Source organism: Bufo bufo, chromosome 10, assembly GCF_905171765.1.
Source record: "Bufo bufo chromosome 10, aBufBuf1.1, whole genome shotgun sequence".
Taxonomy (NCBI): Eukaryota; Metazoa; Chordata; class Amphibia; order Anura; family Bufonidae; genus Bufo; species Bufo bufo.
In genome coordinates, this window is record NC_053398.1 from 9,489,181 (window position 1) to 9,561,269 (window position 72,089).

Genomic DNA, 72,089 nt, shown 5'->3' on the forward strand with positions numbered 1-72,089 from the left:
CACGGTCGTGTGCATGAGGCCTTATACTCAAACAACAGCATGATAAAAAACAGTGTCCAAGTAATACTATCATAGAACCCAAGTAACAGTGCTCTACAATGTTGAAATGTTATTGCTGCACAGTGTCTTAATTATACTGCAGCAGTGCAAGATAATAGTACCCTAAAACGTTCAAATAATAGTAAGTGATTGGGATATCATGTCCAAATAATATCACCAGTGCCCAAATACAATGCCCAAGCAACAGTGTAATAAGTCCATAAAATATCACCAGTGTCCAAATAATGCCATTATACTGCCCAAGTAACAGTGTCATACAGTGCCCAAATAATACTCTCATACTGTCAAGTCACAGTGCCATAATATCACCAGTATCTAAATAATACCGCCATAGTGCCCATGCGACAGTGCCTTATAATGCCTAAGTAATGCCACGATAGTGGCAAAGTAACAGTGCCTTATGAAGTCTAAATAATACCATCATAGTGCCATAAAGTGTGAAATATCACCGCTACAGCGCCCTTACAATAGTATCATAACAAAGTCCCCAAAAACGTGTTGCCCTATAGTTCATAAATAATTCCACCATAGAGTGCCCAGATAAAAACTCTATACACTGGTGAAATAATACCGCCATGCTGTGTTGACTATATACCATAGAAAATGATGGTCTCCTGCCCTAACTGTAATTCAGTTCTGATGAGAGTTGTAGTTCTCTTATCTTGTAGATGAGCACAACCATCTCCAGCTTTCATGCGGCAATAGTGGAGCTACGCCTTGCAGATTCCAGAGCACGTGACCGTCCTTGAGGGACCGGACGTATTCTCAAATTACGATAATGGTTCCCTCATGTTTAATTCAGTCATTTGGCTTATTGCTTCCTCGTGCACTGAACCAATATGGTGACTCCTGTGAGCTGCGGAGATCACCCCGAGGATTATGAAGGGAATTACTCTTACTGTAAAGCAACAACACTGATCATAAGTGTTAATTACAAGAGGCGGGAAGACGGGCGTGCGTCACCCGGTGCCGCGTGAGCTGTGATAACATGCAAACATGGCCTCGCATTCTGGAGACCACCGGGGTGCACTGAGCTTTCCCTTTATTCAACCAATGACCACGTCAGCAGAGTGATGTGTGGAGCACATCAATCCTATATTCAAATCGCGTTCAATTACGCGTTTCGGCATGAGAACCTCTTCTTCAGACATATGGCGGTATACAGGATGCAAAGGTCTAGGACACATCCAAAATGAACATACAAAGCTCCTGTATGTCACAGCTTCTAACAGTAGGTACGGCTGGTGGCAGTTGGAGGACTGAACTGAGCGCGTGCGACCACCTCAACAAGATGGACAGAGAAATAGGGAATAGAAGAAACAGCAGGTGGCGCTATACAGATACATTTTAAGGAATTGCTCAGTGGCAATGCTAAATTTATTTTATGAATTTATAAATTTTATTGAAATTATGAATGTGTATTTTGTTTTATTTTTTAATTATTATATATATATATATATATATATATTTTTACACATTTTTACATGTAATCACAAAAGTATTTAGGGTGCTCAATAAATTTTTATTGAGTTTTAACAAAAGAGAGCGGCACAATAGTCACAGGCGCGAATAGCGCAATTACAGTATCACAAATAATAACAATATAGTGCAAAAGAAAAGACGTACTTGGTGGAACATGTGCAGCACAGTCTGAGTACATATATATATATGGAGCGACGGAGACAGTAACAATGCGACACTATCAGAGAATAGAAGCCGGTAGAGGAGCAGCATAATGGCTGGATAACCACGTAACCCACCGATTATGTATTTGTATTCTGGAACGTACATTTTCCGCAAAAATCATTGCACAATGCATATGTTCATTAACAGATTGCACCACCGCAGCTACCTCCGGAGACTGACGGGCTATAACATTCCTGGAAGCGCTAAGTACATGCGCTACAGTCTCCCTTATCTTGGGAGGGAAGTTTTCCAGTCCTATACCTAGGATTGACAGTTCAGGAGAGAGATCTATTTGTGTAGCAGTGACTTCTCTAAGGAGGGATCCAACATCCGACCAGAAAGAGGTGACTGAGGGACATGTCCACCACATGTGCAAGGGGGTGCCCACCATCCCGCAGAGGGGGGAGTAACCTGGAACCAAATGGGCCAGTCTATTGGGCGTCAGGTACCAGCGTAATTGAATGCGCCTGGCCTGCTCAACATGGTGCATTTGTAGGACCAGTGTAAAGCTGCGTTCCATTGCCGTACAGAGAATACTGTCCCAATTCCCACCGAAGGGCAAAGGGATGCTTAACCTCCAATTCTGCAGCAAGGATGGCAGCATAAAATGTGGAAATTTTGGGCCTAAGGGGGCAAGAATCCCTGATAAAGAGCTGGAAGGGATTAGGAGTGGGCAGTTGGCGGTCGGCCAATGAGTTTAGAAAATGCCGGATTTGTAAGAATTGATAAAAGCAGTTGTTTGGGAGCGCGTATTTGGTGTGTAGAGCGGTAAATTCCACTAGAGCAACCAAGGTGCTTGATACCCCTAGCCCTCCATATTTCTAGGGACAGATCAGGAATATGATATTCCAGCGCAGTTAAAGGGGCAGCAGTTAGGGGCACATTGAATAACTGGAAAGACTCTATGAGCTGCTTCCAGATATGCATCATAGCCCGAGTGGTGCAGAGTAAGGGGGAGAATTGAACAGCTTTCAGGCTACAGGCTGCAAGCAGAGCTCCCAAAGAGCGGGACTTTACAAAGGATTCTTCTATCTCATGCCATTTTGGGGAGACGTTGGGGACCAGGATTCAAATGCCTGCTCCGCCAGGTAATATTTGTATAGGTCAGATACCCCTAGTCCTCCACTTCTAATAGGGGGGTGCAGTGCATCTTTAGATATTCTGGGTTTTTTACCGTCCCAAATAAATGCCACAAGGTCACGCTGGAGCTGTGCAATCTGGGCTTTGGGGACCAGTACTGGTAAGCACCTGAAACAATACAATATTTTGGTAAGGGATAGCATCTTAGCAGCGTTTATTCTAGCGATCCACGATAAGTGGACTTGGGACATTTTCGTGTAATCCTTCTTGAGATCAGCCCTCAAGTTGGACAAATTGATGGAGAGGGTTTTGGGAACAGAGCGTCCCAGCTCCACTCCTAGATAAGTAATGGAAGTGGCAGCCCACTGAAAGGGATATCGCAGGTGAAGGTCAGATCTGGTCACGTCATTAACATGGAAATCCAAAACATTGTTTTTCTTCTCATTTCGTTTGTAGTAGGAGCATTGTGAGTATAGCCTGAGAATGTTTGACAAAGCAGCTAACGAGCCTTCTAGGTTTGATATGGTCAGGATTACGTCATCAGCATAAAGACCTATGACATGTGTGGAATTGCCATCTGAAATTCCCCGTATTTTAGGACAGGTGCGTATACGAGATGCTAGGGGCTCTATAACCAGAGAAAATATGAGCGGGGACAGGGGGCACCCCTGACGAGTACCATTCGTTATTGGGAACGGGTCGGAGATAAAACAAGACGCAAAGACTCTTGCAGAAGGCTCAGAGTATAATCCTAGTATCGCCTCACATATAGGACCGTGAAACCCAAAAAGTATTTAGATCTAGGTGCTGGTTTGAAAAATTCTGAATATTTTTCATGGGACAACACCTCCTTAGTGTTTTTATGGTGGCTGTTGAAATCCCAGGACCTAAGCTGTTGCTAACAGCCTTGGGTATCAGGGCACCAAGCAGGGGCAATAAAATGGCCTCTGACCGTTTAACCTCGTGGTCAGAGTTTCTAAACTTATTTGACACACAATTCAAAGGGGTGGTTCATGATTAGAAGGCCCCCTCCAAGTACTATCATAGGGCATCATGGCTCCGTGTGTCGTGTACATGGATAAAATAAAATCAGGCATATACTATAGCCTAACGTGATAACCATTTAGAGCTCACAGCTCCTTTAGGATGAGCACTAATTGCATAATCTAATATCATTGTGTGAACAGACACAGAGATGCTCACTGCTGTTAATTACGTTCAAATGGAAAACTGTAAAAAAAAAATCTGCGGTGATTAAAATAATTTTGCTGCAAGGTTCCTATACTAATAGCACGATGCAAGACATTACCATCATCATCGTGGTTTTGCTATACCCAACTGTTTGATCCATAGGCTACAAGTAGAGTCTTTCACCCTGGAGGACCCGACATGTTCAAGCATTTCAAAAGACAGCATCTAATGCTACGTGTTGCCTTGGAGGTGCTATTGGAAAATCAAACACTTACTGCTAAGTTCCTACAAATACTTTGATCACTGGATATGTGTGTCCTCTCATAGAGACAGTAACCAATATGCTGTAATTCTCTAATAGGGACTGTAGCAATACCATGTGTGCATTTAATAGGGACTGTAACCAATACACTGTGTGCCTCTAATAGGGACTATAACCAACACAGTGTGTGCCTCTAATAGAGACTATAACCAACACAGTGTGTGCCTCTAATAGAGACTGTAAACAACACGCCTTGTGCCCTCTAATAGGGACTGTAACCAATACACTGTGTGCCTCTAATAGGGACTGTAACCAATACACTGTGTGCCTCTAATAGGGACTATAACCAACACAGTGTGTGCCTCTAATAGAGACTATAACCAACACAGTGTGTGCCTCTAATAGAGACTGTAACCAATACACTGTGTGCCTCTAATAGAGACTGTAACCAATACACTGTGTGCCTCTAATAGAGACTGTAACCAATACACTGTGTGCCTCTAATAGAGACTGTAACCAATACACTGTGTGCCTTTAATAGAGACTGTAACCAATACACTGTGTGCCTCTAATAGAGACTGTAACCAACACAGTGTTTGCCTCTAATAGAGACTGTAACCAATACACTGTGTGCCTCTAATAGATACTATAACCAATACACTGTGTGCCTCTAATAGAGACTGTAACCAATACACTGTGTGCCTTTATTAGAGACTGTAACCAATACACTGTGTGCCTCTAATAGAGACTGTAACCAATACACTGTGTGCCTCTAATAGAGACTGTAACCAATACACTGTGTGCCTTTAATAGAGACTGTAACCAATACACTGTGTGCCTCTAATAGAGACTGTAACCAACACAGTGTGTGCCTCTAATAGATACTATAACCAATACACTGTGTGCCTCTAATAGAGATTATAACCAATACACTGTGTGCCTCTATTAGAGACTGTAACCAATACACTGTGTGCCTCTAATAGAGACTATAACCAATACACTGTGTGCCTCTAATAGAGACTATAACCAATACACTGTCTGCCTCTAATAGAGACTGTAAACAATACACTGTGTGCCTCTAATAGAGATTATAACCAATACACTATGTGCCTCTAATAGAGATTATAACCAATACACTGTGTGCCTCTAATAGAGATTATAACCAATACACTATGTGCCTCTAATAGAGATTATAACCAATACACTGTGTGCCTCTATTAGAGACTGTAAACAATACACTGTGTGCCTCTAATATAGACTGTAACCAATACACTGTGTGCCTCTAATAGAGACTGTAACCAATACACTGTGTGCCTTTATTAGAGACTGTAACCAATACACTGTGTGCCTCTAATAGAGACTGTAACCAATACACTGTGTGCCTCTAATAGAGACTGTAACCAATACACTGTGTGCCTTTAATAGAGACTGTAACCAATACACTGTGTGCCTCTAATAGAGACTGTAACCAATACACTGTGTGCCTCTAATAGGGACTATAACCAACACAGTGTGTGCCTCCAATAGAGACTATAACCAATACACGGTGTGCCTCTAATAGAGACTGTAAACAATACACTGTGTGCCTCTAATAGAGACTGTAACCAATACACTGTGTGCCTCTAATAGGGACTATAACCAACACAGTGTGTGCCTCCAATAGAGACTATAACCAATACACGGTGTGCCTCCAATAGAGACTATAACCAATACACTGTGTGCCTCTAATAGAAACTATAACCAATACACTGTGTGCCTCTAATAGAGACTGTAAAACAATACACTGTGTGCCTCAAATAGAGACTATAACCAATACACTGTGTGCCTCTAATAGAGACTGTAACCAATACACTGTGTGCCTCTAATAGAGACTATAACCAATACACTGTGTGCCTCTAATAGAGACTGTAAACAATACACTGTGTGCCTCTAATAGAGACTATAACCAATACACTGTGTGCCTCTAATAGAAACTATAACCAATACACTGTGTGCCTCTAATAGAGACTGTAACCAATACACTGTGTGCCTCTATTAGAGAGACGGTAACCAATACACTGTGTGCCTCTATTAGAGAGACGGTAATCAATACACTGTGTGCCTCTAATAGAGACTATAACCAATACACTGTGTGCCTCTAATAGAGACTATAACCAATACACTGTGTGCCTCTAATAGAGACTATAACCAATACACTGTGTGCCTCTATTAGAGACTGTAACCAATACACTGTGTGCCTCTATTAGAGACTGTAAACAATACACTGTGTGCCTCTAATAGAGACTATAACCAATACACTGTGTGCCTCTAATAGAAACTATAACCAATACACTGTGTGCCTCTAATAGAGACTGTAACCAATACACTGTGTGCCTCTATTAGAGAGACGGTAACCAATACACTGTGTGCCTCTATTAGAGAGACGGTAATCAATACACTGTGTGCCTCTAATAGAGACTATAACCAATACACTGTGTGCCTCTAATAGAGACTATAACCAATACACTGTGTGCCTCTAATAGAGACTATAACCAATACACTGTGTGCCTCTATTAGAGACTATAACCAATACACTGTGTGCCTCTATTAGAGACTGTAACCAATACACTGTGTGCCTCTATTAGAGACTGTAACCAATACACTGTGTGCCTCTAATAGAGACTATAACCAATACACTGTGTGCCTCTAATAGAGAGACGGTAACCAATATGCTGTTTTTGTAGTAACTGTCAAGCTCTGTGCCTTTAAAAGACTTTGTAACCACCAAGCTCCGTGCCTTGTACTGTAACCATTAAGCATTCTACCCCCAAGTTTACTGCCGCATCTTCCTGTGCCATCTTTGAGTGGTGCCACATAATAGGTCAAGACCCACCCCCAGAAGTGTCCTTCTTCCATGCACCTGGGACCCTGTGTCCGAGGGGTTCTCCCTCCGGAGAAGAGGTGTCGGTGCTACAGGTGACACGTATGAGCTGGGGCCTGGGTTGGGAGATGCAACAGAAGCTTCCAGCTGGAGAGAGAATGTACTGCTGCCCCCTTTAAGAGCATGAATCATGGCGCTATAAAGATCCTTTCACGCTGAGGGTCATGCTGAGCGCCAGTTGTGGAGCCATTATCTGTCCTGCCGCCAAGAGCGCGCACAGATCTGCCAAGAGAGTCCTAACAGAAGGCAGCAAAAGACAGCTCGAACCAAGAAAACCAGGCAGCACCGGCTGCTGATTATACACTGTGTATGTAAAACACACTAAATCGGGGACTGTCTTCTTTGCTGACATGAAAAACTAAATGCACTCTGTCAATCACACATGCCTATTAGATGACTAACCCGGCGCCCACACATGACGTGTAGGCTGAGAATATGCTGCCATGGCTGTGCGCTGGTCGTGCACAAAACAGATCCCATCTTTTATTTACCTCATCGCGGATAAAAATACCCGCTCATGTCATGAACAGCTTTGCGGATGTATCAGAAGGTGTCACCGCGCAGGTGGGTTTGGAGATAGGGCACAGGAAGAGGGAGGCTGCAGGGTGGAGGAGGGCCGAGCATGGGTGACGTACGCTGAAGGCAGCCATAGTGCCAGTCTGTCCATGTCACAGTCATGGTGATACAGCATAAAAAGGGTTACAGCCAGCTCACCTCAGCGTCCTGCACAGCGGTGCACGGAGCGGACTCAAGCCAGTCCCAGTTGCAAATGAAGAAAATAGAAGAAATGCTCCAGCACCACGATAAATGAAGTAAAAAATCCCGGTCTTTATTAGCACCAAAAATTCAGGTGGATACAGCAGTCAAAGCATAACACTGGTGCCCCCCCGGAGTTACCCGGATCTACGCGTTTCGAACAGGTGTGTTCTTAGTCATGATCCTAAATGTCTCGTATGTTTCCAGCTGAAATACCAACCACCGGCCATCAGCCCCGCCCACTCAGGGAGGGGTATAATGGGCTTAGGCGGGTAGTAAAATCAGCCAGGTCCATACGAGACACCTGTGCAAACCTCATTATAAATTACATAGTTTACATCCCATAGTGCTACATACAAAGTTCATAGAATACAAAGAAAAAATATACATGAACAAAATAGTGTTTCTTTAAATATATATATATAGCTAACATAAAATCCTTTATAATCTTGTCTCCCACAGATGATCCTTGCATTACTATTATTTCATACAGATTAAATTGTACAGTGACAATTAGAATGGTACAGAAAAAATGAGAAATAGTACATAAACAATATAACGGAACAGGTTTCATAATAATATATTCTTTTGTTTCTTATTTGCATCGTGATATTTTCATGGTTGCATATATCCATGGGCCAATCCCGACATCCATCCGGTATATCATTTTGCCGTAGTTGCATATCCCCATCACACTCGAAAATCACATGGTGTGAACAGGGGCTAGAAAAAAAAACCCCATTAAACACACCATGTTAAATAATTACTCCTGAGGTTGTACTGCACTATATTTGCTAAAACTATCCGGTCAGCAAATACATTCAAAAACATTAACCCATGATTGCTATTACGCATATTGCCTTGAGAATATACTCAAACCTAACACATATAGTATTCTTAAAGTCAGGATCCATGTACTCTCAATAGCCCATTCCTCCTCTAGGCAGAGGAAAAAAGGACATACTTGGCCGGTATAGTTTCAGCATATATGGTACACATGAATCTTCATATATTTATCCCTACCTTTCACAAAAAAATGGCATAAAATTTATTATAACATATAAGACATTGTAAATCCGTCCCAACTTTTGGTATATATTGAAGATCCGTATAGAGGATACAAAAGATATCCCATATATTCCTCTTCTGATTTGCAAAATGAACAAAAATTCTTCATATTGTGTAGGATTTGACCGGCTGAAATCGATGTTCTAAAACACGTATGTGTCTATAATGCACTATATATCATTCGCATATCCAAAGGATCGTCCTCTCATATATATAAAACGAAGCTTCACATTAATCATCCATGTATTCTGGTATAAGAGAGTAGACAAAATCCACATCCTTCATACTATATAGTTATTGGATATGAGTACTATATATCACACACGTGTTCAGAATACAAGCACTGATATCTCCTGGATTGATAATAGTATGTCGGTGGGGAGAAAAAGAAAGAAAGGAAAGAAAAGAGAAAAAAAACTCAAAAATAAACATATATGTGAGCATTAAAAACACATTGCATAACCATGGTAATGCTGTAAATCAGTCTTAGTATAGATACATCAATTCCTTTTTGAGATTGAGCCCCAAAGGATGTCTGGTATTCAATCTCCAGATCCAAAAGGCTTCTCTGAGAAGAATTTTTTGCTTTAAATTCCCACCCCTTTTGGGTAACATAACACGCTCAAAGGCAAAAGTATTAAAGGAATCTACATTACGTCCATGGACACCTATGAAATGATTGGCTGCATTCGATATTCCCGTTGCCATTGGATTGCAGATATAGTTTAGATGTTCTCGCAATCTATCTTTAAATTTCCTACTTGTGCAACCAACATAAATCAAATCACATAGTGTGCATGTAATAATGTAGATCACTCCGGTTGTGTTGCAGTTGATATAGCTTCTAATGGGGAAGATCTCTGAATGGGAAGAATTAAAGAATTCTTTGGTGTTTTTTGTAAATTTGCATGTTTTACATCTGGAGCCCCCACATTTCGAAAAACCCGTATATTTAAGCCATATGGGTGGGTCCTTGGTATGGATTGAACTATACATAGAAGGTGAAAGTGTCCGACCCAGAGTATTAGGTCTCCTTGATACTACACGGCATCCATCTTTTAGCACTTCCCTCAAGATTTCATCCTCGTATAATATGGGGAGGCATTTTTGGATAATTTTCCTAATTTCCGGAAATTGTCTACTGTAAGACAGAACCAGTGTTGGTATCTGTTTGTTAATTTGGATCTTATCTGATACAGTATATCCATTATTGATGTCAGTATCTTTGCTACTATTCAGGGAATGATTATTTAGTGATCTTATTTTAACATTGGTTTTCAACCCCAGTAGATTTAATCTAGATTTATTTTTTGCTATTTTGAAGCCCCTATGTAGCATCCATTGTGGGTAACCTCTTTTCTTGAGGCGGCGCCAGATATTTGCACATTCACCATAAAAAGCTACATCTGTACTGCAATTTCTTTTTGCTCTAATAAATTCACCAACCGGAATACTTTTTATTGTATGTAATGGATGGTGACTGTTTGCCTTTAAGATGGTGTTGCCTGCTATTTCCTTGCGGTATGTCTCCGTCAGGACAACCTGACCCGGTCTCCCGGTCAATTTTAAATCCAGGAAGTTAATACTCTCAGGATGGTGAGAACAGGTAAATCTCAGGTTATACTGGTTCTGATTCAAATAATCAGTGAGTTCTGGTATGGCAGACACATCTCCACTCCAGACGAGGAGCAAATCGTCGATGTATCTGCCATACCAGACAAAATGTCCAGAGAAGGGGTTGTCAACTGAGTATATATATTTCTCCTCCCAAAAGGCCATCGATAGATTAGCCAAAGACGGGGAAAATTTTGCCCCCATCGAGACCCCTGAAATCTGGACATAAAAAGTTTCATCAAATATGAAATAATTGTGTGTTAGGAGATAAGAAGTAATCTCCAACACATAATCAATGAACATATTTGAGAAACTGCTGTACTTGTGCAAATTGTATTCCAGTGCCAGGAGAGCGAAGGAGTGGGGAATGGACGGATACAGCGCTACAACATCCAGTGTGACCCAGGTATATTGATCTGACCACATGCAATTGTGCATATATCGTAGGACATCGGTCGTATCTTTAATATAACCCGGTAGTCTTTTGACTAGCGGTTGCAGCACTGAATCCAGCCACTCCCCCAATCTCTCATTAAGAGATCCAATACCCGAAACTATCGGTCTAAGAGGAGGGGGATTGAGCCCCTTATGTATTTTAGGGAGAGCGTGGATTATGGGGGTTATAGGAAATTCTACTTTTAGGAAATCCATCTGCTTTTGTGTTATATAACCCCTATCCAGACCCCTATTCAAAATGAGGGACAATTCAGATTTATAGATTGCAAGAGGGTTGCCCATAAGAATACTATACGTGGTGCTATCAGACAAAACCCCGAGCATCTGGGAATGATAACATGCTTTGTCAAGCACCACCACGGAACCTCCCTTGTCCGCAATTTTGAAAATGAGGTCTTTTTTGTCCTCCAACTCCTTCAATGCAGTTTTCTGTGTAATATTTAAATTGCACTCTCCAGTTGAAAGAATCGCACCCTGCACTTTAAGTAATTCACCCTCAACAACCTCCTGAAACATATCCATGCTACTTGTGCGATATTTAATAGGATAATAGTTACTATTCGAAGCTACAAAATTATGATGCACAGTTTGTTCACATGGTTCCCCATTAATCATCTGGAGATCCGTAAGGCACAAGAGAGACTGTTGTTCTTTAAATGACAAATCCCTGAAAGGATTGTCATAAGTTAATTTCTGTTTATTATCAATTGAATCTCCTTGTGATAAGGGGGAATCATAGAAGCATCTCTTTAGTGTGAGATTCCTAACAAATTTGTTAACCTGTAAAATAGTAGAGAAGGGGTCAAAGTTAGTACTAGGTACAAAATTTAAACCAAGAGAAAGTACATTCATTTGTTCAGTAGTTAATTTCTGACTGGATAAATTCACAACATCTAAAATTTGCGTATTATTACCATGTCCTGCATTCATTTGTTTTGCAAACGGGTAGACATCTGGTGGGGTCTTTTTGTGTTTGCGGCCCCCCCTTCTGTATCGTTTTTTGAATGTCCCGTTTTATCTCTGTTGTTTTTGTTTCTTTGGTAATAAGATGGTTTCGCTTGCTGTGAATTCTGAATACATGGATCCTCATTAGCTTCCTCTCCTGCTGATTCACATGATTCTGAAGTCTCCAGTTCAGAGTTACTGAAGCTCACTCTTCGTTGGAAATCCTGCTTATTTGTTTTCTTATTTTTTACATATTTTTTGTTGTTATATTTCTTTTTAAGAATGGACTTGGGTGTACTGTACGGATTATCTCTTCTTCCCCACTCATACACTTGGTTATTTTTATAATCATGTAGGTCCCGTTGGAATTTACGGTGTTTCATGTCCATTATACTATCCTCCATGATTTTAATGGATCTCACAATTTCTTCCTCCTTTTTGGAAAAATCTTCAGATGATTTATATTTCTCCAGAGCATCTTTGCACATATCAATCTCAGTATGTATACTAACAGCCAATCATTTCATAGGTGCCCATGGACGTAATGTAGATTCCTTTAATACTTTTGCCTTTGAGCGTGTTATGTTACCCAAAAGGGGTGGGAATTTAAAGCAAAAAATTCTTCTCAGAGAAGCCTTTTGGATCTGGAGATTGAATACCAGACATCCTTTGGGGCTCAATCTCAAAAAGGAATTGATGTATCTATACTAAGACTGATTTACAGCATTACCATGGTTATGCAATGTGTTTTTAATGCTCACATATATGTTTATTTTTGAGTTTTTTTTCTCTTTTCTTTCCTTTCTTTCTTTTTCTCCCCACCGACATGCTATTATCAATCCAGGAGATATCAGTGCTTGTATTCTGAACACGTGTGTGATATATAGTACTCATATCCAATAACTATATAGTATGAGGGATGTGGATTTTGTCTACTCTCTTATACCAGAATACATGGATGATTAATGTGAAGCTTCGTTTTATATATATGAGAGGACGATCCTTTGGATATGCGAATGATATATAGTGCATTATAGACACATACGTGTTTTAGAACATCGATTTCAGCCGGTCAAATCCTACACAATATGAAGAATTTTTGTTCATTTTGCAAATCAGAAGAGGAATATATGGGATATCTTTTGTATCCTCTATACGGATCTTCAATATATACCAAAAGTTGGGACGGATTTACAATGTCTTATATGTTATAATAAATTTTATGCCATTTTTTTGTGAAAGGTAGGGATAAATATATGAAGATTCATGTGTACCATATATGCTGAAACTATACCGGCCAAGTATGTCCTTTTTCCCTCTACCTAGAGGAGGAATGGGCTATTGAGAGTACATGGATCCTGACTTTAAGAATACTATATGTGTTAGGTTTGAGTATATTCTCAAGGCAATATGCGCAATAGCAATCATGGGTTAATGTTTTTGAATGTATCTGCTGACCGGATAGTTTTAGCAAATATGGTGCAGTACAACCTCAGGAGTAATTATTTAACATGGTGTGTTTAATGGGGTTTTTTTCTCTAGCCCCTGTTCACACCATGCGATTTTCGAGTGTGATGGGGATATGCAACTACGGCAAAATGATATACCGGATGGATGTCGGGATTGGCCCATGGATATATGCAACCATGAAAATATCACGATGCAAATAAGAAACAAAAGAATATATTATTATGAAACCTGTTCCGTTATACTGTTTATGTACTATTTCTCATTTTTTCTGTACCATTCTAATTGTCACTGTACAATTTAATCTGTATGAAATAATAGTAATGCAAGGATCATCTGTGGGAGACAAGATTATAAAGGATTTTATGTTAGCTATATATATATATTTAAAGAAACACTATTTTGTTCATGTATATTTTTTCTTTGTATTTTATGAATTTTGTATGTAGCACTATGGGATATAAACTATGTAATTTATAATGAGGTTTGCACAGGTGTCTCGTATGGACCTGGCTGATTTTACTACCCGCCTAAGCCCATTATACCCCTCCCTGAGTGGGCGGGGCTGATGGCCGGTGGTTGGTATTTCAGCTGGAAACATACGAGACATTTAGGATCATGACTAAGAACACACCTGTTCGAAACGCGTAGATCCGGGTAACTCCGGGGGGGCACCAGTGTTATGCTTTGACTGCTGTATCCACCTGAATTTTTGGTGCTAATAAAGACCGGGATTTTTTACTTCATTTATCGTGGTGCTGGAGCATTTCTTCTATTTTCTTCATTCACAGTCATGGTGGGCAGTGTAGGCGGGAGTACACAGCATAGGCGCAAGTATTGTGTTTGCCTATATTAGGGTCAATGCACATGAGGCAGCTCCGCTGCAGAAAACTCCATTCAACACGTGAAACTGGGATGCAGCCGGTGCATAGATTTCTGCAAGCCCCATTAGGCATGCTTGCCAGTTTTGGACAGGTATGAGAGCCTTTTCTCAGACCACGGCCCTTAGCCACGGGCCACGCCCTGTTTCATGTCACATTCCCTTAGCATCTTAGTAGTGTCCAAATTGACAATAGGCAGGAGACACAAGAAAGGCAGTGACAACAGAAGTAGACAGGACGGCAATACCGTAGAACCAAATACCGCAGTGCAGCACAATATACGGCCCCAGCAGAACCATATACCACAGTGCAGCACAATATACTGCCCCAGCAGAACCAGATACCACAGTGCAGCACAATATACTGCCCCCGCAGAACCAAATACCACAGTGCAGCACAATATACTGCCCCCGCAGAACCAAATACCACAGTGCAGCACAATATACTGCCCCAGCAGAACCAAATACCACAGTGCAGCACAATATACTGCCCCAGCAGAACCAGATACCACAGTGCAGAACAATATACTGCCCCAGCAGAACCAAATACCACAGTGCAGCACAATATACTGCCCCAGCAGAACCAGATACCACAGTGCAACACAATATACTGCCCCAGCAGAACCAAATACCACAGTGCAGCACAATATACCGCCCCCGCAGAACCAAATACCACAGTGCAACACAATATACTGCCCCAGCAGAACCGAATACCACAGTGCAGCACAATATACCGCCCCCGCAGAACCAAATACCACAGTGCAGCACAATATACTGCCCCAACAGAACCAAATACCACAGTGCAGCACAATATACCGCCCCCGCAGAACCAAATACCGCAGTGCAGCACAATATACTGCCCCAGCAGAACCAGATACCACAGTGCAGCACAATATACTGCCCCAGCAGAACCATATACCACAGTGCAGCACAATATACTGCCCCCGCAGAACCAGATACCACAGTGCAGCACAGTATACCGCCCCAGCAGAACCAAACACCATAGTGCAGCACAATATACCGCCCCAACAGAACCAAATACCACAGTGCAGCACAATATACCGCCCCCGCAGAACCAAATACCGCAGTGCAGCACAATATACTGCCCCAGCAGAACCAGATACCACAGTGCAGCACAATATACTGCCCCAGCAGAACCATATACCACAGTGCAGCACAATATACTGCCCCCGCAGAACCAGATACCACAGTGCAGCACAATATACCGCCCCAGCAGAACCAGATACCGCAGTGCAGCACAATATACTGCCCCAGCAGAACCAGATACCACAGTGCAGCACAATATACTGCCCCAGCAGAACCAGATACCACAGTGCAGCACAATATACAGCCCCAGCAGAACCATATACCACAGTGCAGCACAATATACTGCCCCAGCAGAACCAGATACCACAGTGCAGAACAATATACCGCCCCAGCAGAACCAAATACCACAGTGCAGCACAATATACCGCCCCAGCAGAACCGAATACCACAGTGCAGCACAATATACCGCCCCAGCAGAACCAAATACCACAGTGCAACACAATATACTGCCCCAGCAGAACCAGATACCACAGTGCAGCACAATATACCGCCCCAGCAGAACCAAATACCAAAGTGCAGCACAATATATTGCCCCAGCAGAACCAAATACCACAGTGCAGCACAATATACTGCCCCAGCAGAACCAGATACCACAGTGCAGAACAATATACCGCCCCAGCAGAACCAAATACCACAGTGCAGCACAATATACCGCCCCCGCAGAACCAAATACCAAAGTGCAGCACAATATACCGCCCCAGCAGAACCAAATACCAAAGTGCAGCACAATTTACTGCCCCAGCAGAACCAAATACCACAGTGCAGCACAATATACTGCCCCAGCAGAACCAGATACCACAGTGCAGAACAATATACTGCCCCCGCAGAACCAAATACCACAGTGCAGCACAATATACCGCCCCAGCAGAACCAGATACCACAGTGCAGCACAATATACAGCCCCAGCAGAACCAAATACCACAGTGCAGCACAATATACTGCCCCCGCAGAACCAGATACCACAGTGCAGCACAATATACTGCCCCAGCAGAACCATATACCACAGTGCAGCACAATATACCGCCCCAGCAGAACCAAATACCACAGTGCAGCACAATATACAGGCCCAGCAGAACCAAATGCCACAGTGCAGCACAATATACCGCCCCAGCAGAACCAAATACCACAGTGCAGCACAATATACTGCCCCAGCAGAACCAAATACCACAGTGCAGCACAATATACTGCCCCAGCAGAACCAAATACCACAGTGCAGCACAATATACTGCCCCAGCAGAACCAAATACCACAGTGCAGCACAATATACCGCCCCAGCAGAACCAGATACCACAGTGCAGCACAATATACTGCCCCAGCAGAACCATATACCACAGTGCAGCACAATATACTGCCCCAGCAGAACCAAATACCACAGTGCAGCACAATATACTGCCCCAGCAGAACCAAATACCACAGTGCAGCACAATATACCGCCCCAGCAGAACCAGATACCACAGTGCAGCACAATATACTGCCCCAGCAGAACCATATACCACAGTGCAGCACAATATACTGCCCCAGCAGAACCAAATACCACAGTGCAGCACAATATACTGCCCCAGCAGAACCAAATACCACAGTGCAGCACAATATACTGCCCCAGCAGAACCAAATACCACAGTGCAGCACAATATACCGCCCCAGCAGAACCAAATACCACAGTGCAGCACAATATACTGCCCCCGCAGAACCAGATACCAAAGTGCAGCACAATATACTGCCCCAGCAGAACCATATACCACAGTGCAGCACAATATACTGCCCCAGCAGAACCAAAAAATACTGCCCATAGCATTAATTGTGGCTGTGGGGAGGGTTCAGGTGGCCTCTTTAGGCATTGGCCCACCGGCAAGTTTCCCTGTGGGTTCGATCACCAATCCGCCCCTGCATGGTGGGTTGCTTTGTGGAAGCACTCTTAGAGATTTGCCAGGTCTACCGGGAGTCTCGGCGGTTTCCTGTTTTCCTGTCCTAATGATAAGCCTTCAGTTGTGATCAATGAGGGTCCAGCCCACAGGTCCTGCAGCCCCTTCTATGGATTGCTGTGCCTGGTACTTCAGCTCTGCCCCCTTAAGTGGTCAGTTGGGGTCCCAGGTGGTCGGACCCCTGCAGATCTCAGATTGATGGCCTATATCAAGAAGTCCATCAATTATCATATGCAATTTAACTGTATTTAGTAAACATTTTAATTACTTGCTGTTCCACTTTTCACCACAGTCAGATGTAAATAATTTTCATACACCGCAATGCAATAGCGCCCCCTCCCTTCCCCCAGTGATCCTCTAATAAAGATCTAACTCCTAGGGAAAGCATTTTTGATGTGCAATAACGTTGGGTAGTTCTTATATTCTACCAGCTGCGGTGAAATATATAAATATATTGCGTAAGGCTACTTTCACACCAGCGTTTCGGTGTCCGTCTGTGAGATCCATTTCAGGGCTCTCACAAGCGGCCCCAAACGGATCAGTTTAGCCCCAATGCATTCTGAATGGATGCGGATCCATTCAGAATGCATCAGTTTGGCTCCGTTCCGCCTCCATTCCGCTCTGGAGGCGGACACCAAAACGCAGCTTGCAGCGTTTTGGTGTCCGCCTGGCCGTGCGGATCCAAACGGATCCGTCCTGACTTACAATGTAAGTCAATGGGGACGGACCCATTTGACGTTGACACAATATGGTGCAATTGCAAACGGATCCGTCCCCCATTGACTTTCAATGTAAAGTCAGGACGGATCCGTCTAACAATTAGACTTAGACTTTTTTTTTACATAGAATGCAGACGGATCCGTTCTGAACGGATACCATCGTTTGCATTTATAGGTGCGGATCCGTCTGTGCAGACACCAGACGGATCCGCACCTAACGCAGGTGTGAAAGTAGCCTTAGCCCAGGAGGATCCATATCGCTGTGGCTGTACTTGCTCCACATGAACTGAGTTGCTGTGCTCAATGCCGCCATACACAGGATCTAGTGTCTTTCTCCACTTTGCTTTGTAACAATAAATAAAATGAGTCCGTTCTAACAGAGAATCGTGTTTGTTGGAAGATTCCGGATCGGAGGACTCCTATTCACAAACATAAAGAGCATGGTGAGTGATCCAAATTTTGCCACTTCCAGAGCTGCATTTAAAATTCTGCAACCTAATAACTCAGCTCTCCTATTGCGTCATATATCTTTCGGTGCATGTCCGTTTACCAGCACCGGTCAGATAGAAGAGCGGGGCCTGATTCATAGAAAATAGAGCCACACGCAAAGTACGACATGCACCACATAATAGCACCATATAGTGCCAAGGGACTATTTTAATATACAGCCTATCAAATATAATATAACATAGTGCCAAGAAGAGAAAGAATGTGCCTGCCCTATTCCTAACCCTAACCTATTCCATCCTAACATTACATACACGGTAAGGCTACTTTCACACCTGCGGCACTACGATCCGGCAGGGAATGCTAGGAATTGGCCATACATGAACCACAGCGTGCAGCCATTTGTGTCCTGGCGATTCTCTGCATTTTTGCCAGATTGTGGCCGGATCTCTACTGGACCCCATTATAGTTAATGGGGCCGGTGGGCATTCGGTCAGTGCCGGATCCAGATGTGAAAGAAGCCTAATACAGCGCCATACACCTCTTACATCCAGTGACGTCTCCTCTGATGTTCTATTTCCTCATCTTCTTCTTCTTTCAGAGCAGACCGCCATGATGATTTCTTTCAGCCGTCTCTTCTCTCTGCAGAGTTTGACAGACAGACATCGTAGTTTCCTACTTTTCCATCATCCTCCCACCTTCTGAACACCCCATCCTGCCACCCCCAATACTGTGCCCACTGCGCTCACCAATACTATACTGCCGAAACAGTCCCCCTGAAAATGCAACAATCCAATAATTATTGGCACACAGCGCCTTAAAATAATCGCGCCCAGCGAATAGTGCCCCTGACACTAATAGTGAGAGTGCCCCCAGCAGTAACAGTGCTCCCCAAAGTCCTACAATAGAAATAATTATCTGCCAGAGTGCACTTAGTAGTAATAGTGCCGGACAGTAATAATGTCCCTAATGTGCCCCAGAAGTAATAATGCTCCCATAGTGCCCATACTAGTATTTATGTTCCCAGGGGCGTAGCTAATGGCTCATGGGCCCTGGTGCAAGAGTTCAGCTTGGGGCCCCCCTTCCCTCAGTGCTTTGTGGCCAGGGGCAGGGAAGCACAAGTCCTTCATGCTGCCCGAGGCAAAAATTGAAACGGCGTCTCATTGAGCCAGAGCTATAACTTGACCAGCACGCACTTTCTATAATACTGGTGTCTTCTTATGCACCACAAGGGTCTTTGGGCCCCCTTAGGCTCCTGAGCCCCTGCATGTTCCCCATAGTCCCCAGTAGTAGTAAAGCCCACCATAATGGCCCCGGTAGTAATAATTCTCTTTATGCGTGACAATAGAAAAATGCCCCCTTATAATGTGCGCCAGTACAAAAAAATGCCCTGTTGTGTGGCAGTAAAAAAAAAAAAAAACTACTCTTAGTGCCCCCATTAGAGCCAATGTCCCCATAGTGCCCTCATAATGTGTGCCAATGCCCCCTACTGTGTGCCCCAAAAAACCTTTCTTAGGGCCCCCAGTTGAGCCAAGGTCCCCATAGTTCCCCATAATTTGCGCCAGTATAAAATACTCCTATATAATACCCCCAGTAGATGCCCCCCATAGTGCTCCCCCCGTCCCCATGGTGCCTGACATAATGTGCCAGTATAAAATGGCCCTATAGAGTGCCCCAAGTAGATGCCCCGATAATACTCCTCTCCCCACTTCCCTCTAGTGCCCCCATAATGTGTGCCAGTATAAACTGCCCCTATAGTGCTCATCCCGACCCCCATAGTGCACATATAGTTTGTGCCAGTATAAAATGCCCCTATATAATTACCTCCAGTAGATGCCCCCATAGTGCTCCCCATGTGTGACATTATATAGGGCCCCCAGTAGATGCCCCCATAGTGCTCCTCTCCCCTACTTCTCTATAATGGCCCCATGTGTGACAGTATATAATGCCCCCAGTAGATGCCCCATTGTGCTCCTGTCCCCCATGTGTGCCAGTATGTAATTCTAATATATAGGGCCCCAGTAGATGCCCCCATAGTGCCCCCCATGTGTGACAGTATATAATGCACCCAGTAGATGCCCCATAGTGCTCCTGTCCCCCCACATGTGCCAGTATATAATTCTAATATATAGTGCTCCCTCACTTCTCCATGTGTGACTGTATATAATGCCCCCCAGTAGATGTCCCCATAGTGCTCCCCCCCATAGTATTCCCCATTTGTGCCAGTATATAATTCTAATATATAGAGCCCCCATAGTGCTCCCCACCATGTGTGCCAGTATATAATGCCCCCTAGTAGATGCCCCCATAGTGCTCCTCTCCCCCAATGTGTGCCAGTATATAATGCACCCTTGTAGATGCCCCCATAGTGCTCCTCTTCCCCCATGTATGCCTGTAGATAATGCCCCCTAGTAGATGCCCCCATAGTGCTCCTCTTCCCCCATGTATGCCAGTAGATAATGCCCCCTAGTAGATGCCCCCATAGTGCTCATCTTCCCCATGTATGCCAGTAGATAATGCCCTCTAGTAGATGCCCCCATAGGGCTCCTTTCCCCCCTTCCGCATACTGGGCAACAGCATAGTGTTAATAAAAAATTTAAAAAATCACATACTTACCTCCATGCCACTTTCAGTCCCTCTTCCGGCCTGTGTCCCGTGCTGTACGGCGCAGGCGGCGCAATGACGTCATCGCACCACCTGCACGGGCCTCTGATGGAAGATCTCCTCTCCTGCTGACAAACCTCGCATGAGCCCCCCTCCCGAACCGGCTGCACGGGTGGTATGTCCACCCCTAAGTGGCAAAACACTACTGCCATATACAGCCCATGTAATAGCAAAATAATATACAGTGTCCAAGTGTACAAAAAGTGACCAGTTCCCCTAATAGGAGCCGTGTGAGGACAAATCCCGTGTGTTAGAAGTGCGGCCACACCTGGTTACCGGGTGAGTATCGTCATTTTCCATCATTTTACAACTTCAGTAAATCTTGTGTTTCTCAGCTCCAGGAAAGTGACGCAAGTAAATGATTAAAAAAACAAACAATTGGGCAGGTAACGGCGGCGGAGGTGGCGGATATCACCAGCACTTCCTTGACAAGTAGTCTCTTAGCAAAGTTGCAGAGTATGTGATAATGAAGCGCAGGTTATGGAGAAGACGTGGCGGTGTTATCGTAATTACTCCTTAATTCAGTACAATTAATGGATGTCACCAAACAACACATTAAACTGCAAATGTTTCCCAAGCTATCCCCATCTGAGGCTTCCCTAGACCTGAGCAAGAAAAATTAAAGGGACCTGTCTGTCCACAGCGAGATGAGACTATGCACCGGCCCTAGGCGCTAGGTGGACGGAAACAGCAGAGCAGGCTGGCACTCCACCGTTTCTGTAACTCCAGTTATAGTGAATGGGAGGTATGGAAACCGTGCAGCAGAACAGTCCACATAGGGCCGGTGGTAAGTCCCTTCTCACCGTGGAATATCTGAATAGTGAGTGCAGCTCTGGAGTATAATACTGGATGTAACTCAGGATCAGTAATGTAATGTACACAGTGACTGCACCAGCAGAATAGTAAGTGCAGCTCTGGAGTATAATACAGGCTGTAACTCAGGATCAGTACAGGATAAGTAATGTATGTACACAGTGACTGCACCAGCAGAATAGTGAGTGCAGCTCTGGAGTATAATACAGGATGTAACTCAGGATCAGTACAGGATAAGTAATGTACAGTGGGGGAAATAATTATTTGACCCCTCACTGATTTTGTAAGTTTTTCCAATGACAAAGAAATGAAAAGTCTCAGAACAGTATCATTTCAATGGTAGGTTTATTGTAACAGTGGCAGATAGCACATCAAAAGGAAAATCGAAAAAATAACTTTAAATAAAAGATAGCAACTGATTTGCATTTCATTGAGTGAAATAAGTATTTGAACCCTCTAACAAAAAAAGACTTAATACTTGGTGGAAAAACCCTTGTTTGCAAGCACAGAGGTCAAACGTTTCTTGTAATTGATGACCAAGTTTGCGCACATTTTAGGAGGAATGTTGGTCCACTCCTCTTTGCAGATCATCTCTAAATCCCTAAGGTTTCGAGGCTGTCTCTGTGCAACTCTGAGCTTGAGCTCCCTCCATAGGTTTTCGATTGGATTAAGGTTCGGAGACTGACTAGGCCACTCCATGACCTTAATGTGCTTCTTCTTGAGCCACTCCTTTGTTGCCTTTGCTGTATGTTTTGGGTCATTGTCGTGCTGGAACACCCATCCACGACCCATTTTCAGTTTCCTGGCAGAGGGAAGGAGGTTGTCGCTCAGGATTTCACGATACATGGCTCCGTCCGTTTTCCCGTTTATGCGAATAAGTTGTCCTGTGCCCTTAGCAGAAAAACACCCCCAAAGCAAAATGTTTCCACCCCCATGCTTGACGGTGGGGACGGTGTTTTGGGGGTCATAGGCAGCATTTTTCTTCCTCCAAACACAGCGAGTTGAGTTAATGCCAAAGAGCTCTATTTTGGTCTCATCAGACCACAGCACCTTCTCCCAGTCACTCTCTGAATCATTCAGGTGTTCATTGGCAAACTTCAGACGGGCCTGCACATGTGCCTTCCTGAGCAGGGGGACCTTGCGAGCCCTGCAGGATTTTAATCCATTGCGGTGTAATGTGTTTCCAATGGTTTTCTTGGTGACTGTGGTCCCTGCTAATTTGAGGTCATTAACTAACTCCTCCCGTGTAGTTCTAGGATGCTTTTTCACCTTTCTCAGAACCATTGACACCCCACGAGGTGAGATCTTGCGTGGAGCCCCAGAGCGAGGTCGATTGATGGTCATTTTGTGCTCCTTCCATTTTCGAACAATCGCACCAACAGTTGTCACCTTCTCTCCCAGCTTCTTGCTAATGGTTTTGTAGCCCATTCCAGCCTTGTGCAGGTCTACAATTTTGTCTCTGACATCCTTGGACAGCTCTTTGGTCTTTCCCATGTTGGAGAGTTTGGAGTCTGCTTGATTGATTGATTCTGTGGACAGGTGTCTTTTATACAGGTGACTAGTTAAGACAGGTGTCCTTAATGAGGGTGACTAATTGAGTAGAAGTGTCTAACCACTCTGTGGGAGCCAGAACTCTTAATGGTTGGTAGGGGTTCAAATACTTATTTCACTCAATGAAATGCAAATCAGTTGCTATCTTTTATTTAAAGTTTTTTTTTCGATTTTCCTTTTGATGTGCTATCTGCCACTGTTACAATAAACCTACCATTGAAATGATACTGTTCTGAGACTTTTCATTTCTTTGTCATTGGACAAACTTACAAAATCAGTGAGGGGTCAAATAATTATTTCCCCCACTGTATGTACACAGTGACTGCACCAGCAGAATAGTGAGTGCAGCTCTGGAGTATAATACAGGATGTAACTCAGGATCAGTACAGGATAAGTAATGTATGTACACAGTGACTGCACCAGCAGAATAGTGAGTGCAGCTCTGGAGTATAATACAGGATGTAACTCAGGATCAGTACAGGATAAGTAATGTATGTACACAGTGACTCCACCAGCAGAATAGTGAGTGCAGCTCTAAAGTATAATACAGGATGTAACTCAGGATCAGTACAGGATAAGTAATGTATGTACACAGTGACTCCACCAGCAGAATAGTGAGTGCAGCTCTGGAGTATAATACAGGATGTAACTCAGGATCAGTACAGGATAAGTAATGTATGTACACAGTGACTGCACCAGCAGAATAGTGAGTGCAGCTCTGGAGTACAATACAGGATGTAACTCAGGATCAGTACAGGATAAGTAATGTATGTACACAGTGACTGCACCAGCAGAATAGTGAGTGCAACTCCGGAGTATAATACAGGATGTAACTCAGGATCAGTACAGGATAAGTAATGTATGTACACAGTGACTGCACCAGCAGAATAGTGAGTGCAGCTCTGGAGTATAATACAGGATGTAACTCAGGATCAGTACAGGATAAGTAATGTATGTACACAGTGACTGCACCAGAAGAATAGTGAGTGCAGCTCTGGAGTATAATACAGGATGTAACTCAGGATCAGTACAGGATAAGTAATGTATGTACACAGTGACTGCACCAGCAGAATAGTGAGTGCAGCTCTGGAGTATAATACAGGATGTAACTCAGGATCAGTACAGGATAAGTAATGTATGTACACAGTGACTGCACCAGCAGAATAGTGAGTGCAGCTCTGGAGTATAGTACAGGATGTAACTCAGGATCAGTACAGGATAAGTAATGTAACAACTTTATATATTAAGGAATTGACAATTTACAAATATTCCCTGAATGTTGAAGCTAGGTTTTGTAACTTTATAACATCTGCCTGCTCCTCATCCTCCCACCTGGTCTAATCATCCGCACCTCGTTGTCCTCATCTGTGGATAATGGAAAAGAAAACTCAGCATCCAATGTCAACACAAGACACAAAGCCTGTGCAGTGACGGCTCAGGGACGAGTTGTGTCAGGATAAATACAGGAAAGTAATTTTGGAGTCCATGGAACAATAAGCACAGAAGACAGTGAGCAGAGACACAATACATTAACACTTTTCTGAAGTTTGTTTAAAGGATACCTAAATCAGCAACGTGTGGCATCTTCCTCACCTTCCAGCAACCTGTAGTTACCCTTTCCAAGCATCCTCACCGGTAACCCAAAAAATCTATCTGCAGTGTTATAGAAAATAAAAGTCAGCGAGGAGGGGAGAAGAGGGGAAGGCAGCCATGGTCTTCTGGGAGAGGGGAGGCAGTGCAGCAAGCCAAGGCAGAATTATGCTTAGATCCTTGAGGAATTCAGGTTACACCGCTTGTCTTTCTATCTTAGTTCTGTATGATTGTGAAGGAGTGTAGCTCGAGGCTACTAGGGCATGTGCCCCAGGTGTTGGTGCCAGGGGGCTGTGGCAACAAGCCCCTTTGCCCTGACAAGGATATTTAGATACAGAGATGGTGGTCAGTGAACTGAACCTTTTCCCTTGGTTAAGAACTGGCTAGCTACTGCACTGGACTCAGCAAAGTGTGGCACAATATGGCAGTATGTGGGCACTTTGGCACTGTGTAAGCATTCTGTGGTGCTATGTAGGTAGGGGTTGGGCACTTGTTGGCTGTATATTGGCATAGTATGGTAATATATGGCTACTTAACGACACTCTGGGCAATGTTTGACACTATGTAGATGCTGTATGGCTCTATAGGGGTAGCATTTGCCAGTATGTTGTCACCATTTTGAACTATGTAGCTGCTATTTATTGCATCTCTATGCTGTCACTCCATGGCAGGAGCAGACTCACTAGGTGGGTGCCGTTTATCTTCATGTGGGCGATGTATGAGTATGGCATTCTGGTGAACGGGCTGAACATGGAGCCTGATATCTAGGGATGCCTGCTAATTCTCCACCTCCGAGCATGACCACAGTTCTCATGACTGACCTTAAAGTCAGCGGCGAACCTTGTTCAGTGCTGGGGCGTCAGGGTAACTCCCAGGAACCCGGCACATTTTGCCATTGTTTGGCTGCACCATTTAGATTTCTTACCTCGTCTGTCAATTTACACTTTATGTGTTACTAAACTGTACATCGTCTGCATCGCAAATAACTGTGTGTGGATCAGGAGGAGACGAGAGCAGGGATGGAATGATTCATATATTCGCCCTCAGAATGACTAATTGTGCCTAATTAAATAGTATTCGTATGACTGTGGCATTACACATCGGATACATGCGGGGAGCAGGAAGATTTACCTTAATCCCACACAATTTACATAATAGCGTTACACTCTCTCCAGATGTGTGGAGCATATCCCTATATACAAGAGGTACAGGTATAATTATATACAGGAGATGCCCAGGTTATACCAGCTCGGTCCAGATCACTATATACAAGAGGTACGGGCTGTACATATGTAATTATATACAGGAGATACCCAGGTTATACCAGCATGCTCCATATCACTATATACAAGAAGATGTATAACTTATACCAGCTGTACATATGTAATTATATACAGGAGATGCCCAGGTTATACCAGCATGGTCCATATCACTATATACAAGAAGGTGTATAACTTATACCAGCTGTACATATGTAATTATATACAGGAGATGCCCAGGTTATACCAGCATGGTCCATATCACTATATACAGGAAGATGTATAACTTATACCAGCTGTACATATCTCTAGCAGAAGGAGCCGGCTTCGCACAGGTATATTTAATCTATTTCATTTAATGTTTGTGTGTGTCATTAAAAGATATCGACAGTATCCCCCATAACAGTGACCTCTACAGCACCCCGCCCCTTTGACAGTGACCTCCACAGTTCCCCATTCCTTAACACTGACCCCCTCACAGTGCCCAGCCACTTTAAAATGGGACCTCCACAGCAGCCCATCCCCTTAACTTTGACCTTCACAGCAGCCTGCTGCCTTAACAGTGACCTCCACAGCAGTTGCCCCTTTAATAGTGGCCCCTGCCCATTTAACAGTGACCGCCACAGTGTCCACCCCTTAACAGTGACCTCCACAGTGCCCGCCCCTTTAACAGTGACCTCCACAGTGCCCGCCCCTTTAACAGTGACCTCCACAGCTCCCGCCCATTTAACAGTGACCTCCACAGTGCCCGCCCATTTAACAGTGACCTCCACAGTGCCCTGCCCCTTTATTGCTAGGGCTACAAGACGACATGTGTCGCGCAACATTTTATCTCAACAATTTTTATAATGCTAGTCTATTGTGTTGCACTGCGCCATGCTGCGACAGCCCATCCCCTTAACTTTGACCTTCACAGCAGCCTGCTGCCTTAACAGTGACCTCCACAGCAGTTGCCCCTTTAATAGTGGCCCCTACCCCCTTAACAGTGACCTCTACAGTGTCCGCTCCTTTAGGTGTGACCTCCACAGTGCCCTTCCCTTTTAACAGTAACATCCACAGTGCCTGCCTCTTTAACAGTGACCGCCACAGTGCCCGCCCCTTAACAGTGAACTCCACAGTGCCCGCCCCTTTAACAGTGACCTCCACAGTGCCCGCCCCCTTAACAGTGACCTCCACAGTGCCTGCCTCTTTAACAGTGACCGCCACAGTGCCCGCCCCTTAACAGTGAATTCCACAGTGCCCGCCCCTTTAACAGTGACCTCCACAGTGCCCGCCCCCTTAACAGTGACCTCCACAGCGCCCGCCCCTTTAACAGTGACCTCCACAGTGCCTGCCCCTTTAACAGTGACCTCCACAGCACCCGCCCCTTTAACAGTGACCTCCACAGTACCCGCCTCTTTAACAGTGACCTCCACAACACCCTCCCCTTTAACAGTGACCTCCACAATGTCCGCCCCTTTAAGAGTGACCTCCACAGTGTCCTTCCCCTTTAACAGTAACATCCACAGTGCCCGCCTCTTTAACAGTGACCTCCGCAGTGCCCGCCCCTTAACAGTGAACTCCACAGTGCCTGCCCTTTAGGAGTGCCTGCCCCTTTAACAGTGACCTCCACAGTGCCCGCCCCTTTAACAGTGACCTCCACAGTGCCCGCCCCTTTAACAGTGACCTCCACAACGCCCGCTTTTTTAACAGTGACCTCCACAACACCCTTTAACAGTGACCTCCACAGTGCCCGCCCCTTTAACAGTGACCTCCACAGTGCCTGCCCCTTTAGGAGTGCCCGCCCCTTTAACAGTGACCTCCACAGTGCCCGCCCTTTTAACAGTGACCTCCACAGTGCCCGCCCCTTTAACAGTGACCTCCACAGTGCCCGCCCCTTTAACAGTGACCTCCACAGCGCCCGCCCCTTTAACAGTGACCTCCACAGCTCCCGCCTCTTTAACAGTGACCTCCACAACACCCTTTAACAGTGACCTCCACAGTGCCCGCCCCTTTAACAGTGACCTCCACAGTGCCTGCCCCTTTAACAGTGACCTCCACAGTGCCCTGCCCCTTTAATGCTAGGGCTACAGGACGACATGTGTCGCGCAACATTTTATCTCAACAATTTTTATAATGATAGTCTATTGTGTTGCACTGCGCCATGCGCCATGCGCCATGCTGCGACTGAGAAATGACAGTCGCAAAAAAATCCATTCAAGATGGATGCATGTAGCAGCGTAGTCGTGCCCTATGTGTCGTGCGACTTATTGTCGTCGTGTAGCCCTAGCCTAAAGCTGACCTACAGCCGTGAAGAAAAATGTCTGGGTTGTTATGGAAATCTGGAGTAAAACTGCGCGAGCTTCTATTGGCTGATAAGGGAGATGTGACCGTGTGTAGGGCAGTTGGGATATGAAGAGAAAGACTTGAATGGCTTGTATTGGCTAATGCAGGTAATTTTTTGGGAATATCTCAGGAACGGTACGTCCTAGAGAGCTGAGACCCGGTCTAAAACCTTCCCGGACACCTGATGTATCTGTGTGCCAAATTTGGTGAAGGTCGGTTCAGTCGTTTGGTCGCGCATAAAGAACAGACAGATGTCGGGACAGACAGAAACTAATTTTTATATATATATATATATGAGATGAGTCTCTGTCTCTGTCTGTTCTTTAGGCTACTTTCACACTGGCGTTTTGGCTTTCCGTTTCTGAGATCCGTTCAGGGCTCTCACAAGCGTCCAAAACAGATCAGTTTTGCCCTAATCCCTTCTGAATGGAAAAGGATCCGCTCAGAAGGCATCAGTTCGCCTCCATTCCGTTCTGGAGGTGGACACCAAAACGCTACCTGTGGAGGTCACTATTAAAGTAGCGGCACTGTGGATTTTTTGCAACTGTCATGTCGCAGTCGCAGCATGTCACATGTCGCAGTGCGACACCATAGCCTATCATTATAAAAATTGTTGCGCGACATTGGTGCGACACATGTCGCGCTGTGGAGGTCACTGTTAAGGGGGCAGGGGCCACTATTAAAAGGGCAGATGCTGTAGAGGTCACTGTTAAAGGGGCGGACACTGTGGAGGTCACTGTTAAAGGGGCGTGCACTGAGGAGGTCACTGTTAAGGGAGCGGGCTACTGTGGCAGTCACTGTTAAAGGGATGGGTGCTGCGGAGGTCTCTGTTAAGGGGGCAGGGAACAGTGGAGGTCACAGATAAGGGGACGGTCCCCTATGGAGGTCAGTGTTAAGGGGCGGGGTGCTGTATAGGTCACTGTTAAGGGGACGGACCCCTGAGGAGGTCACTGTCAAGGGAGTGGGGTGCTGTGAAACTCACTGTTAAGGGGGCGGGCTGCTGTGAAGGTCAAAGATAAGGGAATGGGCTGCTGTGGAGGTCCCATTTTAAGGAGGCGGGGCACTGTGGGGGGTCAGTGTTAAGGCGTGGGGGGCTGTGGAGTTAACTGTTAAGGGGCGGGGTGCTGTAGAGGTCACTGTTATGGGGGATACTGTCGATATCTTTTAACGACACACACAAACATTAAATGAAATAGATGAAATATACCCGAGCGAAGCCGGCTCCTTCTGCTAGTATAATCATATACAGGAGATGCCCGGGTAAGGTTACTTTCACACTAGCGTTTTTGCTGGATCCGTTCTGCATCCCAGGACGGAAAGCAAACCGCAGCACGCTGCTCTCCGGTATGAGAACGTAACGGAATGCATTTCGGAGCGCTCCGTTCTGTTCATTGACAATGAATGGGGACAAATCGGAAGCGTTTTTTTTTTTTCCGGTATTGAGACCCTATGACTGATCTCAATACCGGAAACTATTAACGCTGGTGTGAAAGTAGCCTTCTACCAGCATGGTCTATAACAGGATATAGCGTTTTGGCTTTCCGTTTCTGAGATCGGTGCAGGGCTCTCACAAGCGGTCCAAAACGGGCAATAACAGGATATAGCAGACAATACTAGACAATGCTTATGTTATAGCTGTTGCTTTGCTGTGTATTTAGTGACCATTTGCTGGTAGTCAGTGATTGGCGCTGTTCGGCGTTGTCAGATGGGCTCCTGTGAGCAGCAGATCTGCACATCCTCTTCAGCCCACACTACGTGTTCCCGGTGCAGACTACACACATGTCCAGAATTCAGATCTATACGTATGAGTCACCGCGCAGAGGAGAATGGATCCAGTTTACACAAGGAGGAGCCGCGTCTTCAGCCTCGTTCTGTGTGCAATTAGGCAGATATGTGAGCAGCGTTCTGGATGGGGAGAAGAACATCTATTTTGGTCCATCTATTCCTGCCTGTAGCAAGACTGTCACCCCCAGACTTACCGTATCTCCTCACACATCAGCCATTCCTGCCGTAACCCTTAATAAGGCGAAAAAGACAAAAATAGCTTTATAAATTCGTATCCAGGGACAGTGTTCTCCTGAGCTGCTGTATCTAACTGCCTGCACCGCTTCTGAAGCCGGTCACGTGTAATAGTGTCTGCTGGGCTGCTGTATCTAAACCTGCTATGTTTAATTCTGTCTGCTCACCTTCTGTATCTAAGCCTCATCATTAGCGGCTGTATCTAATCCTATCATGTGTGACAGTGTCACTGAGCTGCTGTATCAAAGCTTATGATGTGTGATAATGTCTGCTCAGCTTCTGTATCTAAGTCTGTTATATATGATACTGTGCTGCTGTATCTAAGCCTATTGTGTGATACTGTATACTAAGCTTCTGTATCTAAGCCTATTATATATGATACTGTACTGCTGTATCTAAGCCTATCATGTGTGATACTTTGTCCTCAGCTTCTGTATCTAAGTCTCTTATATATGATACTGTGCTGCTGTATCTAAGCCTATCATGTGTGATACTGTTTACTAAGCTTCTGTATCTAAGCCTATTATATATGATACTGTGCTGCTGTATCTAAGCCTTTTGTGTGATACTATATACTAAGCTTCTGTATCTAAGCCTATTATATATATTACTGTGCTGCTGTATCTAAGCCTATCATGTGTGATACTGTATACTAAGCTTCTGTATCTAAGCCTATTATATATGATACTGTGCTGCTGTATCTAAGCCTATCATGTGTGATACTTTGTCCTCAGATTCTGTATCTAAGCCTATTATATGTGATACGGTGCTGCTGTATCTAAACCTGCGTGTGATGATGCAGCTAGGACACACAAGTCACACATCTGGAGGGACTCTGCTGATTTCTGTCTTTCCCTCTTTTACATGACCAGGTCCATCCATGACAGTCGCCCTCCGCAGACATGGGCTCCCTGGATGATGCGGATGAGCAGCACAACCTGCAGCTTGGGATGGATCAGTCGCAGGATGTAGAGAGGGACACTCAGTACAGCTGGGCCGCCCTGTGGAACATAATGACCATCGGGGGCAGTATCTGTCTCCTGGTCCTCTCCCAGATATTGGTAAGTCAGATACAGAAGCCATGGGGCGGTGGGCACCTCTACTGGGGCAACATGAAATTTACTACTGGTCACCAATTTACTGCAAAAAGTGCCTGAAAATCTCATACAGCATTAATTTACTGCACACAGTGCCCAGATAGGAAATACAGCATTAATTAACTATACATAGTGCCCAGATAGGAAATACAGCATTAATTTACTATACACAGTGCCCAGATAGGACATACAGCATTAATTTACTATACACAGTGCCCAGATAGGACATACAGCACCAGTTTACTATACACAGTACCCAGATAGGACGTACAGCACCAATTTACTATACATAGTGCCCAGATAGGACGTACAGCACCAGTTTACTATACACAGTGCCCAGATAGGAAATACAGCATTAATTAACTATACATAGTGCCCAGATAGGAAATACAGCATTAATTTACTATACACAGTGCCCAGATAGGACATACAGCATTAATTTACTATACATAGTGCCCAGATAGGACATACAGCACTAGTTTACTATACACAGTGCCCAGATAGGACATACAGCACCAATTTACTATACATAGTGCCCATATAGGAAATACAGCATTAATTTACTATACACAGTGCCCAGATAGGACGTACAGCACCAGTTTACTATACACAGTGCCCAGATAGGAAATACAGCATTAATTAACTATACATAGTGCCCAGATAGGAAATACAGCACTAGTTTACTATACATAGTGCCCAGATAGGACGTACAGCACCAATTTACTATACATAGTGCCCAGATAGGACATACAGCATTAATTTACTATACATAGTACCCAGATAGGACGTACAGCACCAGTTTACTATACACAGTGCCCAGATAGGACGTACAGCACCAATTTACTATACACAGTGCCCAGATAGGACGTACAGCACCAGTTTACTATACATAGTGCCCAGATAGGACATACAGCACCAATTTACTATACACAATGCCCAGATAGGACGTACAGCACCAGTTTACTATACATAGTGCCCAGATAGGACTACAGCACCAATTTACTATACACAGTGCCCAGATAGGACTACAGCACCAATTTACTATACACAGTGCCCAGATAGGACGTACAGCACCAGTTTACTATACACAGTGCCCAGATAGGACTACAGCACCAATTTACTATACACAGTGCCCAGATAGGACTACAGCACCAATTTACTATACATAGTGCCCAGATAGGACGTACAGCACCAGTTTACTATACACAGTGCCCAGATAGGACGTACAGCACCAGTTTACTATACACAGTGCCCAGATAGGACTACAGCACCAATTTACTATACACAGTGCCCAGATAGGACGTACAGCACCAGTTTACTATACACAGTGCCAAGATAGGACGTACAGCACCAGTTTACTATACACAGTGCCCATATAGGACGTACAGCACCAATTTACTATACACAGTGCCCAGATAGGACTACAGCACCAATTTACTATACACAGTGCCCAGATAGGACTACAGCACCAATTTACTATACATAGTGCCCAGATAGGACGTACAGCACCAGTTTACTATACACAGTGCCCAGATAGGACGTACAGCACCAGTTTACTATACACAGTGCCCAGATAGGATGTATAGCACCAGTTTACTATACACAGTGCCCAGATAGGACTACAGCACCAATTTACTATACACAGTACCCAGATAGGACATACAGCACCAATTTACTATACAGAGTGCCCAGATAGGATGTACAGCACCAGTTTACTATACACAGTGCCCAGATAGGATGTACAGCACCAATTTACTATACACAGTGTCCAGATAGGACTACAGCACCAATTTACTATACACAGTGCCCAGATAGGTCATACAGCACCAGTTTACTATACATAGTGCCCAGATAGGACTACAGCACCAATTTACTATACACAATGCCCAGATAGGACGTACAGCACCAGTTTACTATACACAGTGCCCAGATAGGACTACAGCACCAATTTACTATACATAGTGCCCAAATAGGACATACAGCACCAGTTTACTATACACAGTGCCCAGATAGGACATACAGCATTAATTTACGGCACACAGTGCCCAGATAGGACATATAGCACCAGTTTACTATACACAGTGCCCAGATAGGACATACAGCATTAATTTACTATACACAGTGCCCAGATAGGACGTACAGCACCAATTTACTATACATAGTGCCCAGATAGGACGTACAGCGCCAATTTACTATACACAGTGCCCAGATAGGACGTACAGCACCAGTTTACTATACACAGTGACCAGATAGGACGTACAGCACCAGTTTACTATACACAGTGCCCAGATAGGACTACAGCACCAATTTACTATACACAGTGCCCAGATAGGACTACAGCACCAGTTTACTATACACAGTGCCCAGATAGGACGTACAGCACCAGTTTACTATACACAGTGCCCAGATAGGACTACAGCACCAATTTACTATACACAGTGCCCAGATAGGACTACAGCACCAATTTACTATACATAGTGCCCAGATAGGACGTACAGCACCAGTTTACTATACACAGTGCCAAGATAGGACGTACAGCACCAGTTTACTATACACAGTGCCCATATAGGACGTACAGCACCAATTTACTATACACAGTGCCCAGATAGGACTACAGCACCAATTTACTATACACAGTGCCCAGATAGGACTACAGCACCAATTTACTATACATAGTGCCCAGATAGGACGTACAGCACCAGTTTACTATACACAGTGCCCAGATAGGACGTACAGCACCAGTTTACTATACACAGTGCCCAGATAGGATGTATAGCACCAGTTTACTATACACAGTGCCCAGATAGGACTACAGCACCAATTTACTATACACAGTGCCCAGATAGGATGTACAGCACCAATTTACTATACACAGTGCCCAGATAGGACATACAGCACCAGTTTACTATACATAGTACCCAGATAGGACGTACAGCACCAGTTTACTATACACAGTGCCAAGATAGGACGTACAGCACCAGTTTACTATACACAGTGCCCAGATAGGACGTACAGCACCAATTTACTATACACAGTGCCCAGATAGGATGTATAGCACCAGTTTACTATACACAGTGCCCAGATAGGACTACAGCACCAATTTACTATACACAGTGCCCAGATAGGACGTACAGCACCAGTTTACTATACACAGTGCCCAGATAGGACGTACAGCACCAGTTTACTATACATAGTGCCCAGATAGGATGTATAGCACCAGTTTACTATACACAGTGCCCAGATAGGACTACAGCACCAATTTACTATACACGGTGCCCAGATAGGACGTACAGCACCAGTTTACTATACACAGTGCCCAGATAGGACGTACAGCACCAGTTTACTATACACAGTGCCCAGATAGGATGTACAGCACCAGTTTACTATACACAGTGCCCAAATAGGACGTACAGCACCAATTTACTATACATAGTGCCCAGATAGGTCATACAGCACCAGTTTACTATACATAGTGCCCAGATAGGACTACAGCACCAGTTTACTATACATAGTGCCCAGATAGGACGTACAGCACCAGTTAACTATACACAGTGCCCAGATAGGACATACAGCATTAATTTACTATACACAGTGCCCAGATAGGACATACAGCACCAGTTTACTATACACAGTGCCCAGATAGGACATACAGCACCAGTTTACTATACACAGTGCCCAGATAGGACTACAGCACCAATTTACTATACACAGTGCCCAGATAGGACATACAGCACTAATTTACTATACATAGTGCCCAGATAGGACATACAGCACCAGTTTACTATACACAGTGCCCAGATAGGACATACAGCATTAATTTACTATACACAGTACCCAGATAGGAAATACAGCATTAATTTACGGCACACAGTGCCCAGATAGGACATATAGCACCAGTTTACTATACACAGTGCCCAGATAGGACATACAGCATTAATTTACTATACACAGTGCCCAGATAGGACGTACAGCACCAATTTACTATACATAGTGCCCAGATAGGACGTACAGCGCCAATTTACTATACACAGTGACCAGATAGGACTACAGCACCAATTTACGGCACACAGTGCCCAGATAGGACGTACAGCACCAGTTTACTATACACAGTGTCCAGATAGGACTACAGCACCAATTTACTATACACAGTGTCCAGATAGGACTACAGCACCAATTTACTATACATAGTGCCCAGATAGGACGTACAGCACCAGTTTACTATACACAGTGCCCAGATAGGACGTACAGCACCAGTTAACTATACACAGTGCCCAGATAGGACATACAGCACCAGTTTACTATACACAGTGCCCAGATAGGACTACAGCACCAATTTACTATACACAGTGCCCAGATAGGATGTACAGCACCAGTTTACTATACACAGTGTCCAGATAGGACTACAGCACCAATTTACTATACACAGTGCCCAGATAGGACGTACAGCACCAGTTTACTATACACAGTGTCCAGATAGGACTACAGCACCAATTTACTATACATAGTGCCCAGATAGGTCATACAGCACCAGTTTACTATACATAGTGCCCAGATAGGACTACAGCACCAATTTACTATACACAGTGCCCAGATAGGACGTACAGCACCAATTTACTATACACAGTGTCCAGATAGGACGTACAGCACCAATTTACTATACACAGTGTCCAGATAGGACATACAGCACCAGTTTACTATACACAGTGCCCAGATAGGACATACAGCACCAATTTACTATACATAGTGCCCAGATAGGTCATACAGCACCAGTTTATTACACACAGTGCCCAGATAGGTCATACAGCATCAGTTTATTGCACACAGTGCCCAGATAGGACATACAGCATTAATTTACTATACACAGTGCCCAGATAGGTCATACAGCATCAGTTTACTATACACAGTGCCCAGATAAGTCATACAGCATCAGTTTACTATACACAGTGCCCAGATAGGACGTACAGCACCAGTTTACTATACACAGTGCCCAGATAGGACTACAGCACCAGTTTATTGCACACAGTGCCCAGATAGGACATACAGCATTAATTTACTATACACAGTGCCCAGATAAGTCATACAGCACCAGTTTATTGCACACAGTGCCCAGATAAGTTATACACCACCCTTTCATTGCATTCAGTGTCCAGACAGTAGATGCATTATTTGCTGCATAAATTGTTCCGATAATGCTTATAATGCCTTCTTCCTCAATAAAGTGCCCAGATAATACATACAGCGCCTATTTACTGCAAAAAGTACCCAAGTAATGCATGCATCTATTTATTGTATATGCTGCATATATAATACACACAGCACTCCTTTACTGCACACATTTGCACATATAATACAGTCATCATTTTTCTCGTAAAGCGCTCAGATACAGCGCCCTTTTTACTGCATACAGTGTCCGGATAGTACATACAAAATCCATTTTATCTTGTAGCGCCCAGATAGAATATACAGCATTATATACTGAATACATGGCCAGGTAAAGCATGCAGCACGAATTTATTGCATACAGTACAGTACACAGATAATGCGCTCATTTTCTACACAAAGTGCCCGCCGCACGCACAGTGCACCTTTACTGTATGCAGTGCACAGAACATTCATGCAAAACCCATTTTCTCCATCCAGTGCCTAGATTAATATACAGCAGCCACTTCCAGCGTGCAGGGCATAAAGTGCCCAGATAATACATACAATGCCCAGATAGAAGGCATATTAATATAGAGTGTACAAATTGTCCACTTTTCAACGAAGTGCTCAGATAATGCATACGACACGCAGTAGCCCAGATAATTCAATCATTTTCCTCCTAAAGTTCTCCTCCTTCTGCATGCAGTGCCCTGATATAATATATACCGCATAAGTTGCCCAGATAATACATACAGTGCCTAGATAGAAGATACCGCATTATGTCCTGCATAAAGCGCCCAGATAATGTATACATTACCTGCTTTCTGATTGAAGTGTGCAGATACTGCATACATTGCCCAGATTATACATACTGTACAACACCCATTTACGGCATACAGTGCCCAGATGGACAACGCACACAGGGGAAGGGGGCAGACACATTTTGGCTCTTTCTGCTGTAGCGGATCAGTGCCAATCTGTGACATCAGAGAACTCTGTACCCCAGCCCTCCACCGCTACGGCATCAGTGCAGCGCTGCAGTTCTGCACAGCCTTCGGGGAAATGACGGCGATGGATGCAGAAGCTTTTTAACCGAACTGCACTGGTGTAACTCAGTTTGTGGTGTGGAAGAACACACTAGCAGCACCGACACCAGAGTATCCTTAATGCAACGGCAGGGAAGGATTGCAAACCTTATCATCCTCCAGATGGATCCTAAATGAGATTTTCATACAGACCATCTGGAGCCTGCAAGCCATCCCCAGGATCCAAATATGATCAGTTCCTGAGTCATAGACTGTGAATAATGTGATTGATGTGCAAGCGCCCACCTCGTGGTCGGGGGTTAGACCTTGTGTTGGTCAGACTCATTTTCCCAAAAGGTTTCATTGTAACTGAAGAAAACCCAATTTATTCTGAAAATACAATGAATCAGAGAGACGTCGCTGTAAACTCAATCTGGGATGATTTATAAAAATGCATTTAAAGGGGAACTCCACCATCAGGGATGTGTCCGTTCTTTAGGGCAATGTATTTCCATTGGTCCTACAGGAAAGTCGATGGAAGGTGCAGATGCGGCTGCATTTAGTGCACAGATATGAGCTTATCATAGGCTACATGATCCAACAAGATAATCCTACACTAGACAACTCAAGTGCAGTACCACTTATCAACACAAGAGGGACCCTTTCCCTCACATATTCTGCAATTGCCCCTGCCAAAGAGAACAATTGAATTTCAAGGGAATTGTGTAATGCTCTTTTTTTTTTTTTGAAGGGGGGGGGGGGGGGGGTGAAAGTTTTTGGCACTCAGTGCAGAAAATGTGGGGCAAGTAAATGTCATGTGATTGGCTAAAAAACTGCAAATGTCAAATAGGACTTTACCTGGGACTTCCTACATGCCTAATTTATTAGGGGACAGAAAAAAAAATTCTGGGCATCCACCATCCCCTGTTGTTTACAGAAGTCCTCCGGCCAACCTGTCATTGATGTGCCATTTATGACTTGTCTGCCATGTTGATTCTTTCTTCCCGTCTGATACGGTTCCTCTAATCCTTGCTGATCTTGTGGGAGGTCACAGGGTGAGAGTTACATAGTGGGAGGAGCAGGGTTCCCCAGCAGCACAGAGGATTTCAGGGGAGGAGTGTGCTGATCTTGTGGAGGTCACGGGCTGAGAGTTACATAGTGGAAGGAGCAGGGTCCCGAGCAGCACAGAGGGTTTCAGGAGAGGAGTGTGCTGATCTTGTGGGAGGTCACAGGGTGAGAGTTACATAGTGGAAGGAGCAGGGTCCCAGCAGCACCGAGTATTTCAGGAGATGTGTACTGATCTTTGGGGAGGTCATGGAGAGATACACAGTAAAAATAGCAGGTTCTTTCAAATTATGATGTAAAGTCTTCAGTCTGACATTACTCACCTTCTTCTCTCCTAGGATTTAACCACCCTGCAGAGCGGATTCTGGACGGGGGAGATGCCCGGCTCTGTGCTGGTGATCATTTTCTTTGTCGTGGCTGTCATGGCATTGATTGGCACCATGGTACGTAGACATCTGGGTTCATCAGGTGGATTCAGAGGAAGATGACTTTGTGATTCTTCACGTTTTTCACTGCTTGGGTGAATGTGTTCCAAAATGGGCATTTTCTGGGTGATTTTGTGGGTGTTCCTGAGCCTGAGGAAGTTGTGTGCATCAAACTGGACACACAACGACGGTAAGGGGGTTCCAATCCGGTTTTGGGGGCATCCCTGGGCAGAGAGGCAGGGGTTAAATGTTCAGTTGTAGATTCAAATATTGAAAGTTACACTTACTTACTGTTTCCGAGATCTTTGATTACTGTCAGTGAATAGAAACACTTCAATCCACAGGCTGAAAACCTACATAGACCTAACACTTCTATACAGGCAGGTCTGCTACATTTGGATCCTCTGTAGGTGAGAAGCACAAACACAGGTGCAGACTTCGTTACAGTGTATCAGACATCTCTCTTGTCACAAGCAGTGTGTAGCTGTATCAGTTGGACATGATCAAGACTGGATGTAAACAAGAATATCCCTATTCACTGACAGCAAGCAGAAATCTTGAAAATAGGTGAAGAATTTGAAAACGCAAACGACATAAAAAAAGAACTGCAGAACTTTACATTGTAAAATAACTAAGCTTTACACTGTACAAATGGACCTTTGTACTTTGTACGTTGTATGTCAGTTCGTCACCATTTCCAATATATCTGTTTGCTGTCAGTGAATGAGAACATGCTGGTGCTACATTCAGAGGCAGTAAACCTGCTCTCAGCTGGGAAGCGGATACTCGCTGTACTGTGTTACAGGCATGTAATATCCACATATATCACATACGTGTGTCACACTCACCGCCCCTGAGTTTCATCTCAGCCAGCCATGCTCGGGAATGACGCCAAGAGCTCCCCATAGTGGTGAGAGAGCGGTACCACTACTTATTTGTGACATTCTAAAGTCTCATTCACACGTCAGTGCTCCACGTAGGTGTGCTGTACATGTTCTCCACGTACGCTCCACACGTCACCTTTCATTTTAATGTTCACACTCGTTTTATTACCCCATTCTGTGGGTCCGTGTTTTTAGCACAGATGCACGCTTTACTTTGTCTATGTTCACGGATCCATCACGCCCATTAATGTCTGTGGGTCCGTGAAAACCACAGATGCAACACAGATGCCGTTGGGTTTCATCTGTGTTTCACGGATCATTAGGAAGAGATGCTTTGAAAATTATTTTTCAGCTGTGCAGGGTCAGTGAAACATGGACGGCACACGGACAGCAAAAAACGGACACACTGACCCCACACGGATCAGTCACGGACATCTTCACGGATGTAAGCACGGACGTGTGAATGAGGCTTAATCAGTTTTCAAAAGTAAATTTCACATCGCGGGGCAGCCCCTTCTTAATGCAGACCCCACATATGAGACCCCAAAATGAATACAGACTCCCAAACCAAACACTAGAATTAATACAGACCCCCAAATTTATACTAACCTCCAGACAGACTCCAAAGTTAATACAGACCCCCAAAATGAATACAGACCTCCAGACCAGACCCCAAAATTAATGCAGACTGCAAATCAGCCCCCCAATTCATAGAGACCCAAGATCAGTCCACAAATTCATACAGACTCCAGATTAGATCCCAGATAAGACCCCACAGTTACAAAGATCCCAAATTTATACAGACCCTAAATGAAACCCCAAATTGACACAGATCTCAGATCAAATTTATACAAATATATATAGACCCCAAATTTATGCAGACTCCAAATCAGACCGCTGCCGCCCCTATAACCTCCACCCAACCCCTCCATCCCCGAAATGCAGACCTCCCCTCTCATCCCCTGGGCGACACCACCACTCTGGCTCTTCACCACAGCACTGCGTCCTGACAACGCGCAGCGCTGTGTGAAGAGGACCAGGGAGCGGTGAGTAACGCAGCACCAGCAATGCCATACTCACCGCTCCCTGCGCCTCCTGTCTGTCCTGTACTGATCAGTGCTCCCACAATGAACAGCGCGGCTTCACGGGGCATAGATAACTGCGGCAGGGGCCACACGCTTCCCCGTGGGCCGCTTTGTTTGAGCCCCCTGCTCTAATACATCATTAGCAGCTGGTAGTTTGCTACAATGTATCAGTCTGGAGTCACAGAACAATGTCCAGACTTGATACAATTGTATACCCTTCTGAGCTGAGCACAGGACCAGCTGTGTACAAGTTTACTGCCTCTAAATGGAACACAAGTGTTCTCACCCACTGACAGCAAGCAGAGATTTTGAAAATGGCAAGGAATTGAAACATAAAATATATTAGAAAAATCTAGAAGTTTTATACATTATTAATAAGTTTTTTTAACATTTATTCTGCATAAGAACGGCAGCCCTGGCTGAGCAGGGTGGGTTTGCGGCAGGGAAGCGAGGACACGTCAGGTTCCGCAGAGCCGCTCGCATGTTTTTCCTGCTGTTTGTGATGCGCACACTTAGATTCTCTCCCTCAACAATAGGGCTTCACGACGCCGCGTTCTGTTTCCACACTGTTCCACTGCAATGCTTTCAAATGAAATAAAAGTCAGAGCGTACAAGGCTATATACATGAGCACAATAGGGCGGTGTGCGCACAGGGGAGCGTACGCACATCAGGCCCATTGTCTCGGCTGGAATGGAAGAGGGTACAATGAATCTTCAGCTTGTCCTCTCTCCCACCCTCTAATTTCCAGATATGGTACCTCAAGTCTCATGCTGAACCAGTCCTGTCGGAGGACAGACGCCAATCCGTGAGCCGCCAGCCCTCCTTCACCTACTCGGAATGGACAGATGACAAAGTGGAGGAATTCCTGGACCTAGACCCCGTACCAGACACCCCCGTCTTTGACTGTTTGATGGACATTAGAGGGGACATAGACTTGGGAACTCTGTCCGTGAAACCTGTGGGGCTGCAGGAAAGGTGATGATTTCTAAATTCAGTTGCAGCTCAAAACTGAAGGAGACAAAGCCCTAGAATTAAAGCTGCTAGTAGTAACGTTCTAGACCAGGGATCGGCAACCTTCGGCACTCTAGTTGTTGTAAAACTACAATTCCCAGCATGCTCCATTCACTTCTATGGGAGTTCTGAGAAGAGCAGAGCAAGTATGCATGCTGGGAGTTGAAGTTTCACAACAGCTGGAGTGCCGGAGGTTGCTGATCCCTGCTCTAGACGGTTACATGATAGTGAAAAAGTCAAGTCACAAGTCAATAGTGAGTGCAGCTCTGGAGAATAATACAGGATGTAACTCAGGATCAGTACACGATAAGTAATGTATGTACACAGTGACTGCTCCAGCAGAATAGTGAGTGCAGCTCTGGAGTATAGTACAGGATGTAACTCAGGATCAGTAGACGATAAGTAATGTATGTACACAGTGACTGCACCAGCAGAATAGTGAGTGCAGCTCTGGAGTATAATACAGGATGTAACTCAGGATCAGTACACGATAAGTAATGTAATGTATGTACACAGTGACTCCACCAGCAGAATAGTGAGTACAGCTCTGGAGTATAATACAGGATATAACTCAGGATCAGTACAGGATAAGTAATGTATGTACACAGTGACTGAACCAGCAGAATAGTGAGTGCAGCTCTGGAGTATAATACAGGATGTAACTCAGGATCAGTACAGGATAAGTAATGTATGTACACAGTGACTGCACCAGCAGAATAGTGAGTACAGCTCTGGAGTATAATATAGGATGTAACTCAGGATCAGTACAGGATAAGTAATGTATGTACACAGTGACTCCACCAGCAGAATAGTGACTGCATCTCTGGAGTATAATACAGGATGTAACTCAGGATCAGTACAGGATAAGTAATGTATGTACACAGTGACTGAACCAGCAGAATAGTGAGTGCAGCTCTGGAGTATAATACAGGATGTAACTCAGGATCAGTACAGGATAAGTAATGTATGTACACAGTGACTGCACCAGCAGAATAGTGAGTACAGCTCTGGAGTATAATATAGGATGTAACTCAGGATCAGTACAGGATAAGTAATGTATGTACACAGTGACTGCACCAGCAGAATAGTGAGTGCAGCTCTGGAGTATAATACAGGATGTAACTCAGGATCAGTACAGGATAAGTAATGTATGTACACAGTGACTGCACCAGCAGAATAGTGAGTGTAGCTCTGGAGTATAATACAGGATGTAACTCAGGATCAGTACAGGATAAGTAATGTATGTACACAGCGACTGCACCAGCAGAATAGTGAGTGCAGCTCTGGAGTATAATACAGGATGTAACTCAGGATCAGTACAGGATAAGTAATGTATGTACACAGTGACTCCACCAGCAGAATAGTGAGTGCAGCTCTGGAGTATAATACAGGATGTAACTCAGGATCAGTACAGGATAAGTAATGTATGTACACAGTGACTGCTCCAGCAGAATAGTGAGTGCAGCTCTGGAGTATAGTACAGGATGTAACTCAGGATCAGTACACGATAAGTAATGTATGTACACAGTGACTGCACCAGCAGAATAGTGAGTGCAGCTCTGGAGTATACTACAGGATGTAACTCAGGATCAGTACAGGATAAGTAATGTATGTACACAGTGACTGCACCAGCAGAATAGTGAGTGCAGCTCTGGAGTATAATACAGGATGTAACTCAGGATCAGTACACGATAAGTAATGTAATGTATGTACACAGTGACTCCACCAGCAGAATAGTGACTGCATCTCTGGAGTATAATACAGGATGTAACTCAGGATCAGTACAGGATAAGTAATGTATGTACACAGTGACTGAACCAGCAGAATAGTGAGTGCAGCTCTGGAGTATAATACAGGATGTAACTCAGGATCAGTACAGGATAAGTAATGTATGTACACAGTGACTGCACCAGCAGAATAGTGAGTACAGCTCTGGAGTATAATATAGGATGTAACTCAGGATCAGTACAGGATAAGTAATGTATGTACACAGTGACTGCACCAGCAGAATAGTGAGTGCAGCTCTGGAGTATAATACAGGATGTAACTCAGGATCAGTACAGGATAAGTAATGTATGTACACAGTGACTGCACCAGCAGAATAGTGAGTGTAGCTCTGGAGTATAATACAGGATGTAACTCAGGATCAGTACAGGATAAGTAATGTATGTACACAGCGACTGCACCAGCAGAATAGTGAGTGCAGCTCTGGAGTATAATACAGGATGTAACTCAGGATCAGTACAGGATAAGTAATGTATGTACACAGTGACTCCACCAGCAGAATAGTGAGTGCAGCTCTGGAGTATAATACAGGATGTAACTCAGGATCAGTACAGGATAAGTAATGTATGTACACAGTGACTGCTCCAGCAGAATAGTGAGTGCAGCTCTGGAGTATAGTACAGGATGTAACTCAGGATCAGTACACGATAAGTAATGTATGTACACAGTGACTGCACCAGCAGAATAGTGAGTGCAGCTCTGGAGTATACTACAGGATGTAACTCAGGATCAGTACAGGATAAGTAATGTATGTACACAGTGACTGCACCAGCAGAATAGTGAGTGCAGCTCTGGAGTATAATACAGGATGTAACTCAGGATCAGTACACGATAAGTAATGTAATGTATGTACACAGTGACTCCACCAGCAGAATAGTGAGTACAGCTCTGGAGTATAATACAGGATATAACTCAGGATCAGTACAGGATAAGTAATGTATGTACACAGCTACTGCATCAGCAGAATAGTGAGTGCAGCTCTGGAGTATAATACAGGATGTAACTCAGGATCAGTACAGGATAAGTAATGTATGTACACAGTGACTCCACCAGCAGAATAGTGAGTGCAGCTCTGGAGTATAATACAGGATGTAACTCAGGATCAGTACAGGATAAGTAATGTATGTACACAGCGACTGCACCAGCAGAATAGTGAGTGCAGCTCTGGAGTATAATACAGGATGTAACTCAGGATCAGTACAGGATAAGTAATGTATGTACACAGTGACTCCACCAGCAGAATAGTGAGTGCAGCTCTGGAGTATAATACAGGATGTAACTCAGGATCAGTACAGGATAAGTAATGTATTGTATGTACACAGTGACTGCACCAGCAGAATAGTGAGTGCAGCTCTGGAGTATAATACAGGATATAACTCAGGATCAGTACAGGATAAGTAATGTATTGTATGTACACAGTGACTGCACCAGCAGAATAGTGAGTGCAGCTCTGGAGTATAATACAGGATGTAACTCAGGATCAGTACAGGATAAGTAATGTATGTACACAGCGACTGCACCAGCAGAATAGTGAGTGCAGCTCTGGAGTATAATACAGGATGTAACTCAGGATCAGTACACGATAAGTAATGTAATGTATGTACACAGTGACTCCACCAGCAGAATAGTGAGTACAGCTCTGGAGTATAATACAGGATATAACTCAGGATCAGTTCAGGATAAGTAATGTATGTACACAGCTACTGCATCAGCAGAATAGTGAGTGCAGCTCTGGAGTATAATACAGGATGTAACTCAGGATCAGTACAGGATAAGTAATGTATGTACACAGTGACTCCACCAGCAGAATAGTGAGTGCAGCTCTGGAGTATAATACAGGATGTAACTCAGGATCAGTACAGGATAAGTAATGTATGTACACAGCGACTGCACCAGCAGAATAGTGAGTGCAGCTCTGGAGTATAATACAGGATGTAACTCAGGATCAGTACAGGATAAGTAATGTATGTACACAGTGACTGCACCAGCAGAATAGTGAGTGCAGCTCTGGAGTATAATACAGGATGTAACTCAGGATCAGTACAGGATAAGTAATGTATGTACACAGTGACTCCACCAGCAGAATAGTGAGTGCAGCTCTGGAGTATAATACAGGATATAACTCAGGATCAGTACAGGATAAGTAATGTATTGTATGTACACAGTGACTGCACCAGCAGAATAGTGAGTGCAGCTCTGGAGTATAATACAGGATGTAACTCAGGATCAGTACAGGATAAGTAATGTATGTACACAGCGACTGCACCAGCAGAATAGTGAGTGCAGCTCTGGAGTATAATACAGGATATAACTCAGGATCAGTACAGGATAAGTAATGTATGTACACAGTGACTGCACCAGCAGAATAGTGAGGGCAGCTCTGGAGTATAATACAGGATGTAACTCAGGATCAGTACAGGATAAGTAATGTATGTACACAGTGACTGCACCAGCAGAATAGTGAGTGCAGCTCTGGAGTATAGTACAGGCTATAACTCAGGATCAGTACAGGATAAGTAATGTATGTACACAGTGACTGCACCAGCAGAATAGTGAGTGCAGCTCTGGAGTATAATACAGGATGTAACTCAGGATCAGTACAGGATCAGTAATGTATGTACACAGTGACTGCACCAGCAGAATAGTGAGTGCAGCTCTGGAGTATAATACAGGATGTAACTCAGGATCAGTGCAGGATAAGTAATGTAATGTACACAGTGACTCCACCAGCAGAATAGTGAGTGCAGCTCTGGAGTATAATACAGGATGTAACTCAGGATCAGTACAGGATAAGTAATGTATGTACACAGTGACTCCACCAGCAGAATAGTGAGTGCAGCTCTGGAGTATAATACAGGATGTAACTCAGGATCAGTACAGGATAAGTAATGTAATGTTAACAGTGACTCCACCAGCAGAATAGTGAGTGCAGCTCTGAAGTATAATACAAGCTGTAATTTGGAGCCTTTGGTCTTGTATATTTACAGAATCACATTGCTCTTTGGTAGCTCCTGATCTCCTTTACAGCAGGAGTATGAAGGTCTATCTGTTTCTACAGGAGGGGCTCCAATGTATCTCTGACTCTGGACATGTGCACCCCAGGGTCCACTGAGCCATATGGCCACATCATGTCCCCACGGGAACAGTCCACTCGGGAATGTCTTGAAACCGCCAGCAACGTCCTGACTCCAGAGGAGCTGCATGACAAAGCCCTGGATTCTTTTGAGCTTCAGAAAGAGTTCTTTGTAAGTCGTTGGCTGTTTTATGAGAAGCAGAACCAAAATGAATAATTAGCCATTGGCATGAAATAAATGTACCCTGGGCAAGGCTTGCTGGTGCCCCGCAGACCCCTGGTACCAGGTGCAGATACTCGCCCACACTGCTTTGCCCCTGCCAGGGAGTTATTGTAAAAATCCTCCAACCTGTCTGCTGCCGCATCAGGTCTGGGCTCCTCATGGCGGCCATACACGATCAGCATAATCCGGAGAGCAGTGATCCCACTCTCAATTGATCTTATAACATGGACATTTAGCACAGACAGATTTACATGTTATTTCTTCGGAAGGAGATATTTTATAGAAATTTGACTTTTGTAACTGTTAAAGGAAATATAAATTATTAATATTATGTGTTAATATCAATAATTAATATTCACAAACAGGCGTGAGTCGTCTATTGATAACTCCGCCTGTTTATACTTTCAATACAAACAACTGACTTCCTTGTTGCACTTACTTTGAACTGAACTACATGCGAATTTCTACTACAATAAATCACTATACGCTGTACTATGAATAATAACGTATTTATTATACAATAACAAGTCTACAGTCTAATTATTGCTATAACTACACATATTTATATCAATGGACATATAAATATATATACTTGTAGTCGCACACAGTAATATATTAACAACACTACAATATACCTAACTACACTAAACACAATATCTTACACAATTCCACCCCAAACTCTACCTAAAAATACACTTACGCACACACACGTTATTTAGCAGCCCACCCTCCTGGCTCTATATACTGTCCCTACTGGGTATAGAAGGGGTTAATTACAATACCAGCAATGCAAGGGCTAAATAGGATGGCAGGGGTTAGGGGTTGATGCGGTGGAAATGGCACTGCAAGGGAGCAGTGAAGGGGTTAACTGTAATGCAGGGTTATATAGGGTAATGGGCAGGGATACAGGTGTTATATTGGTAGTTCAGGGGTTAATGAACTGTGGGCTTTTGCAGGGGTACAGGGATAAATTATATATACGTTGGTGGTAAAGGGAATAGGCAGGGAAACAATGGGTTATAGGCAGGGAAATACGTTGGTGTTATAGGGGTTAATGATACTTAGCCACTAATGCTCGACTTCCAGGGGTTGCTCGTCTTAGTGGATGATCCTCGCACGGCTCAACTTGTCTGCCTGAGCGCAGCGCCGCCGGGTTATTTAAGCCCCGCGGCGCTCGCTCCCGCAGGCAAGTCCACGTGGGCTGGCGCGGTGATATGACATCACCACACCAGCTCGCGCTTCCAGGCGGGGGATGCTTTGATCCTCCCGCCTGTGAAGAGATTGCATACCTCTGGCGCTGTAATGGTACGCGGCATATAGGGGCAGGGGAGCTCTCTGTTCTCCTGTCCCTGTAATGCAAAACATCTCTGGCCCTGCCGGAGATGTTTTCTAAAGGCAGAGGATCTCTATTGATCCTCTGTCTTTTGAAGTGACCGCAACTGGACATAATTGTCCAGTCATCTAGGAGGCATCAGCTGGGGGGGGCATTATTTTGGCTACATTTAGATATAATTATATATTGTGGGGACTCGCTCTGGTAGACAGGAGGAGCGGACGCAGTATAGAGGCAACAACAAGTTCTTTGGGTCAAACAGTTCAGTATTTTATCCACACTTTAGGCAAGTGACAAAACAAGCCGTCATATTCAAGCAAAAAGTCACCTTGCGCTGTTGGTGGTAATTCACACCATGCAGTAATTCTGCCTCAAAGAGTCCTTGAGTATAGCAGCACCAACCTGTTTTCACGCCAAACAGGTAGCAAGCCTTTATCCAGACACAAGGCTCCCAGATCCCAACACAGAGACCTGGCTTCTGAGCCCAGCTGCCTATTTAAGGACAGCCAGGTGCTGCCAAAACCCGGACCGGCACTTAAAATCCGGTCCGGTATTTGACCTGTTTTTCCAGACAAAACCTCTCCCTGTGTCACTATATATATATATATAATTGGGGTATATATATATATATATATATATATATATATACATATATGCACGATTATTCCACTTCCCTCTACAGTAATATTTTGTTCTGTGTTGTTGCTTTTTTTTCAGGAAATCCCAATGAACTTTGTTGATCCAAAGGAATATGAAATCCTCGGCTTAGTGCGGAAAAACAGATACAAAACCATCCTCCCAAGTAAGTCCTGGGTCCAGTAGCACATATACCGGTGTGTGGGCCAGGGGCCTTTAGCCATGGGAAGTTGCCAATGTTTGACCATTGATTTTAAGGATATATATTTTCCATTTAGTTTTACTTATAAACCTCTGCAGATTGAACCAGCCGGACTGATAATTGAGTATTAGATATCAGGCAGGTCTGTGATGAAGCAGAATAGAAGAAGAAAGTGCCATAATTCCAGCAGTACAATATAAAAGGAAACAGGACTGCTCATTACTGCCATCTGTCAGCAATGAGAGGAACTACAATGAAGCAGTGAATCATTACAATACATGTAGGGCTGGGCTCAGTCAGCTCTATGACCACTCACATCTTTTTGTATTTTGCAGACCCTCATAGCAGAGTGTGCCTTACATCACCAGACCAGGAGGATGACCCTCTGAGTTCTTATATAAATGCTAATTATATAAGGGTGAGCGGAGCGGGATTGTGTTGTTCTGTGAATTTCACACCACTTGAATAGAAGATAATAGGGGTCCTTATAGCCACAGTACCCACATAACAGGTCCAGCCTCAGTGTCCCCATAACTGTTATAGTTACAACCACAGTGCCCCGGTAACTGTTACAGCTACAGCGCCCACTAACAGAGCCAGCCTCAGTGCCCCATAACTGTTATAGTTACAGCCTCAGTGCCCCATAACAGAGCCAACCTCTCTGCCCCCATAACGGTTATAGTTACAGCCTCAGTGCCCCATAACAGAGCCAACCTCTCTGCCCCCATAACGGTTATAGCCACAGTACCCTATAACAGAGCCAACCTCTCTGCCCCCATAACGGTTATAGTTACAGCCTCAGTGCCCCATAACAGAGCCAGCCTCTCTGCCCCCATAACGGTTATTGTTACAGCCTCAGTGCCCCCATAACTGTTATAGTTACAGTCACAGTACCCCATAACAGAGCCAGCCTCTCTGCCCCCATAACGGTTATAGTTACAGCCACAGTGCCCCCATAGTAGTTATTGTTACAGGCACAGAACCCCATAACAGAGCCAGCCTCAGTGGTCCCATAACAGTCACAGTTACAGCCTCAGTGCCCTCATAACAGGGCCAGCCTCAGTGCCCCCCATAACAGTTATAGTAACAGCCTCAGTGCCCCCCATAACAGTTATAGTAACAGCCTCAGTGCCCCCATAACAGTTATAGTTACAGCCTCAGTGCCCCACATAACAGTCACAGTTACAGCCTCAGTGCCCCCCATAACAGTTATAGTTACAGCCTCAGTGCCCCCCATAACAGTTATAGTTACAGCCTCAGTGCCCCCCATAACAGTTATAGTTACAGCCTCAGTGCCCCCCATAACAATTATAGTTACAGCCTCAGTGCCCCCATAACAGTTATAGTTACAGCCTTAGTGCCCCCATAACAGTCACAGTTACAGCCTCAGTGCCCCCATAACAGTTATAGTTACAGCCTACAGCCTCAGTGCCCCCCATAACAGGGCCAGCCTTAGTGCTCCCATAACAGTTATAGTTACAGCCTACAGCCTCAGTGCCCCCCATAACAGGGCCAGCCTTAGTGCCCCCATAACAGTTATAGTTACAGCCACAGTGCCCCCATAGTAGTTATTGTTACAGGCGCAGTACCCCCATAACAGAGGCAGCCTCAGTGCCCCATAACAGCTCCAGTTGTCAGCAATCATATCACCCCCTTCCCAGCAGGAATCATAAACTGGTGCTACCCTGCCTGTTCCAAATGGACTTTTAGGGTTTCCTTTAAGGAGATATTATTGATTACTTGAAGGTACCCGGGTAATGCATCAGAAAAAGGGGTGATTGATTTCGGACAGTCCCTTTTAAGGCTAGCTTTTAATGTGCAGTTCGACTGTTATATGCACCGATGTGGACCCCTGGTTCCTGCACAGTCCCCCTCATATGTCCTCTCCTCTTCCCCAGGGTTATGGAGAAAAGGAAAAAGTTTACATTGCAACTCAGGGACCCACTGTGAACACGGTGGCGGATTTCTGGAAGATGGTCTGGCAGCAGCAGTCACCTATTATCGTCATGATCACCAACATTGAGGAAGTCAATGAGGTGAGAGGCTTCTACCTCATCCTGATAACCAGTGTGCATGTGGACAGAGGCAGACCTTAAAGCTCCTGGGCCTCAGTACAAAACCAGTACAGATTATAACAAGACCGGCCGACCATCTAATCTGTTTGGGGCCTTGTGACTCTCCATGGACAACAGATGTCAAGCAACAGGGCGGACAAGGATGCATGCTCAGCTGAGATCTATGAAGGGGTATTTGGGGGTCTGGTCTGGGGTCTGTAAACAGGCAGGGTTTCGTCTAGGAAATGTAAACAAGAGGGGGTATGCCCACAGGGGGATTCTGGTCTAGGGTCTGTATACAGGAGGGGGTATAGACACTGGGGGAGTCTGGTCTGGAATCTGTATACAGGAGGGGGTATAGACACTGGGGGATTCTGGTCTAGGGTCTGTATACAGGAGGAGGTCTGTACTCTGGGGGAGTCTGGTCTGGAGTCTGTATACAGGAGGGGGTATAGACACTGGGGGATTCTGGTCTAGGGTCTGTATACAGGAGGTGGTCTGTACTCTGGGGGAGTCTGGTCTGGAGTCTGTATACAGGAGGTGGTATAGACACTGGGGGATTCTGGTCTAGGGTCTGTATACAGGAGGTGGTCTGTACTCTGGGGGAGTCTGGTCTGGAGTCTGTATACTGGAGGGGGTATAGGCACTGGGGGATTCTGGTCTAGGGTCTGTACACAGGAGGAGGTCTGTACTCTGGGGGAGTCTGGTCTGGAGTCTGTATACTGGAGGGGGTATAGACACTGGGGGATTCTGGTCTAGGGTCTGTATACAGGAGGTGGTCTGTACTTTGGGGGAGTCTGGTCTGTAGTCTGTATACAGGAGGTGGTATAGACACTGGGGGATTCTGGTCTAGGGTCTGTATACAGGAGGAGGTCTGTACTCTGGGGGAGTCTGGTCTGTAGTCTGTATACAGGAGGGGTTATAGACACAGGGGGATTCTGGTCTAGGGTCTGTATACAGGAGGTGGTCTGTACTCTGGGGGAGTCTGGTCTGGAGTCTGTATACAGGAGGGGGTATAGACACTGGGGGATTCTGGTCTAGGGTCTGTATACAGGAGGGGGTCTTAGGTCTGTTTACAAGAAGGTTCTAGCCTTGTGTTGGTAAACATGGACGGTTTGGTCAGGGGAATATGTACAGGAGGGGGTCTTCACACTGGATTCTGGTCTGGGGTCTGTATATATAAGGGGGTTCTGGGCTGAGATCTGTCGGTGGATATGGTCTGGGGTCTGTATGCAGAGGGGTCTGTCCTGGATTCTGTATACAAGTTGGGCCCGGCCTGGGGTCTATATACAGGACTCTTCTGCATCTTGGGGGGCAGCTGCACCGTCTGATTTGTGTTGCTGACTTGCTCATCTCTACACAGAAATGTACAGAATACTGGCCGGAAAAACATGGCCTCTATGAAGGAATAGAGGTGACCGTGAATAACATCATCCAGGAGGACGACTACGTATTAAGACTCATGACTTTAAAGGTAGGAAAAGTAAAATCAGACCCCAGGCGGTTTATTAATGGAGAATGTCCGCTTCTGTCCTCTCCCAATAGATCACATTTGACTTTAAGGAGAACATTTATGGACACTTTTTTTTATATAAGTCCCATCCTTAAAATGTATACCACACCCACGGTTCTTGACCGTGTCCATGAGGTAAATCTTTGTCTCAACCCACGAGGAAACATGTTCCATCAATCCTTGCACTGAACCCCTGGCACTCTCATCGCAACTGTCCACATTATAGGGTCACCTACTGCAGTTACCTACACCCAATAATGACTGCCCCCTCCTCAGACAAACTGCTGTGTAGTCGGCCGGATATATAACCAGTAACCTGTGACCCTCCATGTTCTAACACTTTATATCTCCATCTGACATTAGGGTAGAGCCTCTTACAAGATGCCGTATTCCCAACCCCCTTATATAGGTTGACCTTGAACAGAAATCGTTTCCATCTTCTTGAATGTTTGGTTGATGTTCTAGAATGGTGAGGAAGAAAGGAGTCTGAAACATTTCTGGTACACGTCATGGCCGGACCAGAAGACCCCGGATCAGGCCCCAGCACTTTTAAAGCTAGTGGAAGATGTGGAGGAAGCCATGAAGGCCGAGCATAATAACAGACCTATAATTGTCCACTGCAGGTGAGTCACTGGACAGACCTGGTAAGGCCTGGGATTCCAAATATGACATTCCCACTGTACAGTACAGACCAAAAGTTTGGACACACCTTCTCATTCAAAGAGTTTTCTTTATTTTCGTGACTATGAAAATTGTAGATTCACACTGAAGGCATCAAAACTATGAATTAACACATGTGGAATTATATACATAACAAACAAGTGTGAAACAACAGAAAGTATGTCATATTCTAGGTTCTTCAAAGTAGCCACCTTTTGCTTTGATTACTGCTTTGCACACTCTTGGCATTCTCTTGATGAGCTTCAAGAGGTAGTCCCCTGAAATGGTTTTCACTTCACAGGTGTGCCCTGTCAGGTTTAATAAGTGGGATTTCTTGCCTTATAAATGGGGTTGGGACCATCAGTTGCGTTGAGGAGAAGTCAGGTGGATACACAGCTGATAGTTCTACTGAATAGACTGTTAGAATTTGTATTATGGCAAGAAAAAAAGCAGCTAAGTAAAGAAAAACGAGTGGCCATCATTACTTTAAGAAATGAAGGTCAGTCAGTCAGCCGAAAACTTGGGAAAACTTTGAAAGTAAGGGCTATTTGACCATGAAGGAGAGTGATGGGGTGCTGCGCCAGATGACCTGGCCTCCACAGTCACCGGACCTGAACCCAATCGAGATGGTTTGGGGTGAGCTGGACCGCAGAGTGAAGGCAAAAGGGCAAAAACTACTTCAAGACTAGTTGGAAGACCATTTCAGGGGACTACCTCTTGAAGCTCATCAAGAGAATGCCAAGAGTGTGCAAAGCAGTAATCAAAGCAAAAGGTGGCTACTTTGAAGAACCTAGAATATGACATATTTTCAGTTGTTTCACACTTGTTTGTTATGTATAGAATTCCACATGTGTTAATTCATAGTTTTTATGCTTTCATAGTCATGAAAATAAAGAAAACTCTTTGAATGAGAAGGTGTGTCCAAACTTTTGGTCTGTACTGTATATATACACTATATATATCCCAGTATGTCCCGGTTCCTAAGTAAGACACCCATTAAATACTAGTCATTCAGCCATTTTTATGATACATGTGTTAAAGGGAAAGCTGAATGACAGCCAATATGGCTTCAGAGATTATCAGCTCTCAAAGACTCCTTATTGGCCAGTCTGCTTAGCTATTAAAGGGGTATTCTGATGATAGACATTTATGATGACTTTGCTTTAGCAGATGTCTTCTGTCTTGCAGCGCAGGGATTGGAAGAACCGGCTGCTTCATTGCCACCACAATTCTGTGTAAACAGCTGAAGAATGAGGGGATGGTGGACATTCTGAGGACCACCTGCCAACTGAGGTTAGACAGGTAAGACAACACCCAAATCATTTTGATCAGTTGCCAAAACCTCCTGCGTTTGGATAAGGATCAAATTGGGTTGAGGGCCTAGTTTTAGACTTGACATTGGGAACAGTGAAACCCCCAATTGGTAAGGGCATCAAGCATTGTCATGGGCATGAAGATTTTTTTCAGCCTCAAACCACCATATAGACAGGATATCTTTAGGAGGTCACATTTTATGTTTGAGTCTTCAAGCTTCTCAGTTCTATGGCTTGTCTCCATCTGTCCTCACTGTCCATCTTCTTCACCTCTTTCGAACCTAACTGTTCCTTCCATCGAGTCAAATCTTGTGATAACATGCCTAGGATGAGATAAGGTTTGCAGATGATGAGGATGATGGGTGGTTTGGTTTTATGAATAAGTGTATTGGCCAAGGACTGATATAACATGTGAGGAGTTGGCTGATCCCCCCAATCATGGGCAGTAGGTACAGTATACCATGCTGGCACTTTGCATTGGTAACTGTTGCAGTGACTGGATAGTGTATTGGTTAAGATGGCATGGGAGACCAGGGTTCGAATCCTGGCTAGGTAGGGTCAGTACTGATTCAGTAGGAAGTCCTTGGGCAAGACTTCCTAACACTGCAGGGTGTCCACTTGAGCGTGCCCTTAGTGGCTGTAGCTCTTGAGCGCTTTGAGTCCGACAGGAGAAAAGCGCTATACAAATGATAGGATTATTAATGTACAATCATTGGATTCAGGAATGAATCATTCGTTAGTTATAGTTGAGAAGCAGACTGCGCTATTTATGGCCACCAAAGATCCAGCCAAGAAAATAGCAATTAATACATCTCAACTCAAATATCTCTGAATATTCCTGCTATACAATCCTACAATAGAAGCCAAAAACCAAGTTATAGGACAGGGTGCGACATTCTCAAGGGAAGAACTTCCCTTGAAAGTAGAGGACAGCATTCTGGCAGATCCCTTCACTGTCTCAAAAGTAGTTGCTCATGAATGGGAGTTAATGGACAGGAAAGTGTTCATAGACTAATACAGTCTTAAAGAAGTCATGGAGTGCTACTCCCATCCAGCCAAGGAGTGTCAGTAGTGCTCCCTACAGAGCCTTATCTGTTCGTGTAGTGCAGCTATCCTGCCTTATCTAGGCCTCCAATAGTAGATTAGTGGCAACATTTGTCATTAAGTTCCCTCCCTTCGTAATGAAAATGAGATGATTCTCCTGACCCCGCCCTCTAATGATAATGAGATGACTCTGATGACTCTGCCCTCTAATGGGAATGAAATGACTCTGCTGACCCAGCTCTTTAATAATAATAATGAGATAGCTCTGCTGACCCTCCTTATAATGATAGTGAGATGACTCTGCTGACCCAGCCCTCTAATGAGATGACTCTGATGACTCTGCCCTCTAATGGGAATGAAATGACTCTGCTGACCCAGCTCTTTAATAATAATAATGAGATAACTCTGCTGACCCTCCCTATAATAATAGTGAGATGATTCTGCTGACCCCGCCCTCTAATAATAATGAGATGACTCTGCTGACCCTTCCCTCTAATGATAGTGAGATGACTTTGCTGACCCAGCCCTCTAATAATAATGAGAAAACTCTGCTGACCCTTCCACCTAATGATAGTGAGATGACTCTGCTGAACCAGCCCTGTAATGATAATGAGATGACTCTGATGACTCTGCCCTCTAATGGAATGAAATGACTCTGCTGACCCATCTCTCTAATAATAATAATAATGAGATAACTCTGCTGACCTTCCCTATAATAATAGTGAGATGACTCTGCTGACCCTTCCCTCTAATGATAGTGAGATGACTCTGCTGACCCAGCCCTCTAATAATAATGAGATAACTCTGCTGACTCTTCCCCCTAATGATAGTGAGATGACTCGGTTGAACCAGCCCTGTAATGATAATGAGATGGCTTTGCTGACCTTGCCATCTAATCATAAATGAGATTATTCTGCTGACCATGCCCTCTAATGATAATGAGATTACTGCTGACCCTTCGTTCTAAAGATAATGATGTAGGGAAGGATGGACACACGTTGTCAGCGCAACTAAACAACCAGGCAGATAAGGATTTTAACTTCTATTTATTCAAGGATGACAACGCGTTTCGGAGCATACAAAGCTCCTTTTTCAAGTCTTAGATGCCCGTAACCGGAGGTTAAGGATGCAGGAACGCTTCCTATGATGCTCGGTCAATGGAACAATGGAAATCAAACATTTTTTTCGATGGTCTTGGATGTCCTTTGTCACTTGATAACAATGTAACATATATCACTTCCTTTTTCTTCTAGTATGTCTGTATACTTACTGTTGTGTAAAAGAAAAACACATTTGTTTTGATATCTTTTCATTTGTTGAAATTTTCTTCAATATAAACCATTAATATCAATTTAATCTTATGCCTTTTGATTGTTGGTAATAAAACTCTGTTAATATCACATTGATTCAGAAATCTACCAAACACTGATACCCAGTGTTGTATTTTAGTTTACCCTGCACTTCATACCCTTGGGTATTTTGTTTGAAAATGTACTCTGCTTTCTACGTGTTATATCATTAACATATCTTTTCCATACAATGTAGTCCAAATGATCAGAAACTACATCTTCCCACTTTAATCTGCCCTCTTATGATAATGAGATGACTCTGCTGACCCTGCCCTTTAATGATAATGAGATGACTGTTGACCCTGACCTCTAAGGATAATGAGATGACTGTTGACCCTGCCCTCTAATGATAATGAGATGACTGTTGACCCTGCCCTCTAATGATAATGAGATGACTGTTGACCCTGCCCTTTAATGATGAAATGACTCTGCTGACCCTGCCCTCTAATAATAATGAGATGGCTTTGCTGACCCTGCCCTCTAATGATAATGATATGGCTCTGCTGTTAGGGGCAGTGAGTGTGGACCTACTGTGCCAACCAACCATTCTGACTTTGGGTTAGTCCTGAAGGCGTTATCCTTGTGGCTCCCTGGTTTTCACCCTTTAACTCCTATACATTTGGTCTTTGCTGTAGGGGTGCCACCAGGCTACTACCTCATGGAATAGTCCCGTTGTGGTTGCCTGCTGACCTAAGGGGATCAGAGACAGTAATGTGTGGCACCGAGAGAACAGGGAAACTCATAGTCAATAACAGACCGAAGTCATGGTGGGCTGAGTTCGTACGAATCCATGAAATAGTCCAAAAGTCAGGAAAGGCAGCACAGAAACAGTACTGTGAACAGGCACAGGTCAGGCAGCTGAGGGTCAGGATCCAGGTTCCAGGCAGAGGTCGGTACACAAACAGACAAATGGATTGTAGCTATTTTAAAGGCACTGGCAAGCTAGAGAGACATAGCAAGATCTGTAGAGACCAATTGGTCGGACAAGAAAGTGAGGTCAGCGGAACAGCTATGCAGGAGAGTTGATTGGCTCATTAGTCAAGCAGCTGAGAACAGGATCAGAAAGGGAATTAACCCCTGCAGTGCTGCAGGGAAAAGTCTTTCTAATACACAGACAGGAAGAGGCCTTGCAGCCAGGCCACAGCCTGCAACGTCGGACACAGGAGTCTGCCGACCAGGCGGAAGCTAGGTGAGAGATCCGACTGGACAGTGATAACAAGATGACTCTACTGACCCGCACTCTAATGATAATGAGAAGACTTTGCTGATCTTTCCCTCTAATGATAATGATTTTGCTACTCTGTGTTCTAATAACAATGGAATGATTCTACTGACCACGCCTTCTAATGATAATGAGACAACTGCTAATCCTTCCCTCTAATGATAAAAAAAAAAAGGGCTGTAATGACCGCGCTCTCTCATAATAAAGAGATGACTCTGCAGACCCTGCTCTGTAATTATGATAAGATACCTGCTGTTCCTGCTTTCTAATGATAATGAGATGACTCTGCTGACCCTGACCTCTAATGTTAATGAGATAATTCTACTGAACTTGTCCTCTGATGATAATCAGATGACTCTGCTTACCCCATACTCTACTAGCCCTGCTCTCTAATCATAAAGAGAGGGCTCTGTAGAACCTGCCCTGTAATAATAATGATATGACTGCTGACCAGATGATTCTGATGACTCTGCCCTCTAACGAGGATGAGACGACTCTCTATCCCAGTCTACACAGCAAAGCTGAACAGTAAATGTCATTCTGCTCTGTGTCCATCAGTGGCCAGTGAAAAAAACTGGAATATTTCAGGAATCATGTACAAGGGCTGTTACATAAAATGAAATTATATATGTATTTATTACATCTCATGTTTATGTATTTTTGTAGGGGTGGAATGATCCAGACCGGTGAGCAGTACCAGTTCGTCCACCATGTACTGAGCTTGTTCGTCAAACAGAATCCCTGCACGGTAGAGGAATAACCACTGCGGGAATTTAGGCGGGGGCTCTCCAAACACGCTAATAGGAATAAGATCAGCGGCGCCCGCCATTATCTGGCTTCGGGGGAGACATTTTCTTTCTTAAAAGGTGGATCAAAGGAATTTTGCAGCAAATGAAGTAGAATACGGGACCTGACGTACAACAAAATGGGACAATCCTCACCAAAAAAAAAAGTTCAAAAATGTCGAGAGTTTCTATTGTACATAGAAGCGGTCGCATCGGTTTGTATATGAAGATAATTACATTTGTGTTTTTAAGTTTTACTATTTTTCTGGGGGTAAGAATAATAAATTGCTTCTGACTGCAGTGTTGAGCGGCGTCGCGCAGAATTCTGTAACGTATTGATGCTGACGAGTAATTTCTTTGCCTTTTTTTCTGAACTGTTTTTACATTTTTATCTACCGGATACTGTGTCACATGACTCACGAACGCGCCAAACCTCTGTATGGGAAAATTCCAGTACTTTCATACAGCATTACGCCTAATACCTCATCTTGTAGACAAACATAGTGGGGGAAAGGGAAAGGGGGGGGTGGCGGGTTTAACACGACTCCGCTTTGGAGTTGCGCCTTTAACCCCTCAAGTGCCAGAGGGGTGATGTGTTTAAAGCAAAATAATATTATACTTTAGGTTGTTTACAGAATATTTTTATCAGCTTTTAAATTTGTGTGGGGGCGGGGAAGAGGGGCAGAAACATCCGAGAAGAAAATACGCTGTCGCAACTTAAAAAGGTTCTCCACACTTAGGTAAGTAAAGCGGGATCCATTGTGCGACTTTTTACAGGACGTTCTGTTTTACTGCTGGTCCATTTTCAATATCTCCGCTTGCTGTCAGTGTATGAAAATATTCATAGTTACATTCTGAGGTGGAAAACCTCTCCTGATCTTGTCCGACTCCTACAGCTTTGTTACAGTGTCTCAGTGCAGGCAGTCCTTTGGTGGGATCAGCCAACCATCTGATGTGTATGGGGACCTATGGAATCTTCTGATGGCAGCTAGATTTCAGCATTCACACCGAGTGTGCACGTGTCCAAGTACGACCTGCTCAGGAAAGATAGCTGTCAGCAGAATGGCAGTTTGCAAGCAGAGGTCTTGAAAATGCTGACGGATTGAAACACAATTTAAGAGGAAGTCGCAGAACATTTTCTAAAAAGGAATTGTCTGGTCTGTATATCTGTGTGTAGGGTTCCTACATTGAGGGACCTCAAATGGAGATCAGCTATAATATAAAGAGCGTCTCTCTGGAGGACCCGGCATGTACACTCATTACACAGACAGCCCATTGATTTCAATGGGCGCCGTGCAATACTTTGTTTCTCCTGTGGTGGCGCTGCAGGGAAACTGAACACTTGCCACTGGCCTACTTCACAGATTACAGCTGATCGCTGGAGGTCAGCAGGATCATAACAAATAGGGATTGTCCAGTGTGTGAGAACCCCTTTAATGTTGACCTAAATAGATGGAGAGGACTTGTAGTAAGTATTTCAGATGGAGTCACGTGCCACGATGTTACTTTAGCATCCGGGGGGGCTGTCCCAATGTCTATGTGTCATTACGCTTTAAAGGGAGGGCAACAGATGTGCCCCTGTATCTATTTACTATAAATTCTCCCATATCTATATTGATGGCATTTGGAAGCAGGATGATGGGGGGAGGGGGTACTGGGGTACTTTGGGGGGGGGGGGGATGAAGGGCTTCTTGACCCTTTTCCAAGAATAGCGGTTGGTACCAGCAGCATGGAGACAATGCCACGTGCCACGTCATCTTCATCCATCATAAGGAAATCCCGGTCACTCCATGGTAACAGAGGCTGAGGGCGCGGCGGGAAGGTGACATCACTGGATATAGAAAAAGGGCACTGGCTCGTATTCATATCCTCCTCCAGTATACCCAGTCCCAGCAGGAAAGTACCATCAAATACTAACACAGCATCAGCCAACATCTTTGCTTTTGAAAAAAGGGGGATGCGAAAGTTAGCACGCCCCCAGATGGAAGTATATTATTTACCATAGAATGTGCTGCGGTCCTTCCCTTGCTCTAATACTTAAGGGATCTCGTTTTCTGGGCCAACGAGGATTCTCTCCCATGCAGGTTTATCCACAAACTCCAGCATCATCTCTCAGTTCCAAAGGGTATGTAGACTTCTGCAACACATTTGTTATTTCTCCAAGGTATATACAATAATAAATAAAATAAAAAGAAACAATTTGTAAATAGTCTTTTATATAGATCTGTGTCTCCATGGTTACAGTCTGATTCTGTGGTCATGGGTTACACTGATCTCTCTGTCTCCTGTTTATAATATGTAGAGAGTAAAAAGGGAGAGAAGAGGGATGTGATGACACGGTCAGACTACACAGGGTTTGTAGTCTGTAACCATGGAGACACATACTATAGTTCTGCATAGCAGCTGTACATTCAGAACAGTAGGAGATTTATAATCAAGACTATTTGCACAATTGCTTTATTTTGTATTTTTGATAGACTGGCGCAATAAGTAGGTTGCAAAAGCAAACACCCTTTACATTCCTATTACCTTTGTTGGACAGCATTCATGAAAATGCATCAGTAATTGACACATTGGGTGTGCCGCACTGCGTGTAGAGCACGTGATAACTGAATATTATAGTCTAAATGCGCCCCTATAACATCGTATAATAAGTGAAAAAGAGAGGGAACACCATGAAAAATCAAAATATAGTCCCTGATATTAACACTTATCACATCACACAATCCCAGTATAGGGGGACCCAGCACTTATTGTCCTTGTCAACCCATGCAGTTATATTCCTGTACATAGGAGCAGTATTATAGCAGTTATATTCTTGTACATAGGAGCAGTATTATAGTAGTTATATCCTTGTACATAGGAGCAGTATTATAGTAGTTATATTCTTGTACATAGGAGGCAGTATTATAGTAGTTATATTCTTGTACATAGGAGCAGTATTATAGTAGTTATATTCTTGTATATAGGAGCAGTATTATAGTAGTTATAGTCTTGTACATAGGAGGCAGTATTATAGTAGTTATATTCTTGTACATAGGAGGCAGTATTATAGTAGTTATATTCCTGTACATAGGAGGCAGTATTATTGTAGCTATATTCTTGTACATAGGAGCAGTATTATAGTAGTTATATTCTTGTACATAGGAGGCAGTATTATAGTAGTTATATTCTTGTACATAGGAGCAGTGTTATAGTAGTTATATTCTTGTACCTAGGAGGCAGTATTATAGTAGTTATATTCCTGTACATAGGAGGCAGTATTATAGTAGTTATATTCTTGTACATAGGGGCAGTATTATAGTAGTTATATTCTTGTACATAGGGGCAGTATTATAGTAGTTATAGTCTTGTACATAGGAGGCAGTATTATAGTAGTTATATTCTTGTACATAGGAGCAGTATTACAGTAGTTATATTCTTGTATATAGGAGCAGTATTATAGTAGTTATATTCTTGTACATAGGAGCAGTATTATAGTAGTTATATTATTGTACATAGCAGCAGTATTATAGTAGTTATATTCTTGTACATAGGAGGCAGTATTATAGTAGTTATATTCTTGTACATAGGAGCAGTATTATAGTAGTTATATTCTTGTACATAGGAGCAGTATTATAGTAGTTATATTCTTGTACATAGGAGGCAGTATTATAGTAGTTATATTCTTGTACATAGGAGCAGTATTAAAGTAGTTATATTCTTGTACAAATGAGCAGTATTATAGTAGTTATATTATTGTACATAGGAGCAGTGTTATAATAGTTATATTCTTATTCATAGGAGCAGTATTATAGTAGTTATATTCTTGTACCTAGGAGCAGTATTATAGTAGTTATATTCTTGTACCTAGGAGCAGTATTATAGTAGTTATATTCTTGTACATAGGAGGCAGTATTATAGTAGTTATATTCTTGTACCTAAGAGCAGTATTATAGTAGTTATATTCTTGTACCTAGGAGCAGTATTATAGTAGTTATATTCTTGTACATAGGAGGCAGTATTATAGTAGTTATATTCTTGTACATAGGAGGCAGTATTATAGTAGTTATATTCTTGTACATAGGAGCAGTATTATAGTAGTTATATTCTTGTACATAGGAGGCAGTATTATAGTAGTTATATTCTTGTACATAGGAGCAGTATTATAGTAGTTATATTCTTGTACATAGGAGCAGTACTATAGTAGATATATTCTTGTACATGGGAGCAGTATTATAGTAGTTATATTCTCGTACATAGATGGCAGTATTATAGTAGTTATATTCTTGTACATAGGAGGCAGTATTATAGTAGTTATATTTTTGCACATAGGAGCAGTATTATAGTAGATATATTCTTGTACATAGATGGCAGTATTATAGTAGTTATATTCTTGTACTTAAAAGGCAGTATTATAGTAGTTATATTCTTGTACATAGGAGGCAGTATTATAGCAGTTATATTCTTGTACATGGGAGCAGTATTATGGTAGTTATATTCTTGTACATAGGAGGCAGTATTATAGCAGTTATATTCTTGTACATAGGAGCAGTATTATAGTAGTTACATTCTTGTACATAGGAGCAGTATTATTGTAGTTATATTCTTGTACATAGGAGCAGTATTACAGTAGATATATTCTTGTACATAGGAGCAGTATTATAGTAGTTATATTATTGTACATAGGAGGCAGTATTATAGTAGTTATATTCTTGCCACTTGTATCATACATTCATTCTTGAATATAGTTTTGTACATAGGGTATAGTACTTTAGGGTATATTATTACTTTTACATAGAATGCAGTATTATTCTTCTACATAGGAATTATATTTTAATAGTTATTTTCTGTACATAGGAGCAGTATTATAGTAGTTCTATTCTTGTACATAGGAGGCAGTATTATAGTAGTTATATTCTTGTACATAGGAGGCAGTATTATAGTAGTTATATTCTTCTACACAGGAGCAGTATTATAGTAGTTATATTCTTGTACATAGGAGGCAGTATTATAGTAGATGTATTATTGCACATAGGAGCAGTATTATAATAGTTATATTCTTCTACATAGGAGCAGTATTATAGTAGTTATAGTCTTGTACATAGGAGCAGTATTATAGTAGTTATATTCTTGTACATAGGAGCAGTATTATAGTAGTTATATTCTTGTACATAAGAGGTAGTATTATAGTAGTTATATTCTTGTACATAGGAGCAGTATTATAGTAGTTATATTCTTGTACATAGGAGCAGTATTATAATAGTTATATTCTTGTACATAGGAGCGGTATTATAGTAGTTATAGTCTTGTACATAGGAGCAGTATTATAGTAGTTATATTCCTGTATATAGAAGCAGTATTATAGTAGTTATATTCTTGTACATAAGAGGTAGTATCATAGTAGTTATATTCTTGTACATAGGAGGCAGTATTATAGTAGTTATATTCTTGTACATAGGAGGCAGTATTACAGTAGTTATATTCTTGTATATAGGAGGCAGTATTATAGTAGTTATATTCCTGTACATAGGAGCAGTATTATAGTAGTCATTTTCTTGTACATAGGAGCAGTATTATAGTAGTTCTATTCTTGTACATAGGAACAGTATTATAGTAGTTATATTCTTGTACATAGGAGCAGTATTATAGTAGTTATATTCTTGTACATAGGAGCAGTATTATAGTAGTTATATTCTTGTACATAGGAGGCAGTATTATAGTAGTTATATTCTTCTACACAGGAGCAGTATTATAGTAGTTATATTCTTGTACATAGGAGCAGTATTATAGTAGTTATATTCCTGTATATAGAAGCAGTATTATAGTAGTTATATTCTTGTACATAGGGGCAGTATTATAGTAGTTATATTCTTGTACATAGGAGGCAGTATTATAGTAGTTATATTCTTGTACATAGGAGCAGTATTATAGTAGTTATATTCTTGTACATAGGAGCAGTATTATAGCAGTTATATTCCTGTACATAGGAGGCAGTATTATAGTAGTTATATTCTTGTACATGGGAGGCAGTATTACAGTAGTTATATTCTTGTATATAGGAGGCAGTATTATAGTAGTTATATTCCTGTACATAGGAGCAGTATTATAGTAGTTATATTCTTGTACATAGGAGGCAGTATTATAGTAGTTATATTCTTGTACATAGGGGAAGTATATGGAACTTAAAGTGGCCACCACTTATAGAGGGGGCAGTATTATATGGATTTTAGCTCATATTGTCATTTCCCTTACTTCATTCCTCCTTGAAGTTCATACAACACAAACACTTTATTTGAACTGGAAGCAACAATTAATACAGAAAACGCTTCTCCCAGTGTAAAATATAATAGGAAATCTCTGTTTCATCCTTAGACATGATGGAATGGGCATTCACAATTTTTTCTATTCATCTGAAAATACAATCATTGCAGATGAAATCCCAAAGAAGAGATAAATGTTTTTGTTTTGTTTTTTGCTAATTTTATTTAGACATAGCAGTAATATTCACCATTTTGTAGATTTGTGTGAACAGAGGCGATTAAGTAGCAATAAAATAAATAATATATACATTATACAAATGGAGCCTGCACAGGTTCACACTGCTCATAGAGACTATGACTAGGACCCCTTCTACCCAGGGGCCCCGCAGCAGCCTCTATGGTACATATACACTTACCAGCAGAGTGGAGCTGAAAACCTATTATAATGGCAGTGCAAAATGGCTTCCCTAAATAGTCTTTTAGGACACATGAAGTTTATATTTCATAGAGTTAGGTTGTTAACATTTTGGCAGGTGAGAAGAAGCCTGGCATGCAATGTGATTTCTCGCACCATTTCAATAAATTTAAGTGAATTCAAGTCTGATACACTGTTCCAAATCCCCTGCCTAGAGAGTCATTGTAAAATTCAGGCTGCCTGCAGCCACAACTAGGTGGTGCTCACTACATACCAATTTATACAGCTTTCATTATAGAGTGCAATGCGATAAGCTCCCTCTAGTGGTGGCTGGAGGTAGACAGAGTTTTATCTTTCTTTTTATTTATTTTTTGGCTATGCAGAGGAATTAGAGCTTTGTATCAACTTACACCACTAGAAAGGTATATGAAGAAATGACTTCATATGTTTCATGTACCTGCCCCGTCCCTCAGCCTCTTGTGACCGGGATTAGTACCAGTATCGGGATTAGTTTAGTACCAGTACACCCATGTGCATCAGATTGGACTGAACCGTGTACGATTGTTCTGTCATCATCTCCAATAAGATGTGTCTGTAAATAGCGGAGCCCTTTTCTGCCACTGCAGCCGCCAAATCCTATATCACTGGCAGCCTGAGGGTTTATAATTTTTAAAAGATTTCAAATACAATCTCTAGCATAGCACGGGCATTTTTAGCATTTTTATGAATGTGATAGATCTATCACCTCTGAGATGTTTCCACTGTCATTTTTATGGATGTAAACAGATGTGGTTTTTGCATCAAATAAAGGCAAATTTCAGAAATCCTGTGTCTTTTTTTTTATTTTTATGTATTGCACCTCCTCCTCATCACTAACGTCTCAGCATAAGCCATGGCGGCAGCATTAGGCCCCTTTCACACCAGCGAGTTTTCCGCGCGGGTGCAATGCGTGACGTGAACGCATAGCACCCGCACTGAATCCGGACCCATTCATTTAAATGAAGCATTTTTTTTTCACGCATCAGTTCTGCGTTGCGTGAAAAAACGCAGCATGTTCTATATTCTGCGTTTTTCACGCAGCCCTGGCCCCGTAGAAGTGAATGGGGCTTCAGTGAAAAACTCATTGCATCCGGAAGCAAGTGCGTTTTTCACTGATGGTTGCTAAGAGATGTTGTTTGTAAACCTTCAGTTTTTTATCACGCATCAAAATGCATTGCACCCGCGTGGAAAAAACTGAACAACTGAACGCAATCGCAGACAAAACTCACCAAACTTGCTTGCAAAATGGTGCGAGTTTCACTGAACGCATGCGGAGACAAGTGGTCAAGCTCGTGTGAAAGAGGCCTTCGATTTCAGAATAACTTGCTATTTGTTCACTTGCTCAGAGGTAAAAGGGAAAAAAATCAAGCAGACAAGCAGTGTGCATTCTCTGTTTGCTGGAGAACCGGATTCTTGCAAGATGCAATTCCACAAAACTACCATTAGAGGGAAGTCCATGCTGACAGAACAGTAAGCAAACCTTATGGTGTATCTCATCTGCAGCTGCTGCATCACACTGCCCTCTTGTGGTCATTTCTTATTATTACAACTTCAGCAGAAGTGGTTGCAGTGGATTATTCTTAATCTATCTTGCACTGCAGTGGAATTCCTACCATAGAGAAAGACTCTTTTCACAAGATACAAGTATCAGAGAGGGCCCAGTACTGAATTATTCAGACCACATATCATAGGGTCCAATAGCAAAACTTAGAATGGGCCCTCCTGCCCCGACCAGTCTCCCACTATGCATGTGTCAAACACTTGCAGACAACCCAGAATGCAAAGCGTGACTCCCCAGATTTCTGACACACTTATGAATTAATTTTTTTACTATATGGAAGAAATCTTTTGGAAACAAAAATTGTTTAAAAAGTCACCCTCCTAATCAACCTCTGAAAGATATGCTTCATAAATATGGAGTTATTTATTTCTCTGTATTTACACCAGACTAGTATAAATACATTGAAATATTTCTCCTGCATGATTTATCCTCTAATTCCCCTTACACGAGACATAATGGCCACCTGCAGCCACCACTAGAGGGAGCTCTGTGTATATGAAGTTATACAGTTAACCATTGCACTTAAGGGAAGCTGTTAACTCTGTTTTCACTGAGCTCCCCCTAGTGGTGCCTGAAGGAAAATACTGTGCATTTATGTCTTGAAGGGCCTTCTTTCACCACAGACCCCACACCAATGACGTGGCTTGCCGACCTGGCAGTACGGCAGTGTACATGCTATTTAATAGCAATCCAGTGAAGAGTTATCATTGCTAATTCCATAGTATGGTCCTTCCTTCTGACAGATCAGAAGAAGGGTCAAATAAATGATGATGTCAGCCAAGGCAAAATAGTGGACCAGTCATGAAGTGGGGAGGGTGGGAACAGCATGAGAAGTCCACAGAGTGGCCCAATGACAGAGTCTGGAGGTCGCAGCAGCAGCATCAGGAGGAAGCCACAGGGTGACCCGTTGACAAAGAGGGGAGGTGGGTGGCAATGTAAGTACCAGCTGAAGATGGTGGGTGAAAAAAGGAGCATTGGCATCAGATGTGTGGCATCAGGCGGGTGGCAGCATCAGAGTAGTAGCCGAGGCAGGTAGCCAGAAGAAACCGGTCTCTTTTGTCAAAGTGTTGGTGTGACACCATGGATGATCTAGTCTGATGCATCAGGCATTGGTGGGTGGAAATCCTGGCTGATCCACGCCTGATTCATCTTGACAAAGGCCAGTCTCTCCTTGGGGTAACTATGGCCCCTGCCGCACTAAACACCCGCTCTGATGCCACACTACTGGCCGGGCACGACAGCTTTTCCAGGGCAAACTCTGCTAGTTGCGGCCACAAATCCAGTTTGGCTGCCCAGTAGTTCAGCAGATCTTCAATGTGCGGTGGCAGGGTGCTGTCCAAGTATGCCACCACCTGCTGGTTCAGGTCCTGCTCCAGGTCTACCTGCTGCTGCTTCTGGTGAGTAGTTTCTTCACTAGGCGGGTGAAGAAAGCTGCTCATCAGCGACTCTAGACTCAAGTTGCTGCTGATGGAGATGGAGATGGGTGATGCAGCGGTTGCCGCGGCAGGCTGGACCACCACATCGGAGCCACGGTTCTCCGAGGCCACTTTATGGTGATGCTGCATATGTTGACGCAGGCCCATGGTGCCAAAATTGGCACCCTGGCCATGCTTCACCTTCTGCCCACAGATTCTACAAATGGCCATGTTCACTGCCTCCGGTGGCTTAACAAAAACTGCCACACCGCCGAGTAGGTGATTTTACCCACAACACTCCACACTGACTGACTGCTATCGCCGCTGCCTCCGTGAACCCCTGCACTGCTACTTCCCAGGCAAATAAGCTTCCGCGAAGCGGGTGGTCTACTCGGGCACGTTTTGCTACGGACCTCCCACTGCTGCCACGTTGCTGACTCCCGGCCCCGCTAGCGACTTGCTGGCTCCGCTGCTGCCTCACGGGCAAGCTGCCATCCTCTTCTCCCGATGATGATGAAGCCCCTTCTGCACCGGGCGATCGGCTACATCATCATCATCATCATCGAGTATTGTCTGCACGTCACTGATGTCCTCCTCAACCGCTCACAACACCAGCTCCCACGCCACTCTTCTCATCACTACGTGCCCGCCTAGTGGAGGAAGCGGCGGATGTCTCCTCCACATCTAGAGGACAGTCAGTAGCTGCTGACTGTCCTCTAGTAGCTCGTCCTCGCTGCATAGTGGAGCTGAGCCCACAGCATATAATACTTCTCTGGCTGAGGGAACAGAAAAGGACAGAGGCAGGTCGAGGACAGGTGAGGGCACAGGGCCTGCTCTCGGGCCATGCCAACTAAGGGTTGTGTCTGATGAACCCACCGACTCTTGGCTGGGGGTGTCTGATGTCAATTGGGATGACGTGGATGACCGAGTCAACCATTCAAGAACTGCTGGGTTGCTGGTCAAGACACGACCGCTAGATGACGCCGGGAGCTCAGGCCTCTCGCTGCGACTCCTGCGGCCACGGCCCCTTACTCTGCTGCGACCTCTGCCTGCGCCAGAAACATTGAGGCCTCTGCCCCTCATCTGTCCAGGGCCTGGCACTTCTCTGACATACTTTTATGTTTCAAAAGCTTTATTGAAAAATAGTTTTCATTTTCATATAAGCGTTCTGATACAGCAACCAACTGTATTTCAATCTTACATAAGTTGTTAACAAAAAGGAAAATAATAATAAAGAAAAATGACAATGATTATGACAATCATCAATGGGGAGATCCAAAAGTGGTTATTAGTTAGGAAATGGCAAGTATTAATATGACATCATAAACTTGAATAGTCTATGTACTTTTTATGTCTGCAACAGCATCCAACGGCATAGTATTCGTTATAGAGATAGAGTCTGTTGTACATTGGCGGAGTAGGAGGAGGACACCCAGGGCTCCCACAATTTTTCAAACGTTTCGAATGTATCCATGCGGATGGCGGATAGTTTTTCATATAATAGGATTCTATTAACCCTATCCAAAACTGCTTGGAAGCTTAATGTACTTGATTTCCATTTAAACGCTATATGAATTCTAGTCGCCATCAGAATATGTTGCGATAGTTTGAATTTGGCGAATGTTAGCCAAGGTGGTTTATCGCCTAAAAGACATAATGCGGGTGTTATTTGGTAGTTACAACCTAAAATTGTGGAGAGCAGTCTGCCAATTTTAGACCAAAGGAGTTGGACATGTGGGCACGTCCACCATATATGATAAACTGTACCATTATCAGTACAACCCCTAAAGCATAATGGTGATACTTCAGGATATATGCGGTGCAACTTAAAAGGCACTAGATGGGTTCTATGAAGGACTTTCACAGAGGTCTCTGCCAGTGTGGTTTGCCAAGAGGTCTTGGTCAAAGTTTGGGAACGGGAAAACCACTCTGACAGTGGATATTCTTCCTGTGTATCCTTCTCCCACTCCACCATATACGGAAGCCTAACCCCATCAGGAGAGGGATCAAGCATTCCATATAGCCTGGACAGTAATCCCTTTCTATACAAAGAAAAATTGACAAAGCGTTCAAAGGGGGTAAAGTCTAAGTTCTGATTATCCACCTTCAAGGAATGGAGAAATGAGAATATTTGATTAGCCGCAAATGATTCACCTCTAGGGAGGTTAAATTTTTCTTTAAAATCACTCATGGCCATCAATTTCCCCCTAACCAGGAATTTGTGTAGAGTTGTACAATTATTGTCAATCCACCATTTAAAATTGGTAACTCTCAATCCCGGTGTGAAGGCCGGATTACCTATTATGTGAAGGAGTGGAGAAATTTTTGACTGTAGCGTAAACTTAAACCTAACTGATCTCCACAGCAGCAATGCTTGGTAGGATAACGGTGAGATAGAGCTTAATTTTTTCGGAAGAGGCAATGTGGTCCAGAGTAAGGCTCTCCACGACCATGGGGACAGGAGGGATTGTTCCATTGACACCCACAGGGGGTGTGTCTCTGGTTTAGTATGTGTCAGGAAAAGCTGGGCTAATCTAGCAGCTTTGTAATATTTTATGAAGTCTGGGACTGATAAACCTCCCTGTGTTTTATGTCGACACATGGTGGCCCGTGCTATACGAGCACGTTTGTTGCCCCAAATAAATTTTAATACATCCCTTTGTAGGTCGCGGAGATCCCCACTTGGGAC

At 43.7% G+C, this 72,089-nt stretch overlaps 1 protein-coding gene across 1 annotated transcript; it reads left to right on the forward strand.

Moving 5' to 3' along the window:
- Positions 1-7,664: 7,664 nt before the first annotated feature.
- On the forward strand, positions 7,665-60,090 carry PTPN5 (protein tyrosine phosphatase non-receptor type 5). Its single transcript, XM_040409767.1, has 12 exons — positions 7,665-7,763; positions 31,674-31,862; positions 39,469-39,573; positions 42,274-42,500; positions 47,380-47,566; positions 49,668-49,752; positions 50,124-50,206; positions 51,687-51,824; positions 53,206-53,316; positions 53,821-53,978; positions 55,204-55,317; positions 59,610-60,090. Exons 2-12 carry the CDS (start codon positions 31,704-31,706, stop codon positions 59,701-59,703), a joined length of 1,461 nt encoding a protein of 486 aa, XP_040265701.1. The 5' UTR covers positions 7,665-7,763; positions 31,674-31,703; the 3' UTR covers positions 59,704-60,090.
- Positions 60,091-72,089: the final 11,999 nt, after the last annotated feature.

Bases quoted from the DNA above. Each gene is read 5' to 3' on its own strand.
- PTPN5 (XM_040409767.1), top strand. From the start codon at position 31,704: ATGGGCTCCCTGGATGATGCGGATGAGCAGCACAACCTGCAGCTTGGG. The intron at 42,501-47,379 runs GTGATGATTTCT...CTGTTTCTACAG, and splicing joins CCTGTGGGGCTGCAGGAAAG to GAGGGGCTCCAATGTATCTC. The intron at 50,207-51,686 runs GTGAGCGGAGCG...CCTCTTCCCCAG, and splicing joins TAAATGCTAATTATATAAGG to GGTTATGGAGAAAAGGAAAA.